We start from the raw sequence: 60,948 nt of genomic DNA, 5'->3' as shown, positions 1-60,948 counted from the left end.
AGCTGATAGCTGTGCGATAATCTGTAATAACAGCACTCTTACAGCCTCTTCACTCTTGTGTATTACTCCGCCCACATAGAGTGACAGCATACCAATAAACCCACTACAGTTTAATAGATATTGCAGCTGTTGGACAACATAATGAACTTTTGAGGCTGTTTTAGGTGAGATTGTAGTTGTTTAGATTGCAACTATGCAGTTTATTTATAAGGACAGTGCCTATTTTAATTATTTTTCATTTCAGAAAAAGCAGCCATCAGCCTGTCATACTAAGGAGTGCAGGGACACCAACAGAGACTGCATAATAAGCCCTTAGGGGAGAAAAACTCAGCGTAATTTCTAACTACAGCTGATCAAACCATTATAAAACAGATAAGTGAAATTCTAAGTCGATCTCTTTGTATAGTGTTGTATTTATACCATAGTAATCTGGTAGTGTTTGCTTTGCTTTGGCTTTTTCGGAGGTTAATTATTGTGATTTCCCAGTATTTCTCTGTTGCAATTGGGATATGTCTCTAGACTGATGCCATTTCATGCTGTTCAGCCTTATAATCTTAAAATGTGAACAAAATCACCTGTTGTGTCATCACTTTAGACATTACACTACACTCTAAAAAATAACTCAAGCGATCTGTTACCACTACATAGTTTAATACATTGTTATAACTTGAAAATTCTATATTGCTGATTATATTAAAACTATTACATTGCCAGAATAATTTTATTAAGTTTTCACAACAGGAAAATATTGATAATTACATCAACTTTAAAAAGTGGGTAATTTAAAGATAAATATATCTGCCAATTAGTTTAAAACAATATTTAACTTGTAGCAAACCAAAAAATTGCATTGATAACTCAATTTTTCCACACCAATGGAGTTCTGGATTTCAAAGCTCCTCCCCTACTCAACGATCAAGAGGCATGTCCAGACAAGTTTTAAGCAGACTGTTTGGCACAAAGGATATTTAAGGTGAGATATCTGGGTTTTATTTCATTTCCACATCAATTTTCTCCATTCCACTACTGTTGGCTACTCCTGGTAAATATAGTTGATGTTGGCAGGGTTTTTTGACTAGAAAATAGTAGATAAGAATGTAAAAACCCATACGGTAAGCCAGAAAGGCAATTTAATTTGAGCTGTAAATAGAAAAATAATTTAGACTTATAGTATATTTGTCAAAATAAAATAAAGTTAATATAGTAGAGGCTTTTTTCAGATATAGTATAGCTTTATCCTGCATGTTTTATGTTAGTTATGTTAGCCAGCAGAAATATATATTCTGGAACTTGCTTATAGTTGTTATCCAACCTAAATTTTGTATTATATTCCTCCTGCTCTTATGGAAAACATTACATTTATCTACTGGTTGCTGAGATTTTAATACAAAGTTCATGCAATTGTATTATAACTTCCTAGGCTGATGTGTATTTTAGATATAAGTGGGCTTATATATAAAATGGGTTGGGGGTGCAAAATGTGTAAATTTGAAACATCAACACAAATAGTGTTGCTAAAACATTAGGCTACACCATGGTCATTGTGGGCAACTATTTCCATGCCTCTACCAAGACTGTTTGTGTTCTTTCAGAACATGGGGTAGCCTTAGATCACATTTATCAAGACATCACTCTACGGAAACTCAGAAAACCTCCAGATCTGCAGAAAGTTTTTCTTTTACTTGTCCTTGTTGCAATGCCATGACAATTTTCACAGAAATAGAGTTATTTGAACATTTGGGTCGACATTTGAAAAAACACGAAACTGTCATCTGTGTATTTCAGAACTGCAATTTCAGCACTAACATTTATGGTACATTTGCTTCCCACAGAAGCCAAAAACATACTCCTCACTCATTGCATGACTTCAAGGCTGACATAAAAAAAAAAGGTATGTATGTTCAGTCAATGCAGATCAACACAGTGATGTGGAAGTTCAAAGTGGGGAGCTGTCTGATGAAGGTCAAGATGACAATAATGATGTGACAGACCTGCCAAACTGCATAGAAAAAAATTTGGCTTTGTTGTTTCTTAAACTTGAGAGCACTTTTAATGTGTCTAACAGGTGTATAGATGAGATTGTTGAAGAGTTAAATTTTATATCTCAATCAGCATCCGAACCCATTATCAAAGGTATTTTGCAGTCCTGCTTGCAGAATTGTGAAATTGATTAATCTGTTGTGTCAGACATGGTGACAGAGCTGTGTGATGCAAATCCTTTTTCCTCCGCCCTGAGTAGCAGTAATAACCAATAAGATGGGCAAGACATTCTCCCTTCGCAGGCAGGAAATCATTTACAATGCCCCTGAAATAAGGGACATCTTGGAGCGCTGGCCTGCATTATCAGATGCAACACAGGTAAGTTTAGTTTTATTTTTTGTCTAGTTTCACAATTTTGTGAGAAAATCATCTTGAAGTTATTTATTCTAAAAACAATAACATATTACACGTTATTTGTTCTGTTACACATTATATACAATTATTCCATTATTTAATTATTCCATTCTTATTTTCTACAGATAAATGAAGAATTCAAGAGGATAACCACTGTAAGTCTTGAATCCACATTTATGGCCAAAGTTGACAAATGCACCCCAAAACTAATGGACCTGGCCTCATCAAGGGGAGGAGCTAAAGGGGAAAGAATCAGAAGGATCAAGGATATGCTACTTGAGGTATTGTAAATAATTTGTACACACTAGAATAGTTTAGATTTCTGTTTAAAATGTCAGGTTGCCATCAGTTGTTTGTTCAGATAAAACCACATTCATTTACTGTAGTTACTTTATCTTGATATATATATATATTTTAAATTTTTTTTTTAATATAAAACAGAACAATGCAGTTGAAGTATGGAGAGAAGTAGCCATCCGCTGTCTTGTTGTCTATCTTGGAGAGAAAGAAGAAGACCTTTTCAAGGAGTTTGCTGTAAGTATTACAAAGTTTTGAAATTAAAATTAAATCTTCATTTGACAGTGGAAACATACAAGACAAAATATACGCTCAATGACTGCTCTCTTTTAGTTTAATGAGTAGGTATATTACACTGTCCACACACACTGGGTTTACCTAGCTCTGCATTATAATAACAACATACTATTTAATCATCTGTTCAATAAACAGATGTTGACAATAATGATATGAGAATGATTTGTAAAATGGGTATGACTGTTGCTTTTCACTTTTACATTTAAATTACATTGTGAAACTTATTATTCTTATGATTGAGCAGCTGGGTGCATGACCATGTAAGAGGTAAAATAACAGTTTCCAGAGATTAACTGAAATCAAATGTACAGTTAAAGTAAGAATTATTAGCCCCCCTGAATTATTTGCCCCGTTTGTTTTTTCCCCAATTTCTGTTTAACGTAGAGCAGATTTTTTCAACACATTTCTAAACAAAATAGTTTTAATAACTTATTTCTAATAATGGACTTATTTTATCTTTGCCATGATGACAGTACAGAATATTAGACTAGATATTCTTCAAGACACTTCTATACAGCTTAAAGTGACATTTTAAGGCTTAACTAGGTTAATTAGGGTAACTAGGCAGGTTAGGGTCATTAGGCAAGTTATTGTATAATGATGGTTTGTTCTGTAGACTATCCAAAAAATATAGCTTAAAGGGGCAAATAATATTGACCTTAAAATGTTTTTTTTTTTTTAATTTAAAACTGCTTTTATTCAAGCCGAAATAAAACAAAAAAGACTTTCACCAAAAGAGAAAAAATTATCAGACATACTGTGAAAATGTCCTTGCTCTGTTAAACATCATTTGGGAAATATTTAAAAAAGAAAAAAAATTCAAAGGGGGGCTAATAATTCTGACTTCAACTGTAAGTAAAATTTAAAAAAAAGAAGAGTTTATAAATGTAATTACCTCTATCATGCTAATCTATTTTTTTTTATCTTGCTTTACAAGAATACACAAGAATTTGAGGCAGACCTTGAAAAGCAAGTGATGACAATTGCCATCATTGGTGATCAGTCAACTCTGGAATTGAACCACAAGACGGGAACCATCGTTGTTGAGGGAATCAGAATCCTAAATGGAATGGATATCTCAAGGTGTTGTGCTCTGCTGATGGGCATAATATATGCTCTGAATCTGAGCTACCCCAAGTAGCTTAAATATACTTGTGAAGTGTTTCAGAAGCTGTTTCTCGAACTTGATGGACTGAAACCCAGTGCAAAAGTAATGCGTCTCAAGAACAGCATTTTCTGAAGCCTCTACTTATTTCAAGGTAGATTTTGCTCTTTATGTTGCACTTTATATTGTTTTGTATTTTGAAGTCCAGATACTGATCTTTTTTGTTTATTGTTTTCATACTGTTTATATATGAATGGTGGCATTTATATATGTTTTTTTTATAATAATACAAATGTTACATGTTTTTCAATTAAGGTTAACTAATATAAGATAGTTTGAAAAATGTACAATTTATAAGTTAATAGTTTACTGAAGTTTATAGTCAGCCACTGTAGCTTTAAATGTATCAATGCCTATAATTTGTTTTGTTGGAATTCATTGTGATGGCATAGCTATGCATGCGCATGCACATCTTTGAAGGAAAAGCTGATGGCTCAGTTTGTTTATAATTTGTGGGACCGTACACATTTTTGTTTTGTAAACTTTGAGAAGTGCAATATTTAAAATAAAACACTGAAAACTGTGGTTCTAAATAAATAAAAAGTTACTGAAAAACAAAATTGCTGTTGTTAAAAAATGTATTTCTTACAGGCACCTAAATGAACAATAATATAAAAAAACAAACAAAAAAAAAATATTTCAGCTACTTAATTTTTTGATGTTTTAAACTTAAAAACTTGCATGTATAATTATGGTAATTAAGTACATAACACTGGATATATTTTAAATGTTAATTAAAAAAGCTAGTTGGAACAACTTAAATTTTTAAGTACTCAACTTAAAAAAATGGAGGTTATGCTATGTAAAAATACCTCTGATTGAAGAGGTAAAGGTAATTTGGCTAACATAATAAAGTTTGCTGTCTGAACTTCATTTTGTTAGATGTTGTCGTAACTTGAATATATTGACGCAAACTGTTGCGTTGATTTTTTTTGTTTGGTTTAAACAATATTTTAGTGTAGAGAATCACTCAAACACTAGCTCTAAAGTGACGTTGGTGATGTAGCAACGGTTTCTGCTGTTCTGATGTCAGCTGCAGATGTGAATAAATGGCAAAAGAAAGTAGTTCCTCATACAAAAGGTTTTTAAACTCTTCGTGTTTGATTTTCTTATTTATATACACGATTATGCTGTCATACTGTTGTATAGGCGCAGTATCAGACTCATAGCAGTGCAATATGGCTGTGCATTGAAACTGCTGGGACACAACGCACGCCTGTGATTGATTAATTGATTGATATCTATCTATCTATCTATCTATCTATCTATCTATCTATCTATCTATCTATCTATCTATCTATCTATCTATCTATCTATCTATCTATCTATCTATCTATCTATCTCTCTTAGCTGTGCCTTGTACTGAATGAGCATTGTGCTACATCCCACAGATCGCATTGTTGCAACTTAAAGCTGAGGAGTAAATGACTAAGTTACCTGCATCGACTTGCCTTGGGAGATAAAAGAAACCATTAGGGTATGTTTTACCTCATGCTTCATGTACAATAGTGCCTTCTTGCCTCTAAAAACAAGAATACAGGAAATTACACACACACATAAATACCACGTTGCAACGTTTCCATCTACTTTCAGTCTTTAATTCACACAGAAAGAGATCAGCAATGAAGTATCACTAAACATCTTCCTTTGGTTTAGTCCCTTTATTTATCAGGCGTCGCCAAAGCAGAATGAATCACCAACTATTACAGCATACGTTTTACGCAGTGGATGCCATTCCAGCTGCAACCCAGCACTGGGAAACACCCATTCACTCTCATTCACACACATTCATACACTGGCAAATTTAATTTATCCAATTCACCTAAAGCGCATGTCTTTGGACTGTGGGGGAAACCGGAGCACCCGGAGTAAACCCACGCATACATGGAAGAACGTGCAAACTCCACACAGAAATCCCAACTGGCCCAGCTGGGACTCAAACCAGCGACCTTCTTACTGTGAGGCAACAGTGCTTAACTGAGCAGGAAAATCCATGTGGAATGAATGAGCTGGAACAATAATAAAAAAAAAAAACGCTTGAAAGGTACAAACCTGTGATCAAAAGACAAATATTGTCCTTTTCATGCACCGTTGAAATACGTCGAAACTATGAGTACAATTTGAAGCGCCTGCATGTTTAAAAAAAAAAAGCTCTCGGTTTAGTTTTGTTGACTTTTCAAGGGTGTAAAAGGAAGAACAAGTGTGTCAGATCTCAACAAAACATTGGTCTCCAGAGATATTTATCACAGTTGTGTATTCATCGTATCAGTAACAGCGTCGGAATGAATCGTTCCAATTCCAGTGTCAAGGACTACATCAAAATGTACAGCTGAAGTCAAAATTATTAACCCTCCTGTGATTTTTTTGCTTCTTTTTCAAATATTTCTCAAATGATGTTTAACAGAGCAAGGAAAGTTTCACAGTATTTCCTATAATATTTTTACTTCTGGAGAAAGTCTTATTTGTTTTATTTTGGCTAGAAGGAAAGCAGTTTTTATTTAAAAAAAAACATTTTAAGGTCATAATTATTAGCCCACTTAAGCAATATTTTTTCGATTGTCTACAGAACAAACCATTGTTATACAATGACTTGCCTAATTACCCTAACTTAACCTAATTAACGTAGTTAAGCCTTTAAATGTCACTTTAAGCTAAATACTAGCATCTTGAAAAATGTTTAGTAAAATATGATGTACACTCTTAAAATGGAAAAGATGCAATAAAACCAAAGCCAAAACAGTGGAGCCCTTTTATAATTATTTTAAGGAGACACCTATATCTTAATTGTTTAAATAATTGTTTTATTTGTCTATTTATTATATTTCATTTATTTTTTCCTTCTGTTTTATTATTATTATGTTATCTTATGTATGTATATTTATTTAGTGTGCAATTATGTTTTCCTGATAATTTCTTGTTTGGTGAATTGTATCAGTTCGTATATATATATATATATATATATATATATATATATATATATATATATATATATATATATATATATATATATATATATATATATGTGTGTGTGTGTGTGTGTATCAATATTTTGTATATTTTATTGTCTGACTCTGACTTAAGATAAACCTAATAAAGCAAAATAAATATTTACTGTGTACAGCATATATGAGTACACCCCCCACAAATATCTGATTTAATTTAATATTTCTATTGGATGCTTTACAATAACATATTTGTGCATAAACATAGTTTAGTCAGTCGTGAACCCAAATCTAGAGCTAAACTAACAAAATAACTTACAATATTGGTTCAAAATTAGTAGCCCAAATGTTTATGTTGGGGGAAAATATTAATATAAAAAAATGCAAAAATTAAGAGAAACAAAAAATTTATAAAATTTAGTTGAAATGTTGTAGTTTGTAATTTTAATTTAATTGTATTATCTTTCCATTTCTAAAGATGTTCTGTGACTAAAATATTATTTTAATAAATGTATCTGTTTAATAAATCTGTTTATTGTTCAAATGCATTAAAATATATTTCAAGAAATCAGTTAATAGAAATGAGTTATTAAAAATATTATGTTTAGAAATGTGTTGAAAAACTTTTTCCGTTAAACATATATACAAGAGGGCTCATAATTCTGACTCCAACTCTATATAATTCTTAGAAAAATAAAAGACAATACAAGTGTAAAAAGCTGTGACACTTTATATTGTGTGTATTCCTCACACCAGTCTTCCCATGTAGATGGCACTTGGGTATTTGTCTTTGAGCTGTGCCCACTGCACAAAGAAGTAGTCAGAAATGTAGTAAAGCATCTTCCCGGACAGAGAAAGTGTTTCTACACGACAGATGCTCTCCACGTAGACAATCAACACTCTTTTAAGACCCAGAATTCCTAGGAGCAGCCCAGCGGCACACAGGGGAACACACGTCCCGGGACCGTTGCACAGCACCTGAAACACACACACAAAAAAATGATAATTAAAAGCAGATACATCACAAATGTTAAGTCATCATCAAATAATGATGAACAGCATTTGTTTAATGCAGATTTAGTGCGGGTTTAGTGCAGGTTTGAGTTTGTGTGTGTGAAATTCTGTTGTACGGCGTTGCGAAAAGAGGCGGGAAAAAATATTTAAAACAGCGAGCGTCATTTTAATTAGTGTCACTTTCTCTTCACTGATAAGATATACAGCCAGGTACACAACGTTCCTATGTGACTCCAGGCGATACTTCTGGGTTTCTTCCCACCGCAGCCTCCATTTCACTTTTAAAATGGCTGCCGCGTGAAATCAGTCTATGGGCCGAAAAATGCAGTGAGACTGCAGCTTTACAGTGGGAAATATAGACAGGTGTGTGTGGCTTTCCTAATCAAGTCCAATCATTATAATCAAACACAGCTGGACTCAAATGAAAGTATAGAACCATCTCAAGGATGATCAGAAGAAATGGACAGCACCTGAGATATAAATATATGAGTGTCGCAGCAAAGGGTCTGAATACTTAGGACCATGTGATATTTCAGTTTTTCTTTTTTAAGAAATCTGCAAAAATGTTAACAATTCTGTGTATTTTCTGTCAATATGAGGTGCTGTGTGTACATTAATAAAATAAAAATGAACTTAAATGATTTTAGCAAATGGCTGTAATGTAACAGAGTGAAACATTAATCTGAATACTTTCCGTACCCACTGTACATAATATTGCTGCTTTGTTTTAAAGGGATAGTTCATTCTGTCATTTACTCACTGCTGATTGATATTTGAAGAATGTTCAAAACCTGTGACCATTAACTTCCATAGTATTTGTTTTTCCTACTGTGAATGGTTACAGGTTTCTAACATTCTTCAAAATATCTTTTTTTGGGTTCAACAGAACAACAAAAAAACTCAAGCTGATTTGGATCAAGTCATTGGTAGGTAAATGATGACAGAATTTTTTTTTTGACTGAACTATCCCTTTAATTCCAGATCATAAAAAGCAATACCAAATTCACTAATGTCAACAAATTAAATTGTATTTTAACATCACCCATTAATAACGTCATCATATAAAATAATTTAAGATGTCCTAATTAAACATAAAATATAAAAAAAGAGAATAACTATTTAGGTATATTTTTATTCCACAAGGACGTATTAAATTGGACAAAATTGACAGTTACTTAAAGAAAATAGTGAATATAATTCTTTCAAACATAATAATGTCAAGAACAAATATACAATTAATTAATTAACAGATTAACATTTTAACTGGCTAAAATCAGCTTGTCCACGAATCAGGCCCAAATTATTCTGCCACTTTTATGAAATGTTTTAAAGAGTAAAGAGTACAATATTGGGTAACACATTATAACTACACACTATGAATCATTTATTAAGCATTAGCGAACAGTGAATAAATTTTCTGTTAAGTATGAACTCTACATTAATAGATGCTAGTAAACAGTTTATAACTGCAGATACAAATGCTATATTCATGACTATTAAGCACAAGTATAATCTGCTTAATTATTGTATTTTCATACTTGGTTAATGGTTAACTTTTCATTACTTAAGTATTGCATTATTTACAGATCAGTTATTTAAAAGAAGTTGGTGCAATTTTAAGATCATTCAGAATGCATAAGTAAATGATTAATGAACTATTCAAATTAACATTTACATATCTTATTATTCAGGCATATATTAATAGCTAATTTGCATGTTAATAATTGTTCTATAAAGTCAACTTCATCCAGTTTTGTGACCAAATCTAAAGTGAGGACTAATTATGCTTTAAAAATCCTTTATAAATGACAATTGAAGGCTCAGTTCTTTTCTAAACAGGAAAAAAGAAAATAAATGACTTCATTTCTATTCATAAGCCTTTAATTGTCATTTATAAGGGATTTACAAAGCATAAATAGGCCTCGCTTTAGATTAGGTCACAAAACTGGATGAAGTTGAGTTAGTAAAGCATTTATTAACATACATGGTAATCATTACTATACACCTGAATGATACAATATATAAATGCTGATTTGAATAGTTTATTAATCATTCTGAATGATCCTAAAATACAATCTTAAATACAAATGGCTTGTAAATAATGCAATACTTTAATAATTATTAATTGTTCATTAATAAATTAAGTATGAAAACACAATCATAATGCACATTATGCATGTGCTTTTAAGTCAAGAATACAGCATTTGTATCTGTAGTTATAAAATGCTTACTAACATCTATTAATGTAGAGTTACTACTAACCAAATGATGAATTTACTATTTGCTAATGCTTAATAAATGATTCATAGTGTGTAGTTATTATAAAGTGTTACCTAATAATGTGCTTCGGAATGTATTGAAGTTAAAACTTTCCCAAAATAAAATACTCAAGTGCAGTAGTGGAGTAAAAACTCTTAGTTACTGTCCACGGCTGCATAAAGTAGAGCATCCTCAGAGAAATCTGATCTTTGTGCTTCAGAACTGGAGAATCGGCAGAGGAAGGCGGTCAGACTTTTGTGGAGACGAGCCACGGGGTCTGGAGAAATCATCTTACACCGACTGCTCAGACACATTAACACTGGAAAAATCCAGCCTGTGTCTGCGAGCAGTCGAAACTGATACCAGGACACAGCAGAGGTGAGGGACGTTTCCACTCAATTCACTTCTGTCTGCTTCAACAGCCACTGGAGGCTGATTTCATTTATTTCCAGTTTCCAAACAGCCGAAAACACTCTTGCTGTGTCCCAATTCAACCAAAAACCATCGTTTACTCACACTTCACTTGTTGAAAACCTATTTGAGTTTCGTTCTTCTGTTGAACACAAACGAGGATATTTTGAAAAATGTGGGTTTATGCGACCTCCAAAGTATTTTTAATCCTACTTTGAAGGTCGATTGTTGCCAGCAAAGAGCATTTTTCTAAATATCTTCTTTTGTGTTCAACAGAAGAAACAAACAACACGAGGGAGAGTAAATGATGAAACATTCATTTTTGGGTGAACGATCACTTTAAATGAGTATTCCAAACTTACACAGATGGTCTACTATTTCCTATAGAAATTTGAAGTGCAGATCTTAGCACACTGTGCACCACCTGACAAAAGTCTTGTTGTCAATTCCCAGTTGTAAGAGCAACAAATAATAACTTGATTTATAGTTGATCATTTGGAAAAGTGGCAGAAGTAGATTTATCTGATGAATCATGTGTTAAGCTGCATCTTAATCATCACAAATACTGCAGAAGACCTATAGGAACCCGCATAGACCCAAGATTGTCACAGAAATAAGTCAAGTTTAGTAAAGGAAAAATCATGGTTTGGGGTTACATTCAGTATGGTGGCGTGCAAGAGATCTGCAGAGTGGATGGCAACATCAACAGCCTGAGGAATCAAAACATTTGTGCTGCCCATTACATTACAAACCAAGGGAGAGGGCAAATTCTTCAGCAGGATAGCGCTCCTTCTCATACTTCAGCCTTCACATCAAAGTTTCTGAAAGCAAAGAAGGTCAAGGTGCTCCAGGGTTGGCCAGCCCAGTCACCAGATATGAACATTATTAAGCATGTCTGAGGTAAGAAGGAGGAGGCATTGAAGATGAATTCAAAAAATCTTAATGAACTGTGGGAGTCCTGCAAGAACGCTTTCTTTGCCATTCCAGATGACTTTATTAATAAGTGATTTGAGTCAGATGTATGGATGCAGTCCTCCAAGCTCATGGGAGTCATACACAATATTAATTCTTTCTCCACTGCACCATGACTTTATATTCTATACTATACATTATTACTGTTAAGTGACAAGACTTTTGTCTAGGCAAAGTCAGACCTTACTGTCCTAATTAAATAATTAAAAATCAAGGCATGATCGTATTTTATTTTGGTAAAATTGATCAACTCGAAGTCAAGTTATTTGTTTTTCCTAAAACTTGGACGACAAGACCTTTGTCAGGTAGTGTAACTAAGCTAATTTTACCCATAACACATTGACTATTGGCTGTTCATTTGAATAGAACTACAAACACAGGGAAAAAATAGTGTCAAAAAACTTCAAACATGGCAGATGTTCTTGGTTCTGAGGCCCCGATAGTTGAGTAGAGGGTCTTATAGTGAGTTTTTTGGAGCATTAGGATATGGATGATTGACTAACATCTAACCTGATGGAAATTATGTTCATGGTATTATTATATTACATTTCATTAGAAACATTGTGAACTTGTATAAAACACGTTTGGTTTTGAACTATTCAATCATATATTATCTCTTGGCATGAAAGGCACGATCACCAGCAACTCAGGCTTGCAGATCGCTGGTAAACATGCACCTTCACCCCGACTACAATTCTGTCACTTTATGAACTACATATTCCATCACACACCTCACACACTCCTGTTTCCAGATCGCCAATGATTACACACACACAGCTGGTAGTTGACCAAAGACTGATTACATGAATTTATCTATGTAAGCACCACAGTTTCATGTCCTTGTTCCTATGTTTTGCTCTCTCTGGCTTTTAATTCTTGGATTGTTTTTTGGATTGTGATAGTTTTCTGCCTGCCCTGACCTTTGCCTGTCACTTGGATTGCTCTTTTGGATTGCCTTTGCTATTAATGTTTTGTTCACTATTATTGTAGCATCACCAAGCGTTAATCCTATCTAGTCATTCCGTGTTTTATCCTTGCCTGGTTTTTCCGTTATTGATCCTTTGCCGCCTGTACCGACCACTCGCCTGTTTTTGACTATGATATTGGTTTATTGGTACGCTACTGTTTGCCCGTCTTTGACCATTGCCTGTATAAGCTTGCCTTAATAAACTGCTCGAGGATCCTCATCTTCATTGTCAGCGACCCATCAGTTACACCACCAATGAGAGATTAATAATAACTCCATCGCCAATATGATTTGAGAAATAAGAAATTAAAGTACAAATGAAAGCAAACCTAACCATTTCATTAGTTCACATTGCTAGTTTTGTGGTAAACAATTCAACCGTGCATGTCATTAATAAAAAGAAATCATTTGCCCTTCTAATCTGAAAACGCACTTCCTGTTAAATTGTCAGATTACGTATGTCTCCTACATCCTCCTACTATTAGACCGTAGTATACATACGTGAAATGGGATACAGCAACAATTTCCCATCCTGCACCTGAAGATAAATGGATGAGCAGTGACGCAGCAGCAGGTGGGCGATGTTTACATTTCACACAGACCTGCGAGTTCACTTCAGGGAATGAGATCAGTGTCAGCCAACAGAGAGATGCTGACTTCAGCTGGGAACACACAGAGTGGTGAGCGTTTGCTGTGGGCACAGGCCAAGCTATTTGAGTCTGTCATCAGAGCCGTGCAAATTTAAAATGGCCATTATGTGAAACTTCAACACGACATAAATCAAGCGTCAGAAGAAAAAACTGCATGTCTGGGTTGGTGAATCACTGAGACTGAATTGAAAGAATTAAAAGAAAGAATGCTGGTTTTCTCAACTATGCAATAACAGGACGAAAGCTGATCTTGAAATGTGATACGTCTTTTTTGAAGACATTGTATCAAAATAAATCATTTCTGGGTCCCAGTTTACACTAAAAAAATGGTTTATTGGATTTAATCATTTCTTTTAAGGTAAGTGGTTGCAAACAATTTATAAGGGCTGAATTTAAACAAACAAATTCATTTGAACATTACTAAATTTAGTTTGTTTAAATTCAGCCCATATAAATTGTTTGCAACCACTTACCTTGTAGTAAAAAAATGTAGTAAACCCAATGAATCTATTTTTTCAGCGCATAGCAATGTATGAGATTAATCATTGGTCGCAATGTACTAATTGTATAAAAACAAGTTTTTACATTGTACTTATGAATAATTAAACACCTGCATGTAATTACACCTGTAATTAATTTCTGTAATTACATCTTTAATTACACCGTTGACCATCCCTTACACCTTAACCACCAAACCTGTCCCTAACCCTACCCGTATCCCACCTCAAGAGCAGCAGAAGTGTTCTGCAATACATTATAAAGACAGTAAGTACTTAAGTAGTACATAGTAGTTAAGGCCACCAAATATACAGTGGTCAACATTTGAAGAGGATCAAAAACATGACAAGAATGGATGTTGTTAAATAGTTTCAGGACAACTTTGATAAAAGGTTTCGATCCACTTCAAATGTTGTCTACTGTAAAATGGGACCACAAAGTAATATGTGCATTAATATTGCACTGTAACTAAAAACTATTTCACCTATATGTGCTATTTGTGCTCTTGTATGTAAATCACTGTCAATATACAGTACACTAAGATTACAAATACAAAAGTGCACAAATCAAATCATTTAATTCGTAGAAAGCTGATTTTGTATATACATACATATATACATACATATATACACACACATACATATATACATATATATATATATCGGTTCGGTACGCATTACAAACCGAACGATTCGATTCAGACTAACATATAAAAAGATAAAAGAGAATACGTCCAAAATATAATTTTTTCAGTGCAACAACGCTCAACATGGGGCATCCCAAATGACGTGGCAGACAGCATGCTGCCTTCCCCGCTGTCATGTTAAACAGTAGACCATCGCTTTTGAACTCAAAATATCACTTTATTAAAGCATGCACTCATTAGCAATCTTGCTGCCTTCTGTGTTAGCCTGCTCGTGCTATATGTATGTATGTATGTACAGTATATATATATCATACTGCACTGTATATCATACATACTGTATATATCATACTGTATATATCATACTGCACATGTTGGTCCGCTATTTTCAAGATGCTAGTATTCAGCTTGAAGTTTCATTTAAAGACTTATCTGGGTTAATTGGGTTAACTAGGCAGGTTTGGGTAATTAGGCAAGTTATTGTATAATGATGGTTTGTTCTGTAGACTATGGAAAAAATATTTTTTAAAGGGGCTAATAATTTTGACCTTAAAATGGTTTTTAAAAAAATTAAAACGGCTTTTATTTTAGCTGAAATAAAACAGTAAGACTTTCTCCAGAAGAAAAAATATTATCAGACATACTGTGAAAATTTCTTTGCTCTGTTAAACAGCTTTTGGAAAATAATTAAAAACGAAGAAAAAAATTCACAGGAGGGGAATAATTCTGACTTCAACTGTACATGTATTTTACTGAATACATTTTTATTTAAATTTTGGTTAGATTTGTAAATATTTTACTCAAATTAAAAATCTGGTTTGAAACAACCGAGGATTTATTAGAGTGTATAGCTTATATAAAAAACTACTTCTTGCATAACCCCTAATTTTTTAAATAAGTGAATAAAAATTGAAAATGTGTATAAAAAAAGACTCCAGCAGTGCTGTGAGTCTGTGAAATGACTCCAGCAGTGAACTCCCCAAGCAGAACCACCATTCTGAATCTGCACACAAGCACAGCCCTCAGCTCAGACTCATGTGATTAAACTGAAAATCCATCACTATCAGCTGATGACCAGCATGTGTTTAACTGCTGAAGCTGGTGTGAGGATTATAAACTGATCCTAAATCACTGCAATAAATCCCAGGCCCTAATATGAAGTCATCGTTCCTGTGACGACATCACTGTGAGTCATGTTCAAGTCACAGGTGAGGAAAACAGACAAGTCACGACTGATGATCTCATCCAGGTGATCATTTCGATCATCACGCTACAACCTTCAGACAGAGCAGCAGCTCCAGGTGAGATTAGGCTGTTTTCAGGCTTTGTTACTTCCCTCCTCAGGCTTCAGATGAGTCAGACCAAACTAGACTGCAGGTGTAATGGTTATAAATGACAGACGGGTTCATTTCACCCTTTATAGGGCACTCATTGAAATACTCATTGGAAAAACCCTGGAGGGTTACTGGGGTTTTATTACAAGACTTTTGAACTAGAACTGCCCCTCACTGAATATTTTTTCTTTTTCTGCCCATTCTCTGTAAACCCTAGAGATGATTGTGAGTGAAAATCCCAGTACATCAGCAGTTTCTGAAATACTCAGACCAGCCCGTCTGGCACCAACAACCATGTTGAAAGTCACTTGAATCACCTTTCTTCCCCAATCTGATGCTCGGTTTGAACTGCAGCAGATCATCTTGACTATAGCTGTGTCCCAAATCGCATACTTATGCACTATTCTACGCCATTTTGGAGTATAAATAGTCTAAGTAGTGTGTTCACACTGAAAACTCTAAAAATAATAAGTGCACTTTAAATAAATGTGGAATGATGGACACTTCACGCACTCAATGACCACAGCTTTGCTCACGTTGCGGAAGGGGCGTAGCTATCAGGCGCACATGTTGTATAACTATTTATTTTGGATGGTGAAAGCGAAATTCACCTACGAGAGTGGTTATAGCGCCTCCTGATGGTGAATGTGGTTATACTCAGGTTAATATGCAGGTATTCTTTGATAGTTTGGTAATTTATTTCACTGATTTGGCAACCGTCAAACGTCATCAGGAAAACAGTTTAAATTTCCGCTTAGTAAAAAAAAATTTGTGCTCCATTTGGGACGACACTACATACATATACTATGCTGTCGAGTGTTTAAGTGCATAGTGTGCCATTCGAGACGCAGCTCATGTCTACTTGCCTAAATGCATTGAGTTGCTGCTATGTGATTGGCTGATTACTTGAAAACTTGATTAGAAATTTGCGTTTAACGAGCAGTTGGACAGGTGTACCTAATAAAGTGACCGGTGATTGTATATATGCCATGATCTGTTGAAATTCTTGATTCTGATTGGCTGGAAGGTGTGTAATGTCATATAATGTATAGGTCAGTTTTGATTACTGTTTGAAATAAATATGCTGCTCTAAAACGGAAGAAACTAGTGCTGAATGCTGACGAAATGACGTACTACTATGTAGTATACATGTAAAACAGGAACATGAAAGGATGTTCAAAAAACAACTCATAAATTGTCTTATTCTGATTAAGTCAAATAATTAAATTGCTGATGTCCATGAAAATGTAGTCAGAGACAGTTGCCGGAGGCTTCATTCTTCTGTGAAATCTCAAGGACATTATTATCAGGGAGCCGATGGAGATTACCCACTGTGGCAATACTAATATTTGTGAAGAGGTAGCTAACACATGTTACTATGAGCTATTAGATATACCCTTATCATTACATGCACACACACAATCTTTCAGAATAAGCAGAATTATCAATGGCTTTGTGCATTAAAAGATTTTAAATGCATTTCGCATCTAGGCATGGGACGATAACTGTTTTCAAGGTATACTGCAGTTTGGAAAAGTCAAGGTTTTAAAACTGCCAACATTTTCTATAATACCGTTTCTAAGGTATGGGTATGATTTTTTTTATTTACATTTTTGTTTTTTAGGACAACAGTATCTCCAGCAGAAAAGATGTTCAAAGATGTCGTTTTAAATTGTAAAGAAATCAGGGTTTTTGAAACTAATGAAGACAGCAGAAGTCAATAATTCATTTGAATTTTTTTGGCCTGACATGTTTACTGCTCCAAAATATTTTAAATCTTTCACAAAATAAAATATATTGTGTTCAAAAGGGAAAAAAGTTGTAGTTTTTTACCCAGACATGCAAAAAGACATATTATCAGTAATCACAATACCGTGATACCGTAAAACCGTGAGACTTTTATCCAAGGTTATCATACCGTCAGAATCTTATACTGGCCCATTATTAATACAAGTATAAATATAAATACAAGTTTTAATAGCAATAACTTAAACCGAAACATACCTTTGTACATGAAAGAACCAGGTTCCTGGTAACCTTTAAGACAAGCTTGTCGCATCAGAAACGACTCTCTTTTATGACGTCTGCTTTGCGGGCATTTGACTTCGTATGCATTACCATCGCATTTGTACACAGGATTTAAATGAATGCTTTTGTCTCCCAAATTCATTTCATAAAGAGAACGATAAAACAACAATATTAACCGGTTAACTGTAAACGTTTCTGTTCAGAACGATTAAAATTGATCTTGTTTTCATTTTTTTTTTTGTGTCTGTACCTGCAAAATGTCTTTTGTTTTCATTTCCGTTCCTTGAACCGGTTCAGAGCCCTGATTAAAATATTCTTAAACATACATGGTAGGAGCATATTTTTATATGGGGACATTAGTTTAGTTGTATTTTACCTTTGTAATATTACCAAAATAATCTTATAAACCAACTTGAAAAAGAATCGTGAAAATCGTGAATCCCTCAGAAAAAAAATTGTTATATGATAATTTTTTCATATCACCCACCACTAATGTACACCATGATTTTATATAAAATTCACTATAATGGGTTATATGACTAAAAAGTGGTCATAAACGAATTTTTTTCTCAATTCAAATAAGTAGTGGCTTGGACCCGGAAACAGTATTTCATACATCACGACTTAACAAGCGGAGAGTGTTAAACTGTAAACTGTATTAAAAAAAAAAAAACAATACAATGACAGAAAAAGTCAAGACAACAAAATGTTTATGTTGCTTTAACTTATTTTAATACATTAATTAGTTTTCAACTACATGATTTGCAAGTTATACAAAGTTTAACTTAATATTTTAGTCAGTTTGATTGCTGCAAGTTGAGATGACTAGAAAAGTTAATTTGATTGAGTTAACTGAAAAATTTAAGGCAGCAAGCAGCAAAAAATCTATCAGCTTAAAATTGTAAAAACTATTAAGTTAACTTAATGAATTTTCATTGGGAGGGCATGAATGGATTGTATTAAACCCAGCATTTATTACAGTGTATATTTTTTCAGTACATACTATTTGATACTTTAATACTTCATGTTTAATGTTAGCTTGATAAAACACACTACTGTGCACGAAAACTCAGCAAAAATGGATTTAACTTTCAGAAAGGAGTCAAACTGTGACGCAAACCCAAAATGAGAGAGAGAATAGAGAAACAATGTCAAGAATCTGCTTTCTTCAGACTGTGTGTGTGTGTGTGTGGAGGAGAGGGCTTGTTTGGTTTGTAATAACAAATAACGGGGGTCTGAACGTCGTGCAATAGACGTCCCCTCACATTCCAGAGCGACTCCTCACTGCTCCTCATATTCGCTCCCCAGCTCTCCATACATTTTCTTATAGCCTTTTTAGGAAATTGTTGGGAAGTGCATGTTTTATATTTGATTTATTTAATGTTATAATATGTGTTGTTGATGGGAATTATTAATGGATAGAGCACAAAAGATGATCTGTATGTCAGGATACATATTGCATTATCCTTATTGTATAACCTTCTATTTTATAAGGTGGTTTATGAGAACATGTTCTGTGTCTTCATAATTCAAAACTGTTAAAAATCAGACTTAAGGTCTTTTCAATTTGTTATAGGTTACCTGTGAGGTTTGCTGTAGTGGACAATGATACAATAAGCAGTTTTTACAGTATAAAATACATTACGTCAATGGAGAGTCCTCATAAATCATCACAACAAATATGTATGTGTGTGCACTGTTAAAAAAAAAGCATTGCTGCCTTAAATTTACAGTTGAATCAACTTAAGTTTTCTAGTCATCTCAACTTACATTAACCAAACTGACTAAAAACATTAAGTTAAACTTTAAATAGCTAAAAATAATTAGTGCAAACTTGATAAACTTAAAAAAAAAAATTCGGATTGATATGTAGAAGCAAAGTATAGATATATAGAAGTAAAATATAGATTTATAGAAGTACAGATTTATAGAAGTACAAATATATAGTATCAAAGTATAGATATATAGAAGCAAAGTACAGTTATACTGTATATAAGCAAAGTAAACTATATATATAGAAAACATATAGATATATAGAAGTGAAGTACAGATATATAGAAACGAAGTATAGATATATAAAAGGGAAGTATAGATAAATAGAAGCACAGATATATAGTAGCAAAGTATAGATGTATAGGAGTAAAGATAAAAAGATATATAGAAGCAAAGTATAAATATATAGTAGCAAAGTATAGATATATAAGCGAAGTTTAGACATATAGAAACAAAGTATAGATATATAAGAAACAAAGTATAGATATATAGAAGTAAAGTACATTTACATAGTAGCAAAGTATAGATATATAGACGCAAAGTATAGATATATAAAAGTACAGATATATAGAAGCAAAGTAAACTGTATATATTTATATATATATACATATAGAAAAAGTATAGATATATATATAGAAGCGAAGTATAGATATATAGAAGCACAGATATATAGTAAAAAAGTATAGATATATAAGAGAAGTTTAGATATATAGAAACAAAGTATAGATATATAGAAGCACAGATATATAGTAGCAAAGTATAGATATATAGGAGTGAAGATAAAAATAAATATACAGAAGCAAAGTATAAACATAAAAACGAAGTATAGATATATAAATGAAGTATAGATATATAAAAGCAAAGTATAGATATAAAGCAGTGAAGTATAGATTTATAAAAGTAAAGTATAGATATATAGAAGCAAAGTATAGATATACAGGCGCAAAGTACAGATATACAGAAGTACAAATATATAGTAGCACATTATAGATATATAGAAGCAAGGTATAGATATATAGAAGTAAAATACAGGTATAAAGCAGGGAAGTATAGATATATAGAAGCAAAGTATAGATAAATAGAAGTATAGATATATAGAAGCGAAATACAGACATATAAGAGCAAAGTACAGATATATAGTAGTGAAGTATAGATATATAGATGCAAAGTATAGATATATAGAAGTAGAGTATAGATATATAGAAGTGAAGTATAGATATATAGAAGCAAATTATAGATAAATGGAAGTATAGATATATAGAAGTGAAATACAAATATATAGAAGCAAACTACACATATATAGTAGTGAAGTATAGATATATAGATGCAAAGTATAGATAAATAGAATCAGAGTACAGATATATAGTAGAAGTATAGATGTATAGAAGTATAGATATATACTGTAGAAATGAAGTATAGACATATAGGAGCAAAGTATAGATATTTAGAAGCAAAGAAGATATATAGAAGCAAAGTACAAATAAATAGAAGCAAAGTACAAATATATAGAAATAAAGTACAGATATATAGTAGAAGTATAGATGTATAGAAGTATAGATGTATAGCAGTGAAGTATAAATATATAGAAGCCAAGTATAGACATATAGAAGCAAAGAACAGATATATAGTAGTGAAGTACAGATGTATAAAAGTACAGATATTTAGCAGTGAAGTATAAATATATAGAAGCAAAGTATAGATTTATAGAAGTAAAATAGATATATAGAAGCAAAGTATAGATATTTAGAAGTGTGTGTGTGGAGTTCTGAATATATCAGTCTTAAACACTATTCAAATAAAAACTAACTTCTTATTACCTACAATATATTTACCCACATAAAATCAGATTTCACGACTTTTACCACATGCTAAACCGACCGTTAGCAAACAGAAGCTGAACAGTAAAGCGACACGAATGCACTCTTCAGTCTAGACTGACGTATTGACAGCAGCAGCGTTCACTATTAACTGTTCCTCTCAGCATGTGGATTCAGGCCGAGACGTTTGGCTTGTGCTGACACATCTGGAGCTCATGAGGACCCATGACGCACTTCTTTCCTTTTATGGCTAAAAAAGGACTGAATCCACCCCCTCTTCACCTCCGGATTTCAGACCTGACCCCCCATTTCCCCCGATTGGGCTGTGGTATGCGAACGGCCCCGGCCCCTCGCTGACATGCTCAAGTTTGGCTAAAACAAACAGCTGATATTTGAGTCATGCTGAACAGGACAACAATAGGGGTGCCGGACCCCCTGAAGAAGATCTTAGACAACGTCTGCTGGACTAAGAAGGAAATCCTGCTGTCAAAGCGCAATGGTGGATCACAGGCCACCTGGTACACTGAAAAAATGGTTCATTGGATTTACTTTTTTTAAGGTAAGAGGTTGCAAATAATTTATACAGGCTGAGTTTAAACTTAAAGAAATTAAGTTGAACATTAATACATTTTATTTGTTTGTTTAAATTCAGCCCATATAAATTAATTGCAACCAGTTACCTTAAAATATTTAGTAAATCTAATGAAGCATTTTTTTCAGTGTATTTACACTCACCGACCACTTTATTAGGTACACCTTATTAGTACCGGGTTGGACCCCCTTTTGCCTCCAGAACTGCCTTAATCCTTCATGGCATAGATTCAACAAGGTACTGGAAATATTCCTCAGAGATTTTGGTCCATATTGTCATGATAGCATCACGCAGTTGCTGCAGATTTGTCGGCTGCACATCCATGATGCGAATCTCCTGTTCCACCACATCCCAAAGGTACTCTACTGAATTGAGCTCTGGTGACTGTGGAGGCCATTTGAGTACCGTGAACTCATTGTCACGTTCAAGAACCCAGTCTGAGATGATTGGCGCTTTATGACATGGCGCTTCATCCTACTGGAAGTAGCTATTAGAAGATGGGTACACTTGTCATAAAGGGATGGAGATGGTCAAAAACAATACTCAGGTAGGCTGTGGTGTTGACATGATGCTCAGTTGGTACAAATGGGCCCAAAGTGTGCCAAGAAAATATTCCCCACACCATTACACCACCACACCATGCTTTCATGTTGTTGACGCCAAATGACACCTCATGTCGCAGTAGAAATCGAGACTCATCAGACCAGGCAACGTTTTTCCAATCTGCTATTTTCCAAGTTTGGTGAGCCTGTGCGAATTGTAGCTTCAGTTTCCTGTTCTTAGCTGACAGGAGTGGCACCCAGTGTGGTCTTCTGCTGCTGTAGCCCATCCGCCTCAAGGTTTGACGTGTTGTGCGTTCAGAGATTCAGACAGTTTCTGTCATGTGATTGGCTGATTAGATATTTGCATTAAAGAGCAGTTGGACAGGTGTACCTAATAAAGTGGTTGGTGATAGTATATTGTAATAACCTCACTTTAAAAAAATGCTGGGTTCCCAGCAATTCCTTCATGGTGTCCTGACACAAATCGATTAAGATAATTTCTGAGTCTTAGATTTGTACGAATATAAAAAATGTTTAATTATAAAACGAGTATGCCTAAATAAATTAGCTTTAAAATTGAGTTATTAATGTAATTTTTAATGAGTAAATTACATTAGTTTAGCATGTTTTATATTTGAAATGTTTTCAGGTGTGTATTTTTAAGTTTTTATATTTATTTAGTTTAAGTTAATTATAATAATCTACGGTGTCCTCCAGCAAGACAAAACTGCATGTTATGTGACAATTATGATAAATGTGCTAATTCAGGTGAATGAATCAGCGTTGCTATTGATAACAAAACTGAACACTGTTATTTAAATAAATAAGAGGAAATAAAGTCAAATATGTGTATATATATATATATATATATATATATATATATATATATATATATATATATATATATATATATATATATATATATATATATATACACACACACACACACACTATGTGAAACTAAATATAATAAACACTGGTTTGACATTACCATTAAAAAGAAAAAAGACAATCCAAAAGCTAATTCGAAATATTAATCATTTATATTTAAATAAAAAAAATAGCACCGCAATGAATGTCAGAATACAAGACCTTAATATATTATCACGAAAAATATGATTAAATATATTAATATAAAATATATAAATATAATCAGACAAAGTAAAAGTACATGCCATATTATTTCTGAATATTGTCAATATTAATAATGTTTATTTTACAACAAAACAACAAATTTCTTACTGTGTGTGTGTGTGTGTGTGTGTGTGTGTGTGTGTGTGTGTGTGTGTGTGTGTGTGTGTGTGTGTAAACTTCAAACATTTTATCACGATAACACATCCAAGAAAGCCACGTCTGTTAATTACGTTCCAAGAAATCTGCAAACATTTTTCCCCATTCAAAAAAAAAATCCGTGAAACTGGGAAATGACGTCAGCAGTGAAAACGCAGGGCTCTAATTAGAGATTAACAGCATGCAAATGTGGTCGCCAATGAGAAAACAGACCGCTTTATTCTGACCTTTGAGCTTTGCTGCCAAGTCACACCCCGCCTCCTCCCAGCCAGTCACCACGGCAACACAGAAACCTGATGCTGCTTGACTCCGCCCCCAACAGGGAGGTATAAAAAAGTCATGGAGGAGCCAGTCAGACTTCGCCACATCCCGACAACAACAAGACCCCTCACAACCCTTCATTACACAACCACAGGAGGAGGGGGAGAGAAAAAGGGGCCCTGGATTCTGAATTATTCCTGAAAAAGGGCTTTAATGCCGCCCGTCCCTCTCTCTTTCCCTAAATCACCCCCTCCCTCTCTTTTTTGTGTTCTTTATCTGTCTTAGAGTGTTTTCCCAGCACTGAAGACAAGCAGAGAAACAGCAGGATTAGTGTTTGCTTATGCAGCAGATAGTCTTCCAGAAGGAATGTGATAGTCTTATCACCTGCTGAAGGGAAAAATGTCTTTATCACCTGCTTAAACTTTCCCAGTGCTGCTGTGTGACATGCACAACAACTACTGCTGCTGCTTTTGTGTTAATGAGGTCATGGTGAGTATTTAAAGAGATGGTTCACCCAAAAAATGGACAAGTCCAACATTTATATCACACTCAAGTGGTTCGAAGGTTTAAGAATGAACTGAAATATAATGACATTATTATGACATTTTTTGATTGCGAAGTCTTGACACCATACAGGGGTTGGACAGTAAAACTGAAAGGCCTGGTTTTGCGGCCAATACAGACAGATACAAGTCCTGCACAGTGGCCAGAGTGATTTTGAGCCATTCCTCCTGCAAGATAGTGTCCAGGTCACTATGTGATGCTGGTGGAGGAAAATGTTTCCTGAGTCGCTCCTTCAAAACCTCAAAGTGGCTCAATAATATTTAAATCTGGTGACTGTGCAGGCCATGAGAGATGTTTAACTTCACTTTCATGTTCATCAGACCACTCTGTCACCAGTCTTGCTGTGTGTATTGATGCATTATCATCCTATACATCATCATCCTGATACATGGCACCGCCTTTAGGATACAATATTTCAACTATTGGGTGCACATGGTCCTCCAGAAAGATTCGGTAGTCCTTAGCAGTGATGTGCTCATCTAGCACTATAGTATTGGAAATAGGGAATGCCATGATATTGCAGCCCAAACCATTACTGATCCACCGTCATGCTTCTCTCAGGACATGCAACAGTCTGGCTGGTACGCTTCTTTGGGGCTTCTCCACACCGTAACTCTCTCGGATGCGGAAAAAAATGAAGTCATCAGAGAACAAAGCATGTTTCACATTGTGCACAGTCCAAGAGTTTCACTGATAAAACCAATGTTTGGCATTGGCACGAGTGACTAAAGGCCTGGCTATAGCAGCCTGGCCATGCAAATTGACCCTGTGGAGCTCCCAACAAACAGTTTTGGTGGAAAAAGGAGAGTTTTGGTGCACATTTAATTCTGCAGTGAGTTGGGCAGCTGTGGTTTTATGTTTTTTGGAGACATCTGGATATATCTGAGGGTTAGCACCTGGACATCCCTTTCAGACGGCTTCCACTTGCATCCACAGTTAATCCTGTTGGATGTGGTTCATCCTTCTTGATGGTATGCTGACATTACGCTGGATACCGTGGCTCTTGATACATCACAAATACTTGCTGTCTTGGTCACAGATACGCCAGCAAGACACACACCAACAATTTGTCCTCTTTTGAACTCTGATCTGTCACCATAATGTTATGTGCATTGCAATATTTTAAACACAACTGTGCTAACTAAACCTTCACACTCTGCTCTTACTGGTGGAATGTCAAATTTAGCCATGAAACCTCCAATATTAAATTGGCCAGCGTTTCAATTTCATTGTCCAACTTGCCCTGTATTAAATGCGTTCTTTATTGTTGGTGCTTTTCTCTATTGGGAAGAGGTACAATTTGTCCTTTATTTTCTGTTGATCAGGGTAGGGTAGTAAATGTGAACAATACACAAGGCTTAGGTGTGATTCAAGTCTTATTTACAATATACACAGGTGTCTCTCATTAAATCTCGCAAAAAAAAGTGTCACAATTTCCACCTTAAAGAAAGAAAATCAATCAAAACAGAATTTTTATTTTTGGGTGAACTATTTCTTCAATTCAGAATCATGAAAGATACATAAAAACTGGCTTCCTTAGCATAACATAACATCTATTGATGAATCATTCATATTTCCAGCATAACAAGTGATGTTTTCAGTTAACAATAATAAGATTGTAGTAAACATTTTGACCATATTACAATCCATTCGAAAGATTTTCACATCCACAAACACAGAATGCTGAAATAATAGCTTATAAATATTTCGTTTCTGGATTTCTCTGCCTAAAGCCTTTATAGAAATCTGAACAATATTTTGCAGATAACATGATCTGACCTTATAAACAATAAAGTGTGGAGATATTTATAAAAAGCGATGTTTTCCAAAACAAAGCACAGGATGTTTAAATTCTCAAGGCTATGGACTGGGTAAAAGACACAACGAAGTTAATCTGAAGGACACACTGTTACAGAGATTTTCTTCAGAAAACACTTTAAAGAATAAGAAACAATATGGTATATTTATAATACTCGTTCTAAATAAGCTGGCATATCAAGATGAGCTTGTTCTATTATTAACAATCTTTAAAACATTTACACTTTATAAGGCAGTCACAAAAATGTCCGGGAGTGTCTTTTTTTATTTTTATTACTTTAAAATATATATATACAGTGAAGTCAGAATTATTAGCTCTCCTAAATTATTAGCCCCCCATATATATATATATATATATATATATATATATATATATATATATATATATATATATATATATATATATATATATATATATATATATATATATAGATATATATATATATAGATATATATATATAGATATAGATATATATATATTATTTCCCCCAATTTTTGTTTAACGGAAAGATTTTCTTTAACACATTGGCGTCTCTCTGCCGTCTGAACACTGTAACTAGTAAAAACAGTCTTCGAAGCTATCATGCATATTAATGAAGTTGCACCGCATACACAATAGAGCACGCTGATTGGTTTGAGCCAAGTCTTTCTCATGAATTAATGCTGCACACTCACGTCACGATGTACTCCCAGGTACAGACAACCAGTCTCCACGCTGGAATACACGCAAGGATCTCATCGGCGTGACGCAGCTTCAAAAATTCGTTTCAAACCAGAAGAACGAATTTGCTCGAAATAACACAAAAACAACCAATTTTCACATATATGACTGTCAACAGCTCAAAAATGTGTTTTGGTGTTTCGTGACCCTTTATAGAGCCCCTATTATGGGTTTTTGAAAATGACCTTCCATGTAATGCGTAACACAGCTCTAAGTGAAGTGAAATATCCAGCTAAGGCTTAAATCTGAAAGTGTGATGTGTTTAAAACTATTGATTCATCTACAAAAGAGTCAATTCATCGTGTTTCAAATGAATCGTCTTAATAACGAGTCTTTAGCCGTGCCGGCGTGATGTGGATACGGAACATAAGCCCATTTGTTGCACGCGCAAACCCGGGAAAATTTAAACCCCCGGCCCTACCCACAAACGCAGTAGCAAAGAAGAAGCAGAAGAACACTGTAGCAGACGCCGGATGAATCATGTCGTGAAGACGTTGTGCTAACCTGGATAATATTGGATGTGTGAGGGGAAATAAGTGTTATCTACACGCTTACAACGGGGAATTTGTCAGCCGTTTGTTAAAGGAAGGAAATACAGGAGACTCCTGGAAAAAAAAAAACGGTGGTGTTGGCAGGTGTGCTCACACATACACTCTGCACTCTGACTACTTCAATATTGTTGATAAGTCGTGGTGGGCATTTCTTTCTGTCTCGCGCTGAACTCTGTCGACCAATCGCAACAGACCGTCATCTGTTCAATCAGCAGATTAGCATTGTGCTAAGGAGGGATTTGGGAACAAATGAATCGCTGAACAAATCATAAGGATGTTGCTGGGATAATTAGGTAAAAATAAATGCATATTATAAGACAATGAAAGTATTTTTGACCTTGCATGCATATTAGCCTGTTGTTTGAGACCCCCAAAATATGACCCCTTTTAATGTATAATTGGGGCTCTTTAAAATGAGCTGAAACAATACAATTCTTGAGATTTGTTTGGGGGCACAACTTAATCGTTTTATGTCCAGTCCACTTAAACTTGTTAACTTAATCGATTTATGAATGAATTGTGTGGAGCAGTTTTTACAGTCTGTATACCTGCATTAGGATAAAAATGCAATCATCCTACTCAAAATAGAGCAGGGCAGCCCATAGGCATGATCTTATGAATATGTTATGAATGTGCTATTTCTGGAGGGCATGGCACAGACAGGAGGAAAAGAGGAAATGAATATTTGATGAGGACGTGATGGACGATGAATGAGAGGAGAAAACCCACCACATCCGGTCGAAGCCTGAAGACCAGTGGTACGGAGGAGAGCAGAGCGTTCAGTGAACTCAGAACAGAGGAACTCCAGGACTGACGCACTTCACGACTGCGAGGAATCCGCTGAAGACTGAACTGAGATCAGATTTTTTTTAAAAAAGGAAAAGAAAAAGCAATTATTAAGTGACCGAATAAACACAACAGCACATGATTGAATGATAGAATGATTAAATCAATATCCATCAACTGTATCCATCCTATCTATCCATCTATCTATCTATCTATCTATCTATCTATCTATCTATCTATCTATCTATCTATCTATCTATCTGTCATATTCATTCATCCATCCCTCTATCTATCTATTGTATTATCTATAGCGTATTCATCCATCCATCCATCCATCCATCCGTCTATCTATCTATCTATCTATCTATCTATCTATCTATCTATCATGTTCATTCATTCATGCATCTGTTGTATCCATATGTCTATTGTATTCATCTAACTATACTATACATACATTGTATCTATCTATATCGTATTCATCGATCCATCCATCTATTTATCTATTATATTCATCCATCCATCTATTGTATTCATCTATATCGTATCCATCCATCCATCCATCCATCCATCCATCTATCATATTCCCTAATTCATCCATCTATCCATTGTATCTATCCATCTATTGTATTCATCTAACTATTTATCCATCCATCCATCTATATAGTATTCATCTATCTATCTATCTATCTATCTATCTATCTATCTATCTATCTATCTATCTATCTATCGTATGCATCCATCCATCTATACTACCCATCCATCCATCCTATTCATTCATCCACCTATCCATTGTATCCATCTATTGTATCCATCTATATTGTATTTATCAATCCATCTACATATTTATTTATGTATCATATTTATAAATTATCCATCTATCATTTTCATCCATTCATCTATTCTGTCCATCCATCTATCTATTGTATTCATTCATCGATCCATCCATTTTAAATATTCATCTAATGTATTCATCAAACTATTCTATCCATTTATCTATCAAATGTATCCATCCTTCCATCCATCTATTGTATCCATTTATCCACCTATCATATGCAACCATCAAACACTTTATATTGTTTAGTTTTTACGTTTAATTAAATAATATTATACATAAAAGATGATACAATCTATCTATCTATCTATCTATCTATCTATCTATCTATCTATCTATCTATCTATCTATCTATCTATCTATCTATCTATCTATCTATCTATCCATCCATCTATACTACCCATCCATCCATCCTATTCATTCATCCACCTATCCATTGTATCCATCTATTCTATCATCTATATTTTATTCATCAATCCATCTACATATTTATAAATTATCCATCTATCATTTTCATCCATTCATCTATTCTATCCATCCATCTATCTATTATATTCATTCATCGATCCATCCATTTTAAATATCCATCTATTGTATTCATCTAACTATTCTATTCCTTTATCTATCAAATGTATCCATCCTTCCATCCATCTATTGTATCCATTTATCCACCTATCATATGCAACCATCAAACACTTTATATTGTTTAGTTTTTACGTTTAATTAAATAATATTATACATAAAAGATGATACAATCTATCTATCTATCTATCTATCTATCTATCTATCTATCTATCTATCTATCTATCTATCTATCTATCTATCTATCTATCATTATTTTTTCATCATTTCAAAAACATGAAAATGCATGTAAAATTACAGGATCTGCTGCCATCTGCTGGTCAAAGTGAGACAACAATAGGAAAGTCTATTTTTCACAGACAATCATTTATGGGTTTGGGATGATTATATTATTAGGGTGAACTCTCCAATAGTATCTAGATGTAGCCATGGATTTGCAAGATGAGACTGCATATTTCAGACTTGCAAAGTCAGACAATGCACTCAATAGAGCTAGTAACATCACTGTGAGGGGTGTGGTTAGGGGTGGGGTTAGGTGTGATCAATAAAATCATTGCTTGCAGCTCAACTTGCAACTGTCTGCATCCAGACCCCTCCAACTATTCGATTTTTATAGTATTTCTTTTCACCTGAGAGGTTGAATCGCTTTTTTCTCTCTCTGCTTCAAATGTTCGGATCTTCTCTTCGCTCATTTTATCGGTGTCTGCGATCACATAATGTCGAGGGTTATAAGAGTGAGATAAACTCCCCATCAGACGGACGATTTCTGTGGTGTGTCCTCCTGCATGAGACACAAAATAAACATTTAAAGTCTGTAACAATAATAGTGATGATGATAACACAAGTTAATTTATCCATATTAGATAATGTATTAGCTAATAGTGAGTGATAATAATATACTGTTTAACAGGATTAAGTCTATTAATCTTTGTGAAAACATTTGCAAACATTTAATTATGCTAGTTCAGAATGCACCATGTAAACAAATTAAACTGTATTTTTTATTATTTACTACTTAATGCTGAAAATATTAATACTATTGAATGTTGCGGAGGTATTTTTCATTTTTATTCCCTGTTAACTAATATTAAGCAATTAGACTTTATTGCCACAATAATAGCAATAAACTGTTATAAAAACACTACATAATAATAATTACAAATAAAATAATATAATAAACATTAATTTTATTGTTTTATGTTCTTAAGCATATAAAATGTAAATAAATAAAGAATATACAGTACAGATAGATAGACAGACAGACAGACAGACAGACAGACAGACAGACAGACAGATAGATAGAATTATATATATATATAAGGTATAGATATACAGAAGTAATAGATAGATAGATAGATAGATAGATAGATAGATAGATAGATAGATAGATAGAATTATATATAAGTATATATATAGAAGTGATGGATGGATGGATGGATGGATAGATAGAATTATATATATAAGGTATAGTTAGATAGATAGATGGATGGATGGATGGATGGATGGATAGAAAGAATTATATATAAGTATAATTAGAAGTAATAGATAGATAGATAGATAGATAGATAGATAGATAGATAGATAGATAGATAGATAGATAGATAGATAGAAGGTATAGATATATAGAAGTAATAGACAGACAGACAGACAGACAGGCAGGCAGACAGAACAGACAGACAGACAGACAGACAGACAGACAGACAGACAGATATTTTTATTCAGCTTTAAAACACAAAGAAATATATAAAATGCATATATACGCAAATATTTATTTCTTACCTGATCCAGCCACCACCAGCACTGACACAGATCCCTTCTGTCCGGGTTTATGTTCAGGTCCATTTCGCAAAACCACAAATAATCTTAAAATAAACCCAGTTATCAATAATAAAGCAGTGAGAAAGACACCACTCAGCACAACAAACAATGCCATCAGTAACCGCTATCAGGGACTTAAGAATTGAGTCTCAAAACATTAGTAGACTCATGTTTGTCAGGAAAGAGCGCGCATTTATACTGTAAACAACTTTATAAAGTAAAACTGGAATGTGTGTTGTAGTTTTGAGAAAGCGTTCGTCAGAGAACACGTACAGCTGCTACGGAAAGTCAATAGGGACAGATTTCTGTTGTGTTTATACGGAATTTTTGAAAAGAGCGACATCTAGTGTTTAATAGATGTGAAATAAATCAGGCTGGTCATTCATTCTTTCGTTTTCTTTTCAGCTTAGTCACTTTATTAGTCAGGGATCGCCACGGAGGAATGAACCGCCAACTTATCCAGCATATGTTTTACACAGCGGATGCCCATCCAGATGCAACCCAGTACTGGGAAATAACTCCGACTGTAAAGGGTGTAATTCTGTAATAGTATGTCATTTTTATTATTATTTTAGACTTATTGTGACCAAACAGATGATACAATGATATTTTGACTGAAGGTCTTCTGCCTTATGTTTACTAACATACAGCTTTTGCAATAATTTAAATGTTAAATAACACATAAGCTAGAACATTTGGGCTACAGTTGAAGGAAAAATGAATAGCCCACCGGTGAAATGTGAATTCTTCACTGATTTACAGATTTTCACTGTATTTCTAATTATTTTCTTCTTCTAGTATAAGTCTTACTTCTTAAACTTCTTAAAACAGCAAATGTTTTACACACGGATGCCCTTCCAGCCGTAAACTATCACTGGGAAACACCTATACACACCCATACACTACAGACAATTTAGCCTACCCAATTCACCTATTGCGCATGTCTTTGGACTTGAGGGAGAAACTGGAGCACCCGGAGGAAACCCACAAGAACACAGGGAGAACATGCAAACTCCACACAGAAATGCCAACTGACCCAGTTGAGGCTCGAACCAGTTGACCTTCTTGCTGTGAGGCGAATGTACTATCCACTGTGCCACTATGCAGCCTAATATAATAATAATAATAATAATAATAATAATAATAATAATAATAATAATAATAATAATAAGTTTGAAGTTTTCAGTTTTATTGGCTATAAACATATAAGCCTCTGCTGTCCAATGACTTGCCTAGTTAACCTCATTAAGCCTTTCAATTGAGCTAAATATTATATATAGTTTCTTGCAAAATAACAATTCAAATATTATACTGTCATTACAGCAAAGATAAAAGAAACCTGTTCTTTTAAATTAGTTATTAAAACATTTATGTTTAGAATGTGTAGAAAAAATCTCATTAAACAGCATTTGGAAAATATTTTGGGGGGGAAATAATTACGGAGGGAAAAACAAAGGCTAAACAAAAAAGATAAAAACAAGTATTGTGCTTATCATAAACAAACAAACAATAAATAATAACTAAAAATTATTATTATTATTAGATGTAATGGTATAAAAGTATATTACACTAATATGTGAGCACCAAAATAATCATGTTGTTAATTTATTAATTACATTGCATACAGTATATTTGTAAATAATAATAATAATAATAATAATAATAATAATAATAATAATAACAATAAATGGTAATGCCATTTAGCCTACTATTAGAAATACTGTAGCAGTGGTAGAAGTACACTCACTGGCCACTCTATTAGGTACACTGTTAGAAACGGGTTGGACCCCCTTTGGACCCCTTCTGAGGAAATATTTTTGCTCCATATTGACATGATAGCATCACGCAGTTGCTGCATATTTTTCAGCTGCACATCCATGATGCCAATGTCCCGTTCCCCCACATCCCAAAGGTGCTCTACTGGATTGAGAGCTGGTGACTGTGGAGGTGACTGTTTGAATACAGTGAACTCATTGTCATGTTCAAGAAACCAGAGATGATTCGCATTTATGATATGGTGTGTTATCCTGCTGGAAGTAGCCATCAGAAGATGGTACACTGTGGGCATAAAGGGATGGACATGGTCAGCATCAATACTCAGGTAGGCTGTGGCTTTGACACGATGATGCTCAATTGGTAGTAATGGACCCAAAGTGTGCGAAGAAAATATCCCCCACACCATTACACCACCACCACCAGCCTGAACCGTTGATACAAGGAAGGATGGATCCATGCCTTCATGTTGTTGACGCCAAAATTCTGACCCTACCATCCGAATGTTGCAGCAGAAATCGAGACTCATCAGACCAGGCAACGTTTTTCAATTTTGGTGAGCCTGTGCTAATTGTAGCCTCAAGGTTCGACGTGTTGTCTGGCATCAAGGCATTTGCGCTCACAGATTTGCCACTCTCTGGATATTTTCTCCTTTTCAGATCATTCTCTGTAAACCCTAGAGATGGTTGTGCGTGAAACACCAAGTAGATCAGCAGTTTCTGAAATACTCAGACCAGCCCGTCTGGCACGAACAACCATGCCACGTTCAAAGTCACTTAAATCACCTTTCTTTCCTATTTTGATACTCGGTTTGAACTGCAGCAGATCGTCTTGACCATGTCTACATGCCTAAATGCATTGAGTTGCTTCCATGTGACTGGCTGATTGGAAATTTGCGTTAAAGAGGAGTTGGACAGGTGTACCTAATAAAGTGGCCGGTGAGTGTACAATTCCATTACATGCATTTATATGTATTTTTTGGATATATTTTCCATTTCTATAGATTAATAATCAATATTAAATGAAACAATGTTAACAAATCATTATTAATTAATTAAGACACCTAGCATATGACCTATCATTATATTCATATAATGAACCTGAATCCCTAAAATGGGAATTTGGATGGAATTTCCTGAACTCCAAATTAAACAAACAACCTTTCGACGGGATGTTTTCCCTGACGAATGTATTTATTTAAGTCCTCAGTTTCTCTATGGGAAGTTCTCATGTTTGTTGTCTCGTGGTTGTTCCGTCTACTACAGCGTCTTCTGGAAGTGCTTCACTTTACGCAGCCACTTAAATGCATTATAAATAAACTGGCATTAATATTTCCCAGTGTGAAATGATTTCTGAATGATTTAGACTCATTCTCACTTGCTTGTGGGTTTTAAATGTTCCCAGCTGAGTTGGCGGTTTGTTGTAACATCTGTGACTGCAGAGTTTCTCGATGAATCAGCGTGTATTTGTCATTATCAGTTTATATTATGTAACAGTAATGGCTCTTTTGTGTAGTGTGACTGTAATCAGATGAGACACGGTGTCACTGAAACTGCACACATCTGCTATCAGCCAGACCACCCGCGACTGTGAATATCATTCATAAAGAGATTCGTCTGACAATGTGTTTAACAACTGCTCTCAAGATGTCTTTGTACATGTTCAGGTACTTTTTGTTATAGTTGCTGTTTCTGGTTTGTTACTCAGTCAAAGAGTAGGTTATATTTTCCAGACCTAGCATATAGGAAATATGTATTAGTTGTATTATTGTTCAATTAATCAGTTAATAATTATTTTATTAGTGATTTTTTTATCAATAATAATAATAATAATAATAATAATAATAATAATAATAATAATAATAATAATAATAATAATAATTGTTATTACAATCATTTTGTTGTTGTTTTAATAATAATAATAATTTATAATTATAATTATTATTATTATTATTATTATTATTATTATTATTATTATTTATTGTTTAATGGCTATAAATAAAAATATAATAAATAAACATTATTGTGCTACTATTTCACCCAAACATATAATAGAATTTAAGAATCATGAATGCAAAAATGTGTCATTATACAAACAAACAAATTAATTAATTAATTAAATTATTATTATTATTTAATTACTAAATGCCCAAATTAAGATCATTGCTATCGAGTGTTCAATAAAAAATATTACTAAATATACAAAAAACATATTCTACTATACCATAAAAATTACATAACTACTTTTAATAATAATATTTATTATAATTATTAATATTTATTTGTTCCCTTCGTTACCCAATATAATTAATTATATTGCACTTTAAGCTTGAAAGATCTTAGAATATCTTATTATTATTATTTTAATATTATTATTTAAATATAAATAAAATATAATAAACAAATTGTTGTGCTGCTTTCACCCAAAATATATAATAGAATTTAAGAATCACGGTTACAAAAATCTGACATTATACAGACAAACAAAATTAACAAACAAATAAATAAAAATATATTATAAAGGAAATTATTTTCGCAATAAATATAATTTAAAAGCTTGAAAGATCTTAGAAATTATTATTTTTATTTATTTTTTATGCCTATAAATAAAAATTTAATAAACTAATTATTGTGCTGCTATTTCACCCAAAATATATAATAGAATTTAAGAATCATGGATGCAAAAATGTGTCATTATACAAACAAACAAACAAATAAATAAATAAATAAAATTGTTATTATAAAGCAATTTGTTATCTCAATAAATATAATTACTAAATGGCCAAATTCATAGATTATTGTTATCCAGAATTCATTAAATATTAATTATTATACAAAAACATATTATACTATACCACAAAAACCATTACTACCTTTATTAATAATAATAATAATAATAATAATAATAATAATAATAATAATAAGAAGAAGAAGAAGAAGAAGAAGAAGAAGAAGAAGAAGAAGAAGAAGAAGAAGAAGAAGAAGAAGAAGAAGAAGAAGTAGAAGTAGAAGAAGAAGAAGAAGAAGAAAAATTTATTTGTTCCTTTGGTTAGTCAGTTTAATTAATTATATTGCAATTTAAGCTTGAAAAAATGTAGAACTTTTTTTAAAATCCCCATATATAAAATATAATAAATAAACAAATTATTGTGCCGCTATTTTACCCAAAACATATAATAGAATATAAGAATTATGTCAAAAAATGTGTCATTATGCAAACAAATAAACAAACAAATATATATATATATATATATATATATATATATATATATATATATATATATATATATATATATATATATATATATATATATATATATATGAATCTATTATTATAAACAAATTATTTTCTAATAAATATAATTTAACTACTAAATGGCCAAATTAATAGATTATTATTATCCATTGTTCACTAAACATTAATAATTAAACAAAAAAAAACACATATTCTACTGAACCACAACAAAAACTATAACTACTTTTAATAATAATAATAATTATTATTATTTATTTCTTCCCTTGATTAACCAATATAATTAATTATTTTGCAATTTAAGTTTGAAAGATCTAGAAGATTTTATTATTGTTTAATTATCATTATTATTACTATTATTATTATTATTATTATTATTATTATTATTATCATTATTATTACTATTACTATTATTTAATGCTTATAAATAAAAATATAATAAATTAACACCCAAAACATATAATAGAATTTTTAGACTGATGAGTGCAAAAATGTGTTATTATACAAATGAATAATTAATAATAATAATATTAATTATTATTATTATTATTATATTAGCATTATTACGTTTATACTCATATAACAACAACAATAGTAATAAGTTATTACTATAATTTTTGTTGTTTTTTTAATAATAATAATAATTATTATTTATTTTTATGCCTATAAATAAAAAATAATAAATGAACAAATTATTGTGCCATTATTTCTCCCAAAATATATAATAGAATTTAAAACTGATGAATGCAAAAATGTGTCATTATACAAATAAATAAATAATAATAATAAAATAATAACATTTATTATTATTATTATTTATTTGTTAAGTATTTTAATACACACAAAAATAATGATTAACAAAAAAATGCACCCTCATAGGAATTAGATAGAGCATTTATTTCCTATGACTATTATTATTTCTGCTGATGTTCACTGATTTACTACTTTGGCTTGAAAGGCAAATGTTTGTAGTGAACGGTCTAATTTACAGTCTGTTTAGAGAATCGGTCGTGCTCTGCTGAATAACACTGTCCTGATCCTGCTTCTGCACTTCACTCCAGTCTTCATCTCTTGGCCTTTATTTATCTAACGTCTTACCAAAAGTAATGCGATGTTCCCATCAATAGCCTGCACACTGTGTTTTTAAAGCAGGGGTCATGTACAGTCCATGCGGCTGCGTGTGTGTGTGTTTCAGCCTATAATAATTCATCAATGCGCCACAAGGGGACACAAGACTGCATCACATTGTGCTTTACATTCACAACACAAGATAGTTCATGCTCTTTTCCTAAAACTGAAGATGGAAGTCTGGTTCACAGATAGCTTATATCTTCATGTTGGTACATTTTTTCTTTTAGTCCCTTTCAATTAAAAGATAGCCTGTTATTTTTTTATTATAAAGGTAAAAACTCATATAGGCTATTAGAGGATTACATTATTAATCTCTTTATTTTTTTATTGAGGAAATAAAATAAATAGAACACTTGGAGTTACATTGTGTTGTAAATAAAGTAATAATAAAGTGTTCCCTTTATTTTTTAAGCAGTATATTTTATTCACAAACAAAAATTCTCCAATTCACAGCTTTATTTTTCACATTTTTTACTCAAATTGTGCTATTTATTAATTAGTATTTATTTTTTCTTCTTTTTTAATTATTTTACATGTATTAATTTATTGTTATTCTTATTTATCATTTGTTATTGTTATTATTTAACTTCCTAAATTGGGAAGTTACTGTTATCAATAACAGGGGGAGCTCAACCTGCAGCCTGCGTGAGTCCCAATGCCCCAGTATAGTGAAGGGAACGCTATATTGGCAGTGAGTGCAGTCCTTCGGACGAGGCGTTAAACCGAGGTCCTGACTTTCTGTGGTCGTTAAAAATCCCATGGCACTTCTCGTGAAGAGTAGGGCTTTTACCCCGGTGTCAAATTCGCTCCAGCGCCCTTACCTATATCAGCCTCCCAATCATCCCCATCTACCGAATTGGCTCTATCACTGTCTCTCCAATCCTCCTATAGGTGGTGTGTGGTGAGCGCGCTGTTGTCCTGTGGCTGCTGTCGCATCATCCAAGTGGATGCTGCACACTGGTGGTGGTGTGAAGAGACTGCCCCTCATGATTGTGAAGCGCTTTGGGTGTATTGGCCATACCTGATTAATGCACAATATAAATACACACATTACATTGCATTACATTACATTACATTCAAGAGTGTAGAATTAGCAGAGAGAGAGGACATGTCCCCACCAATACCCAAAATTATTTAAATGTCTCCACCAGTAATTTAATCACCTCCAAAATAAAATAATTCTCTATCAATTGTCAAACAACAATCAGGATAAAATGGTTATTGCGTCACATGCCTCCCTCTTTCCAGAAGTCTGTATTAATTCCTTCGCAAAGTAGAATCATGTAAATTTACTTTTGCAGCATGAGACATGCTTGATTTAATATAATTTTTTATATTATTAATTGTATTTTATTTATTTATTTATTTATCTATTTATTTATTTATTTGTTTTTTGTTTGTTTGTTTGTTTGTTTGTTGGTTGGTTGGTTTGTTGGTTTGTTTGTTTATGTTTGTTTGTTTGTTTATTTATTTATTTATTTATTTAATGTTTTTAAAATAGTGAAACAGAATGTGTGCTGTTCAGTTTTTTGCGCTCTGCCAATATCAATATCATGACCTTGCAAGCATCAATAAAAAATAAATAAATAAATAAATAAACAAGCTGTGGGCCTGAAATAGAGTCTGGTGACGCCATGCTTTGATGTTAGAGTTCACACATATCTGCTTTCTGTTTCGCATTATTTCCAATGTGCATGTTTATCATAAAATGAAAACGCCTCGCATCAGTGACACAGGAATTTACAAGCGACTTTGACCTTTGCTCTGCATTCCAGACAATTACTCTGGACATCATACGGCTTCCTTCATGTGTCCGAGCGGATGTGAAGCTGAACGTTTCAGACCGACTGCAGCTTTCTTCACTCACTGCTTCAGAAGATTCAACTGATGAGGAACAAACATGCTATATGGAGAATCTGGGACGTGTTGTTGTTTTTACATATGGTGTGTAACTGTTAATGTTCAGTTTTGAGGTAAAAGTGCACTTGTTTTCTGAAGCGCTGAAGCATAATAATTAAAAAAGTATATATAAATATAATGTACAATATAATTATTTAATAAAAACATTAAAATAAAACCTATTAAATCCTATAAATAAAAGATAATAGATAAACAATAACTGTTGTGCCCTTTTACTCAATAAATGTAATAGAATTTAAAATAATAATAATAATAATAAAATTATTGTACAGTTGAAGTCAGAATTATTAGCCCCAGAATTATTTTTTCCTCAATTTCTCTTTAACGAAGAGATGATTTTTTTTCAACACATTTCTAATCATAATAGTTTTAATAACTCATTTCTAATCACTGATTTATTTTATCTTTGCCATGATGACAGTAAATAATATTTGACTAGATATTTTTCAAGACACTTCTATACAGCTTAAAGTGACATTTAAAGGCTTAACTAGGTTAATTAGGTTAACTAGGCAGGTTAGGGTAAATAGTCAAGTTATTGTATAACAATGGTTTGTTCTGTAGACAATCAAAAAAAATATATAGCTTAAAGGGGCTAATAATTTTGACCTTAAAATGGCTTTTAAAAAAATTAAAAACTGCTTTTATTCTAGCCGAAATAAAACAAATAAGACTTTCTCCAGAAGAAAAAATATTATCAGACATACTGTGAAAATTTACTTGCTCTGTTAAACAAACACTGAAATGAACAATCTTCAGGTCATGTTGGGATTTGGGCCAGCAACAATGACTCAACAGAAAGTCTTTTGCTAAAAGGTTATTTAAATAACTTATATTGCTTGGGTGGATTTAATGTATGTTGTAAATAAATGTATCTGCTGACGTTCAGTAGTGTGTGAGCAGCATTTCTTTAATAATAATAATAATTTATTAGTTATTAATGCATTTTCATTGTGAAAGCTTACCCTGAACTGCAAACGTTTTTCATAGAGATTAAAAACCTTTAGAATAATTACATTTTAAATATGTATATTTCAAAAGAAATATATAATTATAGACCAAGATACTTATACTTGTTCCAATACTTGCTTCAAACTCCATATGTGATTAGAGGTAAGGCTGAAGTTGCAGCACAAATAAGTTAACCGCAGTAATGTGAAAGTCAAATATGAATATGATGACACAAACAAGCAGATCAAACATTACAGCAGACCAGTTTCCCTGGATTAACACACACGCCAATAGCCCTGTTGCAGGTTTACATTCACGTCACACAAAGCTCCTTTTGTCGCTGGATCAGGCATGAGCACGGCAGGGTGTTTTCAGCCCTGAAATAACACAATTTCAGCAGTGAACGGTGATGTTCAGGAGCCTGAAAATTTCCAGATCTGAGGACTCAAATTCAGATTATGTTGAGAAATGTGATTAAACTTTAGTTTGCTTCCAATTATATTATTACTGACTATACAAAACACAACATAATTAACAAGACTCTTGGAAAACTCTTCTTTTAAAATGACGTTAGCTCATTCTAGGCCTGTTTATCTTTTTTATACTATAACAATATTTACACTAAATTTTGTGCTGGTACTGTCATGTTAAAGGACACCTATCATGCAAATTCAACGTTTTGAAGCAGTTTGGACCGAACTGTTTGTAGGTATATAGTGTGTCCACAGTTATATTGGACTGATAAACACAACACATCTCTTTTTTTATTTTCTGACATTAAAATAGGATCCATCACCGTGATTTTGAGCTCCACCACAACATGACGTAGCAGTGTTTTTTCCACCCACCGATATTGATTAACAGGCATGTATTATGCCTCAGTACTAATGAGTATAAACATGTCCACGAGACAGGATTTGCAAAGAAACTGAGATTAGAGATCTGTTCCAACTCTCTGTGATCCAACTGCACTTCAAGTAGCAATAAGTGGTACAATTAGTACTTTTATAGCATTTTGAACTATACGTTTTGAGCTATACCTAATACATTACCACGGGAATCCATAAAAAGTGCATAGTTTACACAAGTATAAACGAGGATGCTTCAATCACACAACAGGAGACCTGGTTTGTGGACTTTAATTCAGCTTTATTTTGTACATAGCTATAATGGATCTCCATACAGAAGTTTATTAATCCATTTGGTTAGCATCCTGTCATATTTGCAGTAAACAGCTGAACAAAAACAGCACAATGTTTTTATATAATGTGTATAATGCTATAATGTGTAAGGCAACACAGGCTCATTCTGAAAACGTAGCCCAACAGATGATATTTGGCATGCTAAATATCTGGAGCTGTCTGCGATTCATATCATGCTGTGTGAAATGTGTTCTGATAGAAAATAACATCTGTGATTACCTACAGCCAGTGAGAGAGCAGCATTCACTATACAGGTACCTGCAGGCCAGCGGGAGGCTGGGGGAGAAGCTGAAAGCACTCGTTTTCAGTTTATTTGGACCCAAGAAATGGAGAAAATTTGGAGGAGGAACTAGTGAATGGAGGAACTAGTGGAAATTTGGCAGGAGCACTGTGTCTGTTTGACGTGTCATCTGATCAATATCACAACCAGGTCGAAAAGAAAAAAAGGAGAGATTGCTAATTCTCCTCAAAAGCCAGGTGAGCAATACAAGTTTCTAAAGCTAAAGTCATCTTTTTCCATGTGTGACCATACCTGTCAACATTGGGATGTGAAAATAAGGGATATGCCATAAAAAATAAGGGATATGCCACCATAATAAGGGATATGCCTCCCCCCCTCCCCCTTTAAAAAATGAATGTGCGCAAACTGAAGAGTGGGGGGGTGCGTGTTGGGTTTGGTGCGTGAACATGCATAAAACGAGGCTTCAGACGGCCGCTGCGATCAGAGTGTACCAAAAAAGCTGAGGGTGGGTGGGGGGAAGTGGGCGGTTGGAATTCTGGGAGTTTTCCGGGAGACAGAACAATACAGGAGATGAGTCTGAAATACGGGATACTCCTGGGAAATACGGGAGTGTTGGCAGGTATGTTGTCAACACTTATTGATCATATATTTTTTTACAGTGTGAAATATAGTATATTGCACATATTACTGTCACACCTTACATCACACACCTTCCACTTTCCCCATCCTTCTCTCATCCTAATTCATCCAGATGCATCTTAAATTGCATACCATAGCAACTACACTTCACTGTCAAAATAACGTTTAAATAATGTTTTGATTTTTACTTTTCTTAATAACAGTTCATTTACTTTTTTGTTTGAATCTGCCTGGATCACACACCTTACCTTTTTGGGAAGTTTTTTTGATATTTGAGTTCTAGAGAAAACTTTTATTCACATATTATTGCACGTGTAGAGCAAAATTAAATGGTCTTGATTTGCTGGGTGTATAATGAGTCAACCATTAACTGGAAACGATTTCGCCAACTTCCTGACTTATTTGTTTGAGGTGCTTTTAGCTTTGACTAGCGGGGCATGTTTGGGGCAGTTTTCTGGCGGGGCAGGATTGACACATCCACACACACAGACACACACACACCACACCTTTTTGCAGGTGACTGATGGCTCTCTGTGATAAACCAGTGGTATCATGTCTAGCCTGGTCCCGCACTTCTGTCAGAAATCCTTTCAAGGCATTTTGTTTGATATAGTGCTTTATTGTATGAGGGTTTAGTGGTAGCTCACCTGTCAAGAATGTGGGATTAGTGATTGAAATCTGGAAGTTTTTAAAACTGGACTTTATTTTAATACTCAACGTTCTGTTTAATGTGTTACCAAGCAAACTAAAAACATTGGAATTTTTTTTTTCTGACTCAACTCAATGCTCATTGGGTTTTAATAACTGTTATGATTCATTTTCAATCATTCAAAAATCATTCATAAGTAAAGCTTTGGAGTTATCTGAATAACTCACACACTCTGTATTTTTCTCTATAACTCACACAGACACACTGAACTTTGTTCAAATAAGAGCCATTTGTTCGAGAATCAGAAGTAGTAACTCTTTAAGTTTTGATTCACTTAAAAAGCATTGTTTCATGACAGTCGTTTGTTTGAGAATCAGATTTAGTGTACACACTGTATGTTTTTGATTCACAAAAAAAGAACTGCTTTATGCGTCATTTGTTCGAGAATCAGATTATAGTGGTCAGTGTTTTTGATCCACTAAAAAGAACTGCTTCATGAGAGTCATTTGCTTCAGAATCAGATTATAGTGTTCACACTGTGGGCTCTATTTTAGCGATCTAGGCGCAAAGTCTAAAGCACAAGGCGCAAAAGCATTCAGGGCATGTCCGAATCCACTTTTGCTATTTTAAGGATGGAAAAATACATATAAATGGAAAAATACATATCCCGCGGCGCATATACTCTAACAGGGTTGTGCTTATTTTCTTAATGAGTTATAGGGTGTTTTGAGAAGAAACCAATCAGAGTCTCATCTCCCATTCCCTAAGAGTCAGTTGCACCGAGCCATGATGCATTTGCTATTTACATGGCGGACTTTGTAAGAGGAAAAACTGAACGCTTCACTAGCGAGAAAAGACCATCTGCAGCACGAGAATGAGCCTCCTCCAATCTGCCTTTACTTTCACTTTCTCTTTCATGGATAAGGAAACGATGTTGTATGCACTAGCCTACATAATTAATTTTGTTTGTTAAGCGCAAAGATTTGTTTCAAAACTATTTCTAAATTCAGTTCTAATTTCCAGCAAACGAATAAATGAACAATAATAACAAAGTGTGGTTATACCCAAATATCCATGCCCCATATGGTCCAAAACCTGACAGGTGGACAAATCTAAACTTGTTTTTAATAAAACAAATATAAATATGCATTTAATAAATAATACTAATGATAATTATAACATTATACAAAAGCAAATTGTCATAAATACATTTTTTAAAAGCCGCCCTAGATGAAGAAGGTATGAAGGCAGTAGGTTTTATATTTTCTTAAAAAGTAGTAATAAAATATTTAAATCTTTTCATTATTTTTCATTTGCAAAGATATTTGTGTATTGCTGTACATCCTGTGTGTTTTAAGCAATGTGTAAGCGAGGCGCACAACTAACGCCCTCTGAGCTGGACTTTAGACCTGCTTTCAGGTATTTATTTGAGAATCAGATTACAGTGGCTACTCTGCAAGCTTTTTATTCCCTGAAAATAACTTCCTCATAAGAGTCATTTGTTTGTAAATATAACTACACGGGATGTTTTGATTCATTAAAATGACCAATCTTCAGGTCAGCTTGAGATTTGAGCGCAAGAATAAATGGCGCTCATTACACAGTTGCATTTAATACAGTTCTGATTTATTTGCCATAACATATTCGCCAACTGACTGAACTGAGAAAGTATCAAAACACATAAATATGATGAACTGTACCTCGACTTCCATACCCATTTATTTCTTAAAGGTATAGTTCACCCATAATTTATTCTCCCTCATGTGGTTTTAATCATTTATGAATTTGTTTTTCTGTTGAACACAAAAGAAGATATTTTGAAGAATGCTGGTTGTCACTTCCATAGCAGTAAGACACTATAGAAGTCAATGGGTTCCATGCAACCAGCAACATAAGGGTGAGTAAATGATGACTGATTATCAGATCTAAAAAGGACTGTGAGAAACAACACCTCCGAATATGACCTCAGCGGCATTAATGAAGTAGCTATAAGGAGTAATCTGAGCTATAAATAGCTCTTCAATACTGTTGGGTCTCACTCCTACACATTCGCATACCACCACAACCATCATCATCATCCCACATGAGAAATGAGTGACTCAGCAGTCTCTCAGCGTAAAAAACGTTCCATCAGCAGCTCTGAATGACCCGACACATCATGAAGAAGCTTCAGGAATGCAGTGACCCTGTCAGGCTTCATCTCTGTCAACACCCGATAAAGATGTCACACTTCAAATCCATCTACCTGCTCAGGATGCCGTCTAAAACACTCTAAGCTCTTATCTAAGCTATTGTGAAACTCGAACCAAGGCCAGTTCATTTCCCTCGAGGCGTTTCCGTCAAGACTTTGGCTGAAATGAGGGACTCGGAGCCTCCTTAGCAGGAAACCGGACAGATTTTGAGGACCAGCGTCTGAAGTACTGTGAGAAAAAGCTGAACGCTGCACAGAAGTGATTTAAGCATGAGCTCTGGAGACCGAATGACCACAGAAACGATGTGAACTTCGAAATGTGGTTTGCCGCTGCGTTATGCTTTCTGTCATTTCTCAAATGTGAGGGGAATTATCAGCGTTGACCACCCAAGGTTTTCACACCGCATCCATATTTGTTTAATCCTGTACAAATCCATTACTAAATTTATTCATGGTGGCACGGTGGCTCATTGGTTAGCACTGTCGCCTCACAGCAAGAAAGTCGCTGGTTCGAGCCCCAGCTGGGTCAGTTGGCATTTCTGTGCGGAGTTTGCATGTTCTCCTCGTGTTCGCGTGGGTTTGGGTGCTCCAGTTTCCCCCACAAATCCAAAAACATGTGATATAGGTAAATTGGGTAAGCTAAATTGGCTGTAGTGTATGTGTGTGAATGAGTGTGTGTATGGATGTTTCCCAGTGATGGGTTGCAGCTGGAAGAGCATCTTCTGCATAAAACATGCTGGATAAGTTGGCAATTCATTCTGCTGTGGCGACTCCAGATTAATAAAGGGACTAAGCGACTAAAAGAAAATGAATTAATGAATTGCATTATGGGACCTTAATCTTTCTGCCAACATCTTTTAAAGTGCACTCTTATGAACATTATTAATAGTTTAAAGTGATATATTGTCTGGGTTGGTGCTGTATATTCACCCTGATCTCACGAGGAAATGTGAGTATTTTACGTTTTGTCAGTTTAGTGGCTTATTCTTATGAATTTGTACGAGTTCAGTCATGCGAAAATATACGATTTTAAAAAGGAGGCGAGGCACCCATCCCCACCCTTAAACCCAACCGTCATTGGGTGATGAGAAAATCGTACTAATATGTACGAATTAGATTGTACGAATTCATATGAATTAGCCACTAAATCAAAAATTTACGAATTGCTATGAGATTGCGTTGGAATATTACGCTGCAAAAACCTGGTATTAAACTGCTGGTACATTTTCTGTTATTTTACAGATTTATTTCTCTGTATATTATTTCTTAAACAATATCTTGTCTCAACATACTAAAATGTCAATAAAAGTCACTTTGTTAAACCGTAGAGTTGAATTTTCAACATCAAAAGTCGACAGAGCAGTGATCAACATCCCATAATGCAATTCACAACCGTAAATAAACGGAAAACACAAAATACGGAAACTGTTAATTAACAAATATTTTTTACAGAGTATATTTGGTTCATTTATTCTGACCGTTATTTAAATAATTATATTTAGAATTATTAGTAGCGATACAACACTACATCTTAATTAAATCATTTTAAATGACATAATATGTCTTGATGACCAAAGGATAAATCATATAGTGGTTTGAAGCATAGTGACAAATATGAATTCAGATGCAAAAACCTCTAAGTGCCATCTGAAGTTTTCTTCTAAAATGAGCATTTTTGTCTTATGTTCAGTTATTTCATGTTCAAGGCCATGAAAATAACCTATTAATTTCCATGCAAGTGAAATTACTGAACATGCAAATAGGAGCCTGGGAAAAATGCTAATTTTAGAAGAATATCTCAGATGACGCTTAGAGGTTTTTGCATCTGAACTCTTCATGTATAGAGAGGTTTAAATTACAACTATTTTTGTCACTGCACTGTGATACATAAATAATTTAATGTCATCAAAAGATTCTTGTTCTAAATAAACCTATTTAGAATATAAACTATTTTTACACTGAATAACATTTAGTTTGAATATTCGGTAAATCATGGGAAAATATTTGACAGAAATTAATGTAATTGATGTATGTACAAACATGAACTAATAGCAATCAATGCATTTATTTGTTCATTCACTTTCCTTCTGCTTATATTTATCAGGGGTTGCCACAGCGGAATGAACCGGAAATTATTCCAGCATGTGTTTTACACAGCGGATGCCCTTCCAGCCGCAACCCAGTACTGGGAAACACCCATACACCCATTCACACACCATCTGTCATTGGACTGTGGGGGAAACCGGAGCATCCGGAGGAAACCTATGCCAACACGGGAAGAACATGCAAACTCCGCACAGAAATACTAACTGACCCAGCCGGGACTCAAACCAGCGACCTTCTTTCTGTGAGCCGTCAGTGCCTACCACTGAGCCACCGTGCCACCTCAACACATTTATTACATTAATTTATTTTTAGTTAATAAAAATAAAGTCATTCGTTGTGAGTTCATGATAACAATGTTAGAACATTAACTAAAAAGCTTTGTAAAAAATATTGCATTATTAAATGTTGAATAATATTGATTAATAAATGCTATAGGAAAAATATATGCTGTACAAGTTGTTCATTCTTAGTTCAGTGTGACAAAAACGATATTGAAACAGGACATATTCTAATAAATAAGTTGAAAAATGTTTAATCAAACCAACGCCCATGTTTGAATCATATCTACAGCAGAGATCAGAATGCTATTTGCTGCCACCCAGCAACCATCAAGAACATCTTAACCAATGTAAAGAAACTGGCGGCAAGTGGCGGCAAGTTCTGTAGACACATTAACACGACTCACATTTCACTCTCAGAAATAAAGATACAAGAGCAGTCACTGGGGTGGTAAAAAACTAAAATTATACTCAAGTAAAAGTACCATTACTTGCCCAAAAAAGTAGTGCAAGTAAAAGCATCTGTTCTAAATACTAGTCAAAGTATGAGTCTAAAAGTACTCAAGGCAAGTGAGTAGCGAGTAGTGAGTATTACGCTGTGAAAATGATTTCACATCATACCCTACAAATTAATAAAACCTAGCTTACATTTACATTTAGTCATTTAGCAGATGCTTTTGTCTACAGCAACTTACAATTGAGGAGGCATTCATCAATTCAACAAGAAGAGGGAATACATACAAGATGTATGTACCTAATTCTCTGTGCTCAAAGAATTAAGTGGTAGAGTTAAAAGGGGGAAGTGTTTTTTTGGAGCTTTTTTTTTTTTTTTTAAAGTGTGTATTTTTCAGATGGTTTGTCAAACCCACTCACCTGTGTGACGCACACTTCATAGATGCACAATATGATTTTTATTTGGAGTGATTGTAAAGAAGGGTCTGGTGCAAATGTGCAAATCTGGTGCAAGTGTCGGAAAAGTGTCAGAGAGCTGAAAGAGTGCGTTTTCTACATGTGGTTTGTCAAGCCCACTCACCTGTGTGAGGCATACTCAGAATTAATAATGTTTGGGGTTTTCTTTTAAGGGTGTTTCTAAGTGTAAGTTAAATTATTTGCTATTCATGGACTATGAATGTAAAAAGTTAAATTAAATGTGAAAACAACATTAATATTTTACATGCGTTGCGAAATCTGTGTAAACTAAGGGGCAAAAATCTAGTGGTGGCGATATGTTAACATTTATTTATGCACTTCGACTCCTGACTTGCAGTTGTCGCCGCATACCAAGCTCGTGCAGCCCTGATTGAATAAATGCAATGTGTGCTTTAATTTGAAAACGTAACATTCTGTAGTGCATTTTAGTTATTGTTTAGGCCATTTGGTGATTTTGGTCATCACACAGATAGCATCCTGCAGCTTCTTATCAGTGACATGCCGTCTGAACAGTTTGCTATACGTTTATAAAGCGTCCATCTTTTGAGATTGGTCTGTCTGATGCAATTTTTCTATGCGATTTGATTGTACGGCAATTATCGACTGTACTAAATAACTGAACAGTAACTAAATAAAAAAACAGTACTGTTACACAATAACAACACTGAATTAAAAAAACAAATCGTGACTGCAGGTTGATGGAACATAAAGTACTGATACAGCACAAAAAATGCACTCAATTAAAAACACACACATTAAACCTAAACTAAAGTACAATGCCTGAGAAAAACTCTTCTATTACAGTAATTTGTGGCTTTATACACCACTGTTTCTAGAGTACATACTGGTACATATTACCTGAAAAGCACAAAAGTGTATTTCATGAAATTTTAAGGTACTGATACATAACTCTGGGGTACTGATATAGACCTATAGGTACAAATATGTGTCTTTTAAAAAGGTATAGCATATATGTGTGTTATCAAGCGGCAACCTCCGCTCTCCCTCGGTAGCTAATTTGTAAGTAACTAAAACTGCAATTCATTGACTCGTCTTTGGGGGCTGGCTCCAGGAAATGCAGATGTTTTCTGACTGCAATGGTAAATTGCCCAATTTTACAGCTGATAAAAACATGTTTCCAGCCTGGTACAAAAGATGGTTTTGGATCATATACTGTAGCTTATATTACCCTTCTTGACAACTGTGAGGGGGTTGATTTTTTTTCATTTTTCTCATCTGTTTCATTTTTATTAAGTTTTATTAAGTCTGCATAATTAAGGGCGTGGCCACTTGAGTGACAGCTAAGTCTCGCTGCTTGCTGTCTCGTCACCTCAGCTGATTCCGGCTGATTAGCCGGTGAACTCGCCATATACATCATATTTTTGTTTTGTTTAATGTTTCTTTACACAGTTAGTTTCCTTTTGGAATTATTACCTACAATTATCAGATGATATGGCATGCTGTGTGCACTTAATTGTGCTCACAAACCGTTCAAGTAGCCTCCATTTTCCAGGTCAGTAAAATTATATACTTATATACCATTTCTATAAATGTATTTGTTTTATTAAATATCATTTGTGACTTATAATTTTCTTTAGACCGGTAATGCACTCCAGAATCTAACAGATTAATTAGCTGAAGGCTATAAAACACTCATCTGAAACGTTGTCATACAGTGTTATGCCTGGATTTCAATAGTCTTGCATTTACTAACACAGACTATATAAGAAGTATTTAGAACTAATTAGCTTTTTCCTCCTGTAGAAAAACGTCATAAGAACAATGCTTAGTGTCTCAATGTGTTACAACAACCCAAAGAAAAGCCTGTCTAAGCAAAATGCTAGCAGGCGTTTGTAGCTCCGCCTTTTAGCCCTTGTTTGTTATCCTGCAGTCGGTGCGATGATGCGCGAACAAAATGGCGATGGTTGGCCATGCCTACGTGTGACTTCTTTCACATTATTCAGAAACCTATGGGTGACGTGACGGATACTACATCCATATCTTTTACAGTCTATGGTTCTTACTAGAAAAAATTATATTTATGATCTCTCATGTCAGTAAGTCAGAAGTTTATTTGAGACAGCAAAAGCAACACATTCTGAAAAGCAGATGACAAATCAAGTTCCATGAGGAATTTGCAACTAAAGTGGGGGGATTCGGCCCCTTTGAGGCCCCATTGAGCCTCTACATAGCTCACTAACTCGGAGGATTTTCCACTACAGTTCCTCTAATCTTACCATTTAATAAGCAAGTCAGTCACACACTGCTCTGATGACAAACACTAATAAAATGTTGGTTTAATAATATCAGACTGGTGTGTTTTGGTTACAATAGCACCAAAAGGTTTCTAGCCTTTGTATTTTGATCAAAATATAAAATGTCTAAGATCCATAAATATAGGGACACTATTTTTAAAGGCTGGCGGGAGGGACCACCGCAGCTGTTTGTGACTCACTAGAACTGAACCTCTGATCTGAAGGTCAATGTCAAACTTTTTTTTTGTCGTTTTCCCATATTAGAAATCACAAGAGCATGTGTTCATCTAAAAAAACTTTTGTGAACTGAAAATTACCTCATTATTTACTCGCACTCAATCGACCTAGACCTTTGACTGGTTAGAAACATTTTGAGTTTCTTCTGTTGAACATTAAAAAAAAAGATATTCTGAAGAATGTTGGAAAAAAAACAGCCATAGACTTCCATAGTATTTTATACACGGAAATATTAGACTAGAAGAACGCTTAGTAATGTTACAGGGTATAACCAAACAAGACTCAGCCATGAGAGTGTCAAAGTGAGCCATTTATACAGTCTGTATAATCAGTACTTGAGCAGCTAACAGCTCTGTGTGTAATCAAAGGAGAACCGGAACAGGTGCGTGTGTCTGTGTGTGTGGTGCATAACAGGATTTGTAGTCCACATGGTGACAGGATTGTAATCCGGCTGATAATGAATGTTCTTCAGTGATCAATAAGGGTTAGATCGCTGGTGATCGTGACAATATTTTACAGTAAAGATATACAATTCTGTAAATACATTTAGAGCAAGATAAATTATGCTGTAGTTGTAAATACAATATTTTTGCTGTAATTGATTTACAGTAAGTTACTGGCCTCATCCTGAATATAAAAATACAAATAATACATATAGATCATTTACTTTATTTATTACTACCGCAACGCGAAGAGACTTTCAACCAGTACAACAAAAAAAAAAGATCATTTTCTGAAGATAATCACACATTGCACCTTTAATGACTCTTTTTTCCAACATTATTCAGAATATCTTGTTTGTGTACAGCAGAACTAAAAAAACTAAGAAAGTTTAGAAACATTTGAGCCTGAGTAATCGATGAGGGAATTTTCATTTTTGTGTGAACTATCCTGTTAACTGACCTTGACTGATTTCCTGCCAATTTTGTCATGATCGAATATGATTTTAAAGCAAACATTATTTGCTCTCACATTTAACAAACAATCAGGAACATATTAAAACTGCAATTCCCTGCAGGCAAACACCATTCAGTAAGGTAACAATAGTGAGTTGCTGAAACATGTCTTATCTTTCCTTTTCCATATCTCTCACTGAAGATAAAAAGTCTTGGGTAGTCTGAGAGTGAGTAAATGAATAAGTAAATTCAATTCATTAAAATGTTCTTAATAGTAAAATCTAAAAAAAAAAAGGTTCTCTACTAGCTAGTTCTTTGTATTGTTGCTCTTTTATTCAAATTTTAATGTCATTAATCAGTTTTGATAGCTTATATGAAGGGATCTTGAGGAAAGCAGCTCCGTATTTATATATTAGTAATTAATAAAGCGCATCTTGAACTGTAAGCAGTGTGATCTGTTCCATGCAAAACCAAGGTTTGTTGTAGATAGTGGGAAAAATCTCATTTGTCAAGATCACCAAGCCACTTTTATAAACAATATCTTATGTATATATAATAAGACATGATTAATGTGATTAAGTCCACACTTTAGGAAAATGAACAATGGTTTTACTACAAAGTTAAACTATTTTAATTAACCAAGGCTTTAATAAACTAAGCTTTACTAAACTAACTTTAGTATAGACTGGTAATAGTAGGTTATTTGTATAGTGAACAAATATTAATTGATCTGTCATACAACACGGTTATTACACTTTAACTATAATAAAAGTTTATTATAACAAAAGATTATATGCTTAACTTGCATATTGCACCGTTTATTATAAAATATTGTTAATTTTTGTACACTATGCACAATATGCTAGTTTAGTAACCAGATGTCATTAATGAAGATTGTTCCCATCCCTTAAATATAAAATTTCAGCTTCTGCCATTAAAAAAAGTTTTAGGCAACCTCAAGTAAAAAATGGGGTTAGTGTGGTGAAGCCAAAGATAAATGTCTACTTGTGGACAAAAGAAAGTAAAATAAAAATGTCACCTGAACTGCACAGCAAATACCTTAATATAAAAAAAAAATATATTACAATAAATTAAAATAATAAAAATAATAACAACAACAATAATAATAATAATAAAAACAACAACAATAATAATTATAATAATAATAACAATAAGAACAACAACAATAATAATAATAATAATAATAATAACAATAATAATAATAATAAAAACAACAACAACAATAATAATAATAATAATAACAATAAGAACATTAATAATAATAATAACAATAATAATAATATTAATAATAATAACAATAACAACAACAACAACAATAATAATAATAATAATAATAATAATAATAATAATAATAACAACAACAACAACAACAACAACAACAACAACAATAGTAATAATAATAATAATAATAATAATAAAAACAACAACAATAATAATAATAATAATAATAATAATAAAAATTAACAACAATAATAATAATAATAATAACAATAATAATAATAATAATAATAATAATAATAATAATAATAATAATAATAATAATAATAATAATAATAATAATAATAAAAACAACAACAACAACAATAATAATAATAATAATTATAATAACAATAATAATAATAATAATAATAATAATAATAATGTTTCTTTAATGATAAATGTACTGTTGAAGTCAAATTTACTCACCTTGCTGTGACTTTTTTTCTTCTTAAAATATTTTCCAAATGATGTTTAACAGAGCAAGGAGTTTTTTTTTTACAGTATTTCCTATAATATTTTTTTCTTCTGGAGAAAGTCTTACTTAAATTTTTTTAAGTTTTACTTCGGCTAGAATGAAAGCAGTTTTTAATTAAAAAAAAAATTGAGGTCAACATTATTAGCCTCTTTAAGCAATATTGTTTATTCGATTGTCTACAGAACAAACCATTGTTATACAATGACTTGCCTAATAACCCTGTCTTGCCTAATTAACCTATTAGCCTTTAAATGTCACTTTAAGCTGAATACTAATATCTTGAGAAATATCTTGTAAAATATTATTTACTTTTATCATGGCAAAGATAAAATAATTCAGTTATTAGAAATGAGTTATTAAAACTATGTTTAGAAATCTGTTGAAAAAAAATGTATATATATATTATCCTCAGAAATCAAGAGGGGCAAAGATATTGTATAAAAAAGTTGTATGACTGATCTCTGTTCACTCAGCTCAATCTCACACAGTCACAGATCTAATAATATAAAGTTCTGAACAATACATCTTCGTAGTCCTTACATGGGCTTGTTATTTAGTCTGGATCATTTGTAAAAACATAGAAGATACTGTTATGGGAAATTGATTCACGAGTAAAACCCATGCACAGCAAAATGATAGTGCGCATGAATAAATTATGAAGAAATTGATGGCTCTTCCAAAAACAACATCTCCTAAAACTTTCGGGAATTACGTGCTTATGTTGTTGCCTCAATAAACGTCTGACTTCCTCTAATTGTTATTATGGAAATGATATTCCCTGTTGCCCAGCTGTGATATGACATGTGTTATGATTTAACAAGCACCTTATCTTCTTATGGAAAAACATATTCAATAGAGAAACATGTAAATACTGTAAATGGACGTGAAATATTGAACACCTAACCCTAACCCTAGCTTGAAATACTGACCCTGGGCTTCAAACATTTTTGGAAATTTAGATTTATACATCATTTGAAAGTTTAATAAACCCAGCCAAAATGTATATGTGGGCCTCATATGGGTTATGGCCAGGCTGCATGGGTTCCATGTGGGCATGGGCTGAACATTAGCAATATACAGTATGTGGGTCCCATGTAGGTTTGAATAGGTTGGACCTTTATAGGTGCAATGTGGGCATAGGCTGGTCCCATGTGTTTTACAATATGGGAACCATGATATATATATAGGTATGAAAATATGGTACCTTCATATAATCCTACTGGGCAAAATGATTTCTGAAGTCTAAAACACATCTTTATAAATGTAAAAAAAAACTATTTAAATAATTAATTTTGGTTGATATATCACACTTACTTAGAGTCAATTTTAAGTAAAGAGTATCACAAATTCACAGAACATCACTACTTTAAATGAGAATGCATGATTATCCATTGTGATTGTTATTATTGGATGTTCAGAATCAGTGTTAACTTGTCTATTCATTAAACAATATGTATTTATAGCTAGGAATGAGGGAACAAATAGAAAAGGGAGGAATGTATATACAGTAGGTCTCATTTGGGCCTTCCTTACTGATGTTGTTTCTCTCAAAAATAAAAATTAGCACCAGAATGTAAAAATCACTATTAAATTAAGAAATAAGAACTGAACATAAAGCTGTATAAATATAAATAATTATATTGTGAGATGCTTCAAAACAGACATACACACGCATACACACACACAATTTGCGGCCAGTCCAGTACCCATTGATAGCCCATGGGCTTCATAAAGTTTCCCAGTGTGGCCCCACATTGGACCCAGTCATATTATATGTGAGATTCATATTGGCTAATTTAGTTTGGGACAAACCCATTTGGGGCCCACGTTTCAAGCCCATGAGGCCCACGTTGGCCCCACTCAGCAATGTAGGCTGGCTGGGAATAAGCTTTCCATTGATGTATGGTTTGTTATCATTGAACAATATTTGGCCGAGATACAACTATCTGTTGATCTGGAATCTGAGGATTTCAAATAAAAATAAATACTGAGAAAAAAGCTTTTAACGTTAAAACTAAAGTATATTTTTACATATTAAAAAAAATGAGTTTAATATATTTACAGCAGGAATTTTACAAAAATAAATCTGATTAAAAACTGATTTTTGGCATAAAAGATAAATCAATGATTTCGACCCATAAGTGTTTTTGGTTATTGTGAAGCATGGCAGTATACATTTTTATGTTACTTTCATAAGTTTTCAATTTTTTTTTTTGTTGTTATTCAAATTTTAACTCGTTTTAAGTCATTTTAATTGATGTAAGCTGAAATAACTTTTATAAAAAGTTTATTTCAAATGTATTTGCTTCATCTTTAAAAAAAAATTAAGGCAATTTGTCAACAGCTGAATTTGCTAATTACTTCAGCTTTCCACTATTAATGATATGATTGATGATTTCCAAAAAATATTGATAACATTCAATCATCGGATATACGTAGTTAAAAATTATATCAAGCACCCAATGAGCCTATAAATATCAAATTTAGGTTCAGCATTAAAACTAACCACATTTTAGGCACTCATTTATGCTTTTAATTCTGTCGATTACAATTTGCAGTGGAAACAAATGCACAAGAAACATATAAAGTGGGGGGGAAAATACTTCAAAAATGTATTTTTCTCCATGTCTGTTTTGTTTTGCTATAAGCATAACTTTTAACTAACAAATCTACTTTTTCCACTTTTTAGCTTATGATTCACTGAATTTACGTTTAAAATACTTCATTAACCTGTTGGCACCAAAAGCCTATAGTGGTTAAGTGTGCCAACATATAGCACATGGTGCTTATGGCGACCCGAATTCGATTCCCAACTTGAGGTCCCTTGCCAACCCTTCCCCTCTCTTTGCTCTTTCCAAGAGTTTCCTGTCTGTAACCTCCACTGTCCTATCCCAATTAAAGTAAAAAAAAAATTGTTAAATTACCTACACTGTATAAAGCTTTAACTTGAGTAAAAAAAAAGTGAGATGTAAATGAAATATGAACATAGTTACAAAATGCTTACTCATTTTTAAAGGTGCAGTGGGTGATTGTCTTCAGAAACAATTTGTGTAGTACAGTAGTACTGAATAAAGTAAATGATCTAAATGTATTTATATGTATTTTTATATTCTGGGTGAGGCATTAAGACAAAAAAATCGTTCATCCAATTAAATATTGTCAAGCCAACAATTCCCATAATTCTGGTAAGTAGCTCAAACTGTCTGTCAACAAATGTAGATTTGTACATCCGCGCACCCCTATTGGAGTTCCTTTTGCACGCTGGAGAAAGGACGACACCATGGCTGAAGTATTTCAGGTAATGTTGTGTTTTAAAACCATTTTAGTCACACAAAGCTGATGTAGATTGTGTTATTTAGGATGGTTTATATGCACGGAAGTGTTGTTCAGCCACTGAAATCTTCCGACGAAAGCTTCATGTGGCTATTTTCAATTTCATAAGACACCATTTACAGCAGTCGATTTCTATTGAGTTTAGCAACAGGACATACGTAAATAGCGCTATTCCACCGAGCCCGTTTTACTGAGGTGAAGTTGGTTTTAGATTCACATTTGTTCATTTTTGAACAATGACAACCTGTGTTGCGCTCACTATATTGTTTACCATGCTACTTTGAATATTCTGTCTGAAATAGCATGTAAGTATGGTTTAGAAAAAAAGTGTAATTCCTGCACGCCGTCGGCCAACTAAGCACACAGAATCGCATGAGAGAGTGAGGCGAGCCATCCTTGCATGCATGAAATATTGCACATTATGACAAGTTTTGCTTGCTACACAACTGAAAACGTGATAGATATAATAAAATTTTTCATTGGGAATTGTAGTATTATAAAGTTTTCTTACTGGCGAATGACATGATCTAGTGCAGTGTTTCCCAACCCTGTTCCAGGAGGCACACCAACAGTTCATGTTTTGGATGTCTCCCTCATCTGACCCATTAACTTCAGGTTTTGGAGTCTCTTCTAATGTTCTGATGAGTTGATTCAGGTGTGTTTGATTAGGGAGAGGGTGAAAATGTGTACTGTTGGCATGCCTTCAGGAACAGGGTTGGGAAACTCTGCATTAGAAGAGACTCCAAAACCTGAAGTTAATGGGTCAGATGAGGGAGACATCCAAAACATGAACTGTTGGTGTGCCTCCAGGAACAGGGTTGGGAAACACTGATCTAGTGGGTCTCTGTCATCTTTCAGAAGCGCATTTATGATTATAAAGAGGCATGGCATTGGAAGGAACTGTTTTTAAAGATATTGTGCTAACCGGTTAGCATTTAGGCAGATCACCTACTGCACCTATAAGTAAAGTAACAAATATATTTTTACAGTGACGATATAAATGTAATATTTACCTAAATCTACTTGAATAATTAAAGGTAACTCTATAGAATAAGGTTGTATTAGTTAATGTTAGTTAATGCATTTACTAACATGAACAAACAATGAACAATTCATTTATTACAGTATTTGTTCATGATAGTTATTATTAGTTAATAATAATACAGTTGTCGATTATTAGTTTATGCTAACTCACGGTGCATTAACCAACCCAGGCTCATTCTGAGAACGTAGTCCCGGGGACGTAAGCAGGAATTTGGATGTTAATAATGCATTAGTAAATGTTGAACTATTGTTAATAAATGCTGCACAAGTATTGTTCATATGTAGTCTTTTTCCTTAGGCTTAGTGCCTTATTTATCAGGGGTTGCAGAATGAACCGCTTTCTAGCTAACATTAACTAATGAAACCTTCTTGTAAAGTGTGAACTAATTCAAATAAACAGTATTAAAACAAAAAAGTAGTGAAAATAAAAATATTACATTTCCAGATCAGATTGTCCATTCACATAATTAAGACACTGTAAATCCAGCCAGACAAATATCTTCTCAGTAATTAAAACATTCATGCAGTGAGCCCTGAAACACATGTGTGAAGGCGTCTGCATCCACTTAGACAGTCGGAGGACCAATCAAAACGCAGGGTTGTAAAGCTGATTTTACTCTGGGGGTTTGGAGTTATGTTTACCCCCTACTTAATGGTGAACATGATACATCCTGAAACCTTGAGGGATGAGTTGTGATCTGTTACTCGCCGTTGTGAGTCAGACGGTTGACTTTGCAACCTTGTAAATTCTCATTAAATGTTTTTAGCTTTGAAACAGGGCGGAAGCATAAAGGTAGAGCTACTTTGAACTTTGTAGTGATTAATCACTATTGTGGCATGTAGACACTTAACCCGTGTTGCTCGGGTTTCAAACTTGTAAAAAGCATTTTATGATGTTTACTTTAATTTATGAAAGCTGTAATTTAATTTAAATGAGTTCAGGGTTTGGTAACTTGGTCACATGGAGCAAATGTGTCTTTAAAGGGATAGTTTAATAAATATTGAAATTTGCAGTTCATTTATTCACCCTTAGGCCACATGTAGGTTTCTTTTTCTACACTGTAAAAATGATATGACAGCAAATGTTTTTGTGTTACTTTAACTTATTTTAAGAAGTTAATCAACTACATTTTTAAAGTTACGAAAAGTTTACTTTCATATTTTTAGTCAGTATAATTTAGGGTGCTTTCACACCTGTGGATCGATTCTCTTGTTCTGAAACAGGGATTACAATTGTTACAATGTTGCGTTTTGTTCTTGGTGTTCACTTTCACACGACAAAGTTTCTAAACGGACCAAAAGAGCTAAAACAAGTCACATGCGAGTAAACTCTCCTCACATTGGTCAGCGTTTCACGGTTTATTTAGCAGAGTCCCGCTCAGCTGACATGCGTCCTTATTTTAATTTATGATGATGAGCAATAAGACAATATAAGCGAAAATCTGCGCTTTAATTTTGAATGGTGACACCCACAGACATTGTCACCAGATATAAATCACAGCTAAGACTTTCTCATATATAGCAGTTGGCGTATGCATTATAGGCTTTAAATTATAAAGAGAAATAACAGATAAACCAAGACTGCAGTTCGGTCAGTTTTCCTAATGGATAAACAGCTCTCGTTAATAGTTAGCATGCTTTCACTTTCATATTTGACATGAAACGCACATTTACCGGTAGGAATGACATCCTGCCCTACTCATAATTCTCTCTTCATATGGCCGTATATATGCCTATTACATATCCATAATACACTGTGATATAGCCAGGCTCGGATCTTTTTGCTTTCTCATTACAATTGTTCCGCTCCACCTCATTCAGGCAATCTCGGATCAATTATTTTGGCGGATTCGCATATGCCAAACAAACCATGCTAACTGGAAAAACATGACACGTTCCGAAACAAAAGTCTAGGTGTGAAATCCATAAATAAAGTTGAGATGACTTAAAAAATTAATTTGATTCAACTAAAATAATAAAGGACACCTATTTTACCTCTTTTTCAAGATTTAAGATAAGTCTTTTGTATCTCCAGAATGTGTCTGTAAAGTTTCAGCTCAAAACACACATCAGATTATTAATCATACCCTTCAGAACATTTTCAGAAAAAAATTCTGCTCTGAATACAGTGTAGCTGTTTTTGCTGCCTGAGCCTTTAATGCTAGTTCTCCCCACCTACCGTTCCCACATGCCTGTCAGAGTGTGTCTTAGGGTGCTTTCACACTAGCACTTTTGGTCCGCACCCGGGTTTGTTTGACATCATAGTACGGTACGTTTAGCTAGCGTACTGGGGTTCAGAAGGAAAGAACACAGTGTGAACACAAACCAACCAAGAAGGTGGCAAGG

At 33.6% G+C, this 60,948-nt stretch overlaps 1 protein-coding gene across 1 annotated transcript; it reads right to left on the bottom strand.

Annotated features, from left to right (window-relative positions):
- Window positions 1–7,693: 7,693 nt before the first annotated feature.
- On the bottom strand, window positions 7,694–32,090 carry alg14 (ALG14 UDP-N-acetylglucosaminyltransferase subunit). Its single transcript, XM_056450624.1, has 4 exons — window positions 31,780–32,090; window positions 30,630–30,781; window positions 28,530–28,652; window positions 7,694–8,073 (listed from the first exon to the last, which is right to left on the bottom strand). The coding sequence occupies exons 1-4, from the start codon at window positions 31,931–31,933 to the stop codon at window positions 7,843–7,845; spliced, it is 660 nt and encodes a 219-aa protein (XP_056306599.1). The 5' UTR covers window positions 31,934–32,090; the 3' UTR covers window positions 7,694–7,842.
- Window positions 32,091–60,948: the final 28,858 nt, after the last annotated feature.

The sequence above is a fragment of the Danio aesculapii genome, chromosome 24 (assembly GCF_903798145.1).
Source record: "Danio aesculapii chromosome 24, fDanAes4.1, whole genome shotgun sequence".
In the NCBI taxonomy this organism is placed as follows: domain Eukaryota; kingdom Metazoa; phylum Chordata; class Actinopteri; order Cypriniformes; family Danionidae; genus Danio; species Danio aesculapii.
This window is presented reverse-complemented; position numbering and strand designations above follow the sequence as displayed.

Coding starts and splice junctions, on each gene's coding strand:
- alg14 (XM_056450624.1), bottom strand. CDS start 31,933: ATGGCATTGTTTGTTGTGCTGAGTGGTGTCTTTCTCACTGCTTTATTA. Junction 30,782..31,779: donor GCTGGTGGTGGCTGGATCAG/GTAAGAAATAAA, acceptor TGTCTCATGCAG/GAGGACACACCACAGAAATC. Junction 8,074..28,529: donor TCAGGCTTCGACCGGATGTG/GTGGGTTTTCTC, acceptor TGTGTGTTTCAG/GTGCTGTGCAACGGTCCCGG.